This window comes from Amphiura filiformis, chromosome 2 (genome assembly GCF_039555335.1).
Source record: "Amphiura filiformis chromosome 2, Afil_fr2py, whole genome shotgun sequence".
NCBI lineage: Eukaryota > Metazoa > Echinodermata > Ophiuroidea > Amphilepidida > Amphiuridae > Amphiura > Amphiura filiformis.
In genome coordinates, this window is record NC_092629.1 from 46659442 (window position 1) to 46731530 (window position 72089).

Genomic DNA, 72089 nt, shown 5'->3' on the forward strand with positions numbered 1-72089 from the left:
GTTTATTTTGGTTTCAGTGTGTTTTTGCTATATGATAATAATAGTGTCATTTATTTGTCATGTAAAATTGTAGTTTCAAAATGTGTGGTATTTTATTTGATGAGAATAATGTCTTATTTAGTGTGGTCATAATATTACATTGGTTATTTTTTTTTTTTTTTTTTGATTATGTTCAAGGTGGTGCTACATCGGTGGGTCTCTCATGCTTCTTGCATAGACATCCCCGCCCATCCTTTGGATGGAGTAGGTTTTGTTTTTGCTTGAGTTTAGATTGGTTATGCCATGTATTTCTGCTGTTGAGTATAATTTTGTTTGTGTGTGGGAGGCTCATGGATGTGTTTACATCGATGAGTCTCTCACACACTCTACACTGGCATCTCCATCTTTGGATGGAGATGATTGTGTACCTTTTTTTTTAAATTATTAGTGTCATTTTTATTATGTTAAACTGTATTTTTATCTTGTATATTGATGTATTGATGATGCCGGTGTGAGGTGCACCGACAGTCCCCCTGGGGATTTTGTCGGTGGGCCTCTCACTGGTGTTACTCTTGCCATTCTAATGTTGTTTGCTTGCAGCTGGTCTGCTGTTTTATGCATATTATTGTTTGTATAATTCTAAAGTTAAAATCATTTATTGTAAATTAAGTTTAGTAGTTTTTAAATCTGTAAAGCGCATTGAGGAATCTGAGATTCACAATGCGCTATATAATTGCTGTTTTATTATTATTATTATTATTTAGAAACTAAACACTGTGACATGTTTAGTTACCTGTAACACTTATTACACACTGTGACACGTTTAGTTTCTACCGCAGTCAACATCATGTTTAGAAACTAAACACTATAAAGTTTAGTTGACCTGGACACTATAGTGTTTAGTTTCTAAACATGCTGTTCAACACATGACATGTTTAGGACAATGTGTTTAACCAAGAAGTGTTTAGGATTTTCAATCACATACCTAATCTTGAACATGTTTAATGTGATTTCAACCAAAACATGATAAATTTTCATTCCTACACCATTTTTCGTAAAATATAATCATGTCATTAATGCACTGCCTAGTGCTACAGTTGTTATATACAAACATACAAAAACTTACATTTTCTTTATCATTTTAATAATTAACCAAATTTCAGAAAACACATTACTTCCTTCAACCATTTCCATGTTTTACCACATTTGTTTTCAGCATTTTTACCATAAAACAATGGTAAAAATTGTTACAATGTATCAAATATGAATGTCATTAAATAAGGAACACTATAGGCCTATACCACCAATTAAATATTCACAAACATGCTCATAAAAATATCAGAATAGTAACAATTTCAAAAATGCAATACTTAATTCACAAAATCAACTTTAGGCCAGGTGACCCTAAATTATCTCATTTTGCAGGGTAAATGAAATAAGCTAAATGCAATAATTAATTCACAAAATCAATTTCCCATTTTACAGGGGTACCGGTGGGGGGGAGGGGTTCTCAGCTACATTGGTGTACACATGCGTGAACAAAAAACGCGTAAAAATGGGTCTTTTTTCGACGTAACGCGCGTTCCGTGTTTAGGAGTCTAAAAACGCCGTTTTTCAACAAAAAGGGGTAAATTTTCAGAAGTTCTAGGAAATAAGTAGTACCAGATTTGAACACTTGTCGATCCCCTCGCAAATTTTCCCAATTAGGAATTATCATCGTACCAATCGTTATGATAATACAGCGCCCCATCCTGGTCCTCCATGTATGCTATACCCAATACAGTGTATTGAAGACCGTCCCCCATACTAGCTATAGCGTTTATTTCTGCATGAAACGAGATGAATTTTCCACCCATTGCCTCTGTTTAGGCAAGTTTTTACAAGTATTCAACCCTCCGGACATTGCCCGGCTTACCTCTTCCAAGGAGGATTGATGATTACTGTGTATGAAAGCCATTTGGAAGTTCATAGTTTGATATATTGCTTTCTATTTGAAATAAATTCTTACCTGCTTTCTATTTGAAATAAATTCTTACCTGATGAATTTTAAAAGAATGTGTACAACTGTACATTGTAATTTCTTTTTTAGCCATTATGACGATCTCCATTAAAGTGTATTGTTGATATTAATAAAAATACCTGCTGAGGGGTCCAATTGTGACAAGAACCTGTTTAGGGGGTACTTTTTGGGGGAAAAGCGCGCTAAAAACCTGCTAAGGGGGTGATTTTGAAAAAGAGGGTAGAACCTGTTTAGGGTGTGTTTTTAAAACCGTTGTTCACGCATGTGTACACCAATATAGCTGAGTGAGGTAAATGAAATAAGCTGAATCAGTTATATTAAACCTGTTAATTTCTTAAACTATTTTTCAAATTACCTGACCACGAAGTGAGAGAAAAATTTGAAAATGAAAAGTATAATCTGACAAAACTGATTTTGTGAACAAATTGAGGGTTTATGACTCAAAGTTTGCTGTTAAAACATCATCACAACTAGTAGATATTTGAACAAAAGTTAAAGCAAATAAAAATTCCTTTAAAAGGAATAGGGCGGGCAAATGAAAAATTGTCAAGAGAAATGAAAGAATGAGTAAGTCTTCACAATTAAAAACAGGGAAAATATGACACAACATCGATTTCCAATGGAGGTTGTGTCATATTTTCCCTGATTTTAATCTTATCTATTGCTGATCCTTTGTTCTCTGCTGGTCAGTTGGAACAGATTTTCCCTGTTTTTATATTAACCCTTCACATCATAACAGAAGACGTTTTATGTTAACATTTTATATAAAACATTGTTATAAAACTTTTGTAGATAATGGTTATTTAAAACATTTTCGTAATCATACCTAGAGTTTTTTTTAATCATCAGATAGAAACACTTCTGCTCATCTTCTCTGGTGAGACAACAGGGCTGGGGTATCTTTCCATATCAAAGTTTAAACATCTGTCATATCAATTTCCTCAATATGTTGTTTTGATACAACTTATGAGGGGAAAAGTTTGATTTTACAATATTTCGATATTATTTTTTAACTTTGTAACTTTATTATGATTAAAATAACTGTATTTCAAAGCGTCAAACTATATCATTATTTTGTCCCAACAAAAATAATCCAGGGAATAAAACATTCATTCATATGTTTATTTATTTTATTCAACCTGGGCCATTTCTACTGGTGCACATGCATTCTGATAATTTGTCTATATATATAATACCTTATACAAGCATCAGCAAGCACTATTTGTCACAAGATTTGAAAAGTAAATAGCCTATGTACACACTGAACACAATGCACATACAAGTACATGCCGAAGCTGTCAGTATAAAATGATATATATGACCTTCACGATACTATTAATTTAGCCCAAAGATTAGGAAAACTAGCAAAACTGGTGAACTGGTACTGTTCAAATAAAAACATCTGCAAATCTTGCTGCAATTTCGAAATAGTATTTCTATTACTTAAATAATTATTTTTGTTATTTCTTTTAATACAAACACATTACTGCCTATGACGACTTTATCGTGTTACTTACATATCAAAATCAAGTAATAATTACAAAACTCGCCGTAAACTATCACCTCTGTGGGTGTTTGGGATATAACCGGCACGAATATTTTCTCAACACTGCGGCATGTGAAAAAGTAGGTCAATAGTCAGATAAATATAGGGCGGGTGCGGCACGCACCCGCCCAAAAATACACCATTGTTAATGCCATAGTTGATGGTAGCTTCCTTAAGACTTGGCACTGTAGCCCCTATGTCTTTGACAAATGAAAAATTAGACTACGTTCAAGTAGCTCAGGCTATCAAGACACGGGTTGCATAATTCATCAGGCTGTTCTTTAAGCTTATTGATGAAAACTCTTGCCATGCAGAACATGTTTATTTACAGTTACCTTAGCAGCAATTCACCTAGTAGCATTCACTAGCAAAGTAGTTATTCACCTATGACGTACAACTGGAACAACTACCCTCTGAAAGATGTAATTTCATGGTAGCTTTTTCCCGGTGATGTATGTCTTTTAGCTATAAACAGCCTGACCGTCTAGCTAAACACAGCTAGTTTCCCAGCTAAACACTGTGATCAGTTTCTAAACACGTCACATTCTCGGTCACATGTCAGATGTTTAGTTTCTAAACGCGTCACACATCACCTATTTTAAACACCATGTTTAGCATGTCAATCATTATTTATGTGTTTACCAGTAAAACACTTAGTTTCCCAGCTAAATACTGTGTTCAGTTTCTAAACAGGTCACATGGCACATACAGACTTGACATTTAATATGGAATATTTTTTTCGCAAAATTCCAAGACTGGTTTGGACGGAGTCTCCATAAACCACACGGGCTAAAAATTAAGTGGGTGTGTCTGGAGATGGTGTAAAATAGTTGTTTGATAGAAAATGTCCTTTCCATAAAATGGCGGATTTAGGAAGGCTGAATTTGAGCTTTGTGGGGAACACAATTTCGGACTTTAGGCAACATTATGCTGTTATTATCAAATTTATAGGGGTTTGAGGTGATATTTCTTAAACTTCGTCGGCAATTGGTATTCATCACAGCTGAAATACACTTGCAATGTACCAATTTTTTTGAACATGGGAGGAGCTTAAAAATAGGGCTCTTCAAAGTTGTACGTACTCAGAATTTTAAATGGCTCCCTGGGGTCAAATGTTATAAACTTACGGTAAAAAAGCAACTGCGCTGATTCCTGGTTATCCAATGAACTCACGCTGTTTTTTTGTGTACAAAATGTTCATAGCATTTGGCCCCAGGGTACCATTCAAACTTTCTGAGTGCGTACCACGTTTAAGAGCCATATTTTAAAATCTCCTCCCACTTTCAAAACTGGTAGATTACAAGTGCATTTCAGTTCTGACGAACACATATTTGTATTTAAGTTCAGTAAATATCGCCTCAAACCTCAATACATTTGATAACATCAGAATAATGTTGCTCAAATTCAGAAATTCTACCCCCACAAAAACGAAATTCAGTCTCCTTAAATCCGCCATTTTAGGTTAATTCACTACATTATGAGCGCCATAATGTAAACTAATCTAAAGCACATTTCCTGTCAAACAATTATTTCACACCATCTCCCGACACACCCTAGTTAATATTTAGCCCGTGCGGTTTATGCAGACCCCTTCCAGACCTGTCTTGGAATTTTACGTACAAATATTCCATATTAAATGTCAAGTCTGTATTTAGTTTCTAAACGCGTCACACGTCACCGATTTTTACAGTGTAGTAGTTGTGACTTAATTATCATTTGTGAAACGTAAAACAACTTTGCCTGATAAAATATTAAAAAGGCAGATCCAAACCAGTGGAATTTGTAAGAAACAATAAAGAAAGATTCTAAATTAGTAAAAACATTTACAAATCTTTTAAAAGCAATCACAATTTTCGTGTATAATAACTTCTAAGTTTAACAAAATAATCTGTTGCTGCTAAGAATGATATTCGATTCATTATTATACACTCCAGATATCGACAATTGTGCAGGTTCCCCATGTATAAATGGGGGTACATGTACAGATGGGATCAATGCTTACACATGCGCCTGTGTAACGGGTTATGGAGGAGTTAACTGTGAGATAAGTAAGTAGACCTTCGATTAAGCAAGTGACCCTGCGAAATATATTATAATTAATGATCTGCACATAAATATCAAACTATTTCATCGTAGCTCATTTTTTTTTTAAATAGGTCTCTTTTCAAATGTATCGTTTTGTTTGGCTCAGGGTTCACTGCTTTTGCTAGATCTTGTTTGTCTATGATGTTTCTTGTATATTTTTAATAAGAGGCAAGTTAGCTCTTTCAATTATATATATGTAACCTATGCAGGGACTTGTAAAGATTAAATTCATTACTCAAACGTAATTCCGTATATTGACTATTGTATACATGTTTGAACGACTGCTGCTAACAGACATCTAAATAAGATATTTCAATTATAAAAGAGAGCTTTGAGAATAATTCGATAGTCATTAAGCCGCCTTCTTCAAAATATACAACCAGTTTAATATAAAAATTATATAATTTCAAACAAGAAATTAACACAAATATGTTTAAATATTTTGCATAATTAATTAGCATTTGTGCCAATTGGCTCATTAATAATTATACAACTATGAAAATTTGAAAGGACTGGACATAATAATGCATATAGAACTTATTAGAAACACTTTGCAGAATAAAAGTACCTGGACATTTAAGTGAATTTCAAACTTAGCATTACAATCCTTTTCGTTAGCTTCAGATATTTTGAAAGTCAAGAAACGTGTTGCTTTGTTCAATAAAACATACTATGTTTTTCTTATCTGTTCATATCATTAATGAAAGAATAATAATCCGAATTCACCATTTCTGTTTCATCCCGTAGCTGTTTCCTGGGGCGCCTGGGGTCCGTGGAGTGCGTGTTCTGTGTCATGTGGTGGCGGAAGTCGGACACGCGAACGACAGTGCGAAACCACTGCCGGGGCAACTGATTGCCCTGAAAATCCACCGAATGTTTCAGAGGAGTGTAATACAGCAGGTTGCCGTAAGTTACCGATAATCCTCGCTATATGCCTAAAGTAGGCCCAATTCTGAAATAAAGCTTGCGAGATCAACCAGCATGGTCATCTTCCGCAGCAACTCAACTCTGCTTAGACCAATGAAACCTGATGATTTTCGCTGCAAATGTCGTTCCGAAAATCGTCGCTCTGTGCAAATATTCATGCAGGGCCGTGCATGTGCATGTCCTTAGTAACATATGATACGGTGTGTCGATACGCGCATTATAAACACGCTTACCAGGTAAGAGATTTTTCATGTCAGTAAATTGGGGCGCACGGGAAACTACTTGATGGTATGATAATGACTGTTTTTAAGAACGGATCCAGCTAGACTGGCAGCAGCTGCTCATGTTTTAATCCCAAACGATACACGACCTTTTTCACATCTTTGAACAACCAAAGAAGCTCGGGTCTTGAGAATACAGTCTGCTACATAATATTCACGAGGTGATACAGAGAATAGTATGTACTTTATTATATTCAGCAAGTAGGGCTAAACGTCACAATTGTACTATGTAATTATGTTTTTAACAACTTTCAGCATTCTGGGGCGAGTGGGGTGCATACGGTGAATGTAGTGTGTCATGTGGCGGCGGTTCTCGATCACGAACTAGAGTCTGTATTGATCCCGATAATACTGATAGTGTAATGGACTGTACACATCTTGGTGAGACTCCGAAAGATACGAAGTTATGCAACGCTATGATTTGTCCAAGAGGTAAATGAACGGCTTTGGTGTAGCGTGAGTCATGAGTCATGCGTTTGGTAGGGAGCGGGTATGGCAAGCCAAGGGGGCCAAAAGCGTGGAACAGCTACGCGTAGCTTCTTTCTGGTTACGAGCAGCTGTTTGTCCAATCAAAATAGTCAAATTTAATCACGTGGTTGGGTCGTTAGCTGCGCGTAGTATAGTTATAGGTATCCTCTTTCACAATTATTATCTTGTAATTAATGTACGGAATTAGCATAGATAACGAACGGGTAAAGGAGGCCAAATCACAGCACGTGTCAAGAGAACATGTTGCTAATGCCTGGCTAAAATGACACAAAGCATATTTATTTAGTGTTTCCAAGTTTACACCGTGTTTATAATAGCAAGTAACTTTATACTCGGGCTGTATTAGCGGTGCTGGGGATATGAAGGTCAAACAACAACTACTACTGATGTAAAGCGCTGTGTAAAGATATTGCAGGGAAAGCGATATCACATGCCACTGTGTAAATATGGAGAGAGTAAATGGGTCATCATTTTTTTTCGGAACGGGGGGTTCCTAAATTTACAAAAAGTCGGCGTCAATAAATTGCGGCCCTCACTATGTCGGCATCAAAATGTTATGACCCCCGACTTTCACCACCGATACACCTTACCCCCTAGACAGGCTAAAATTGTATTGAAATCAGTTTTTTTGAATACAATAAACACACTATCTGTAGTCATCTTGTGACTCCCTACATTTTGTCATTATCAATTTATGGCCCCCCTCTCCCCTTATTTTTTTTTCCAAAAAAGTATGACCCCCCCTATTTTGGATCCCCTTCCGAAGAAAATGATAGCCCCCTAAATATAGAACAATCATCATTCTGTTCAGATATTACTTGAATAGCACCTATACCATTTTTTGCTGATATACTACAGATATTTTCATTTACAAAAATTAACAACGTAATATTTGTGAGAGAGGATGTTTACATCAGCTCCACGTGTTTAAAACCGCGAATCTGATTGGTTAATAAGCTGCACGTAACGAGAAAGAAGCTACGCGTAGCTAGTCCCACGTTCTGAGCCGCTTAGCTTGCCATAAGCGGGGGTGGGCTCAGGGACTGATTTAGGGAGTACTGTGTTGTTAAGCTATGGCAAGAATTATTTTAGTGCTCAAAATGGACTCTTCTTCAACTGTACATATCTCAATCGATATTACTCCTGGGTCATTCAAATACTTTCTCATCATCACTCAGTGATTAAATAACGAGTATGTTATTCTGATGAAACACAGGAATCCACAGAAGTCGAGGTAATGAAATTAAAAGTCATTATTAAAGCTCCTTTAGTGACCTCTCCACGCACGTCTAAAGCAGGGAAAAGTGTTCATAAGGCCAAGTAAAATAAAAAACATGTTTCACGTCCGGGATTTAAAAAAAAGGAGGAAGAGGGGGCTTTTTATTTCTTTTTTTTAATCGCAAAATCGGTGTAAATACCCGTAATTAGAGCTGTTTTAGCGGTATACAATAATCCTTGGAAAAAGGAGGAGGCCTCTTTTTATTTGTGTTCTGGTGTTCTGAGAGGTAGCCCACTCTAATTATCACAACACCTTACAAAAGTGTTTCTTATATATTAGCAAGGCTATAGAGAGCATCTCTACTTCCTAGACATATTTTTTTGAAAAGTTATAGCTGAATTTCAAAAAATAAAAATATAATTGAAGGAACCTCAAAAAAGGAAGCGGGAGGGGACGTGAAACATGTTTATTTATTTTTTATTTGGCCTGCTATGTCTTATTACTAATTAATCATTTATTTGTGATGCGATCAAGCAAAATACGTCTGCTGTCGATCAAAATCAAAATTCAGCATTCAATTTTATCACATGAGCCATTCTCACAGCTTCATTTTGTTGCAAAATGGTTCCTCTATTTACAGATTTGTGAATTGTTCAAATGAACAAAATATAATGTCAAATTATACAAAGAAAAGTTTTGTAATTTCAGGGTTTTTTTTTTCATTGAATACTGTTTATCTCAAATTCAATATTCCCGACATTCGACTCATTTTTGCTTGATCACATAACATTTTACTATTCAATGTAGCGCCTTTCTGGAGTACCTGGAGTCAGTTCAATGAATGTAGCGCACGCTGTGATGGAGGAACCCAAACAAGAACACGTACCTGTATTGATGATGATACAACCGATACCATCATGTGCGATGGATCCGATACATCCATAAGGAACTGCAACAATAGGCCATGTCGTAAGTCAACATCAGTATAGTATTAGGCGGGAAGCAGGGGCAAAATTGTCGTTAGCTTGAAATTCAACTTGACAAGGAATTGAGTTTACAGTTTGAAATTCCCCCTGGACAAGGAACTTACTGCTAATTGACTCGTTGTAACCCGGGCAGCTGATCCTGGCTGCAAGTGTCAGTATTCAGTATTGTGGAATGCCTACTACTGTCGAATACTGATGCTTATGGATCAACGTCAAGGCGTAGTACTCTTTTATTGCCCGTTTGACAGCAACATTTGACTTGATATTGCCAAAAGTAGTGTAAACTTGTAAATGCAACACTTAATGTTTCTCTGAAATTCTGTCTGGTATAGATTGTATAATTTTTTTAAATTATTATCCTAAACATTCCGTGCCAAACTGCTGCACACTAGGGACCAACCCCCCCCGCCCCACTACGGTAGCTACTGATGCGCTACTACTACAGACTTGACATTAAGTATGGAGTATTTCTTCACGAAGTACCAAGGCCAGTTTGAAAGGGGTCTGCATAAACCGCACGGGCTCAATATTTATTCGGGTGTGTCGTGAGATGGTGTCAAATAATTTTTGATGGAAAATGTGCTTTCCAAGACTTTAAATTATGGTATTCATAAAGTAGTGAATTAGCCTAATGTGGCGGATTACTTGATTTGTTTGGGGGTAAAATTTCTTCATGTGTTAATATTCATGTGTGTTTGTAAATATTCATGTGTGTGTTAAAGATAAGTAAAGCAGGTGTTTAATTGTTTTCTTTTTAATGATAAATGGCTGAGTTTGGCGGGGTATGTAATTAATACAGTGAGATTAGATCATACATTGCCAGCAGTTCGTCACATGTGGAAAGTCACATTTGAATAATGCCCGTTCGCAAAATGTTTGCCGGATAAAAGTGTACACTGGACAGTGAAAAAAATTGCTTGTCGTATGGGAGTTGCACCTAATGCAAGTTAAAAATCTGCCGAGAGCACACGAGCAGGCCTGACATATTGTATTGTTTGATAATTGACTCCTATAGACTCCGGTGCAACTTTTAAAACTGCCTTTTTTACATAATGAACCATTGTGTCTGAACGAAATGATGTGTGACACTACAAATTGGTCTATATTTGTAACACAGAATGAGGTTACTCATAACTTTTTATAATTTTACATTTCGTTATTAAATAATTGTCGATTTCTTTTAAAAAGCATTATGGGGAACTTGTGGACCCTAAAGTACGAGATCGCCTCGGATGTTGTAGTGTTGTAAAATCGGCAAACTGGTCGTAGCGTGGTCCAGGGAATTGACGCAGCTCTATTCATCTTCCTTCTCCTCTTTTTTGCACTTCTGTCCCTCCAATCACGATTCATGTCCGTCTGGCGAAAGGTGAAGGCCCAGCAAATACCTCAAATCACCATATGTGAGGTACCTCCCCTATAGTGGCGCGGGCGCGGGAAATTCACAGATGACCTCCGACTAAACTACTCTGACAGTAATACAAGTTTCATTCGCCATTTTATTTACAGCTGTTTGGTTGGATTCTTGGGGTAACTGGGGAGAATGCAGCATAACCTGTGGTGGTGGAACACAGGAGAGACAACGACTTTGCAGCCATGGTGACACGTGTTCCGGAAGGGCAGAAACAGAGCCGCGGAATTGTAACACGCAGATGTGTCCAAGTAAGATGTATTGAGCTGCACTGATATACGGGGAGGGGGGTAGACTGGTGGTAAGTGCCAACATTGAAAGACAATAATTCTATTGTCTCCCTGCACCTAAATTAGGTGTACAAATGGGTACCGTCCTAATATATAGGGTGTCCCAGAATGATTTATACCGTATTTGAACAAAATATCAAAAATATATAGTATTTTAATAAGTGCAATACAATGAAACACATGTCTCCTACTTACTTATGTGACTTTCATGGAAATAACTTGATTCGTTTTGGCATGACATTGCTATTACGGTTAATGGACGAAAACTGCATGTTTGTAATTTACAGCGAAAAGGCTTCATAACACATGGGTCCTTTATCACCATCGTCCAGCCGCACTGTGCAGCATATTTAAGAAATCCCACATTCTTTTATACGAAACACGCCAAATTTGGCACAGATGTAGCGCTTACAACGCTGAATAATTCTTTGATATGGGTCAATATGACTTTAGATAGGGATGACCAATGAACCATCAACTTGATTAGAACACTCCCATGGACATGCAGGGAGCTCAACTGTGCACTGCTTGCACAGACATTTCTAAATTGATCCCATTCTTTTATTTTTCAATATTTTTCTGTAAAAATTGGGGAAGTCAATGCCAATTATATTTTGTAACTATCTTGCAAATTACAGCAACATAACTTATTTCATTTTCCTGTAAGTGCGAGTCAAAATTGGTCCATCGCCACAGTGCGCTTAATTGCCAGTGGCTGAGTTCAGCACTGCTCAAGAATGGCACAAAATATTCATGTTAATAATTTCAGGTGAAAAACGTGGCCTACTGAGCTGTAATTTGGCAGAGTTGCCAGTAATACCTCTATCATACCCTCTGTAAAAAGGTTAAAAATTGATCTCGAGTTACAAATTAAATCACCAGCTTTCCTTTGGAATTTCCATACTCCTTTCGAATCATGCTAAGAAGACACCTTTCTGAACATAAATGTGAAGTTTCGTGCCCATTCGATGTATTTTTCACCTGATTTCAACCCAAAACGTTTTCTTATATTTAGGCCTATACCATATACAACTTGCTGCTGGCTATACCTTGTTTAGAACTTTCAAAAGAAGTACCTGAATGTGCAACCATAACTGTGTCAAAATAGCCCGCGAAAGTCATGCAGGTAACTCCGAGGTCATGTATTGAATTGTTTTGAATGAGGAATACTACGGGAACCAGCACCTTTTGTTAGAAGTCACACATGAGCATGATGAGTGAAGTGGATAACCTCTATTGTTGTGAATGAGTCAATGACCTTCAATGACACTTAAGATTTAATTTGCATACACCTACTAAATTTTTGGTTGTGAACAAAAAAAGTTTACCTGGACTTTGATTTTGCAATTTTGATTTTGTGCCATATCGGCCATCTTGGATGATTTTTGGCAAAATGTTCTCTAAATGCATGATTTCAATGCCTCGGTTTGAAAAAATAATTATGCCATTGACTAGTAAAGTGCCATTTCATAAGAAACCCTTTGATACTTTCACAATATGCTTGTTTCATGTTTGCATATATGTTAAAATAAAGAAATATATAAAGGTAAATATATCCTTATGCCAATTTTGCTCCCAATTGATATTTTTGGACCTTGTCATTTTATTTCGTTCCAATGACCGGTCAGAATGGGAAACTTTGCAAATTCATAATTCGAAAAGTTTTTGACCGATTTTGACAATTTAACCACCAAAATATTGATGAGTTCTATCCAGAAAACAATATTTTGTAGCAATAGGTTAAAAACGTACTTTTTATGTGATTTGTAACACAATTTTTACCCAAAAATATCATTATTACTTCTCCGTTATCTAGGGTTGTCAATATACTGTGGACATAAATACATGCTGTGACACTAGGGAAGAACCGTCTCTATACTTTTATGCAAAAGCCATCTCTGCCGGCATTTAAAATGATAAAACTTACACACTGCAATTATTGTCTTCAAAACTGCCACCACAGAAAGAAAGTTTTACATGTAGGTCACTCAAGCGTAACAAATCCTTTATTCCACACAAGGAATGCTCCGTAACATCATAAATAATCGACAGATATCGACTATTTTGTAGAAGTAAAAACAGGACACGACAAATATACTGCATAACAATTTCCAAATAACTTTGTGATGAACGGTTTGTAGTTTTACAGGCTTTCAAAATAGATTGTTTTGTCAAAACTTGGAATTCACCATTTTTACGCAATATCTTGTAACTTCTAAAAGAAACATCCATATTTTAAAAATCATTCTGGGACACACTGGAGTGTCTGGAAGGTAAAATTCCATTTCCCACCATCCTGAACAATTTCGTAATAAACATCATTTGAGAAAGTTGGAGTTTGTTCAATTCCCATCCCCAGAAACGGACACTCATTTTGCAACATGGAATGCTCAATCCATGCGCAGAAAAACTCATGTCATATCTGACTTAATGATTTCAGATAAGTTACATATCCTTGCAATTACTGAAAGTTGGCTTGATGGTGATAATCGTGATTTGCGTACATTAAGTGATCTCAGAAATACCTTTCCTGATTTTGATATTTATCATTATCCCAGAATTGGTTGTAGAGGAGGTGGTGTTTTATTATCCTCAGGAAGGGGTTTGGGGCAACGCTGGGCGGTACTTACAATTTTACATCCTTTGAGTGCCTTCATGTTACAATCTTCCCTGCCCATGGACCATCTGTAAGGATTTATACCATTTACAGAATCTATCCTTCCAAAAAAAACAAGCTTACTGCTAAACTGTTCTTTACTGAATTCTCGAGTTTCCTTGAAAATGCTAGCACCTTTCCTGGACAGATCATCCTGAATGGGGACTTCAACTTCCACGTTGACGTTCCTGATGATAGGGAAGCATCTCAATGTTTAGACCTTGTTGAGTCTGCTGATCTTCAGCAGCATGTCAGAGGAGCTACTCATATTTCTGGTCACACTTTAGACCTTATTCTGACCAGAAAATCTGATGGCTTGGTCTCTAATATCAATATTGTTAGAGACCTTCCCTCGGACCACTTTGCTGTTGAATGCAATATAAGCATTTGTAGACCAAAACCATCCAAGAAAGTCATTTGTTACCGGAAAACTCGTGATATTGACATTCCCAAGTTTCGTCACGACATTGAATCGTCCTTTATTTATGAATCTCCAAAGGATAATCTAGAAGATCTTGTTGAGCATTATGACACTGCTCTTAAATCCATTTATGACATTCATGCTCCTGAAATTAAGCGTGCTGTTACTTTGCGACCCAATGCCCCATGGTTCACTACTGAACTTCGTGAGGCCAAGCAGGGCAAACGTCGCACTGAACGTAAATGGATGCAATCTGGCCTTGAAGTTCATAAACAGATTTTTAAGGATGAAATAAGGAAATACAAAGCTTTACTTGAAACAGCCCAGACTAATTATCATAAAGAAAAGGTTGCCACTTGTGATCAAAAACAACTTTTTCGTACGGTTGACAGCCTTTGTTCTAACAAATCTACCAAGGTTCTTCCATCTGTTGATGACCCCATTGATCTTGCGAATCAATTTGCTTCCTTTTTTGAGAACAAAATTTACAAAATACGTGAGAGTCTAGATCAGTCATCTGACCTGAAGGTGTCAGTTGATCTTCATGATAATTGTAGTGCCTGTTTTGACCAATTTCATCAGGTTGATCAGGAAGATGTTCGCAAGGTCATCATGGAGTCTCCATCTAGCTCTTGTCGGGCAGATCCAATACCTACCTGGTTGCTTAAGAACTGTTGTGATGAGTTACTTCCTGTAATAACTAAGATTGTAAATTTAAGTCTTACCTCCGGTATTTTCCCCGATTCATATAAGATTGCTCATGTAACTCCTCTTTTGAAAAAGAGTAACTTAGACAAAGAGAGTCTCAGTAATTACAGACCAATTTCTAATCTATACTATGTCTCCAAGATTGTAGAGCGTGTTGTGTCAAAACAGTTGAATGAACATCTACAAGCAAATAATCTGCATGCCATAACCCAGTCTGCTTATCGGAAGTTTCATTCAACTGAAACTGCTATGGTTCGTGTTATAAATGACTTGCTACGTGCAGTTGATAAACACAACGAGGCAGCGCTAGTTCTTTTAGATCTTAGCGCTGCGTTTGATACTGATTGATCAGGAACTTCTGATACAGCGTCTTTCCGAGAGATTTGGAATTCATGGTATTGTTCTTGCCTTTTTTAGATCATAGTCCCACAGGGCTCCGTTTTGGGACCACAGCTGTTCACCATGTATATTTCTCCCGTCGAAGATATTATCAATGCTCACGGTTTAGAGAAATGCAATATGCTGATGACACTCAAATATACACAATTTTAAGAAATCTGAAACAACAAATGTGCTTTCAAGACTAGAACAGTGCATTGATGATGTGAAGGCATGGATGATTCAGAACAAACTGAAACTCAACGATTCAAAAACCGAACTTATCCATGTTACTTCCCAATTCATTAACTCTGCTCAACTTCCTCCTGTAACAATTGGTACATCACTCATTGAACCCTCACCTGAGGCTCGTGATCTGGGCATCCTTGTGGATGATAAACTCTCTCTGAACAATCACATTACAAACATTTGTCGTACTGCAACTTATGCCATCTGGAAGATCAGCCAAATAAGGAAATATCTTGACAATTCCCAAACTGAACGACTTGTCCATGCCTTTATAACATCTCATCTTGACAACTGCAACTCACTTCTTTATGGCTTACCTTGTGCTCAGATTGACAAACTTCAACGAATCCAAAACACTGCTGCGCGTCTCATCACCAGAACAAAGAAATCTGATCATATTTCCGGCGTCTTAGAACAACTTCATTGGTTGCCTATCCACGAACGCATCATTTACAAGATTCTACTTCTTACATACAAAGCCGTCAATGGTCAGTCACCGGAATATATTGCTGAACTTGTTTCTTTTTACAATCCACCTCGGTCACTTCGTTCTAGTTCACAACACCAACTTGTTTCACCAAGATTTTTGCCATTTTGAAACTAAACTGATGAAATATGGTGCAAGAGTGGAATTAATTCGCGCGAAGAGTACAAAAATGTGCGATTTTGTGACTAAAAATAATTGTCAAATATAAGGTTAATTTGGTCAGAAACCCACATAGGCCTACAGGCCTCAACATTTGGGGGATGGTCTGGCAAAATATGGGGGGTTCCACCACTCCTCCCATCCCCCGGGATCTACGCATATGCCAATAGATCCACTTTTGGTAAGAAAATTTATAGGTGTGTGCTTGCAGGTGGGGTGGTCATGTGGTGAGGATTGAGTGGTTTGTGTGTGTAGCATGTGGCAGTGGCGTAGATTTCTTTTTTGACATGGGGGGTGGGGGGGGGGGTGGGGTAGGAAAAAGAAAAAAATCTTGAAGTATAGTGAATCCAGCACATTTTGGCCGTTGACTATGTTCATAGTACAAATGCGCACGAAGCGCGCACATTTTTGCCCTATTTAAGCTAAAATGGTGAAATACGGTGCAAAATGGGAACAATTTTGTGCGAATAGGATTGTTACTATATATCATATGCAAGACCTTCCAGGATACTTGGTATTACCGTATAAATAATAGTGAATGACTATTAAATTTCACATGACCCCCCCTATCAGGAAAAATAAAATCACATAACCCCCCCTGTTTGTCAAAGTGAAAATCACATAACCCCCCCCCCCCCTACATTTTTCCCGGCCCCCTCCCACATTAATAATGCAGTCCCTTAAATGCTTACTTTTAATTAAGATTTGTTCCAAGTCTACCATGTTACAATACTGATAATTCAATAAAAAAAACTTTTTAGACTGCAACAAGTCTGTCCTAAAACATTGTATTTATTTGAATAATGTATTGGAAGTTCAAAATCATATTTGCTACACAAAGTAAAATTATTTGAGGTTTGAAATATAAAGTGGATAAAATAATGTCCAATATGAAAGAATTCAATGTTATATGAAGATTAAGTTTCTCTCAACAGCTTCCGCGCGAATGCAGAAAATGTGCCAATTTCAATGCCAAGTTAAAGCTAAAATGATCAAGTATGAAAATACCTGCTTTTGCTCCCAGATTGAAGTTATTGGAAAATTTTAAGTTGAATGATCAAATAATAATGAATATTGGAGGGCAAAATGCGCGCGAAGCACGCGGAAATGTGCAATTTGTGTTCACACGATTAAGCTGCATTACCCTGATTTCTCGAAGTCTTCATTATATCGAGGATGATCATTGTGACAAAAGCAGACAGTAACATAATTCATGTGAAATATTTTTTAGAAAGTGTGTGTCAAGGCTAGATTGTATTGTTAATGCACGTTTCTTTTACTTGTTTTTACAGGCCCGCTACTTTTGTTTGCTTTTTATGGGCCGTAAAAGAGCAAAGAAAACAGGCCCTGTACCCGTAATGAACCAGTAAAGGCAAAGAAAACCGTAACCGAAAGAGACCGTAGTGGGCCCGTAAAAAAGTAAAGAAAAGATACCATGGGCCCGTAAAGGAAGAAAAGAAACCTTAGTGAGCATGTATTAAAAAAGCTTAATAAGCAAAGAAAAAAAGGGACCTCGGATCAAGGAGGTCCCGTAAAAAGCAAAGAAGAGATACCTTAAGGCCTAATGGACAAGAAATGTAATAAAGGAAAGAAAAGATGCCAAAGTATCTTTTCTTTACTTTTTTACGGGACCCTGAGGTCCCTTCCTTTGCTTTACAGGCCCGTAGTAAAGTATGGTTTCTTTACTTTTTACGGGCCCCCTAGGACCCCGGGCCCGGGGGTAACGCACCCCCTTAACCCCCTTGTCGGCGGCACTGCGAACTAGAGCTACAATCCCGGACATAAGTCGTTCGAACACTTGTGTCAAAGTAGGACTGTTTGAGACCGTATTTCTGATATACTTGACATATTAAAATTTCGCTTTCTTTGACGTGAAGATTGAACCATTTCCTACTACTACAACCCTCCCCCTGCCCCACCAATCAATGTTGGATGTTTCTAGGGTTCATGACCAAAAAACAACCAACAACATTGATCAGGGGGATTGGGGGGCATATTTGAGGTACCCATGTTAAAGTGTTCGAACAATTATGACCGGGATTGTATTTGCGATGTCAAAATATAACATCTAAATTTGGTTTTTGGCTCATATCTTTAAAACCAAAGTAGGTATTACAACCAAATTTGGCACACATTATCACAATGATATGTGTCATGTTTTCTGAATTGGACAGCATGATATTGATTAAATTAAGGAACGGTCAATGAAAATGTGTCGCACACCATGTAAACCTATGTGAAAACTGTCCTATTTTCAAGAGTGTTTTGCCTGCCAATTTAAAATGATTTAGTAGAATTTAATGATTTTTTCAGATATTATTCCTGAAAGTAAGAACTTTATATGCACAATAATATTTTCTATGGGGAATCTTTATATTTTAGGGATCGGTCAATATAAATATTGAATATTATAGGTTTTTTGAATGTAAATTAGGTACTTTTTTATGAGAAAAGACCACATTTTGATATTAAGTGTTAAAAGAAATCATTTTCATTGCAAATATATTTAAATTGTGTACAATTTAATAAATATTCGATATTAAATGCCAAACTTTGTGCTAAATTGATCACTGATTGAGCCACTGGAAGTGAATTACCGCAGAGGCAAGATTTATCTTCAGTAGATAGCAGGGTTTATCTTCAGTAGATAGCAAACCACTGCACAACCTGTACGTTTTTGGTTCGTGATCAGTAGAGTACAATCATTTCGACCCATATGAACAGAAAGCCAGAGATTCACAGATGGAGGCGACACCCCGAGTAATGTGTTTTGGGAATTTATCCTAAATTCAAATATTAAAGTGAAAAACAAAACAATCAACGTGCATTTTCAAGAAATTTGATGTAAATTTGATGTAAATGTCAAAATCCAAAATGTTAATACATCTTATTCAGACAAAGTTACTTAATGACTCATCATTAAAAATGAAAAAAATTGTAAAAATATATCCATTTACTTTTGATTATTTTATTCAACAGTGTCAAAGCAATTTAATGTGTAAATGAGCGGGGACGATAATGACAATGTTTAACACTAGAGGAAGTTTTGGATGAGAAAACGGACATTTTGATGAGAAACGGCCAAAATGGTGAGAATTTAAATTTTCTCATTCTTTTGGATGAGAAACTTCCTGGTGTGTGTGTCAATCATTATTGTCTTATTAAAACTGGTGAGAATTGCTAATCCCCGCTGAGGTCAAAATAAACATTATTATTTTCTCATCCAAAAGAATGAGAAAATTGGAATTCTCACCATTTTGGCCGTTTCTCATCAAAATGTCCGTTTTCTCATCCAAAACTTCCTCTAGTGTAAGTTGTCATACAGACCAAAAATCACATCATCATCATCATCATCATCATCATCATCATCATCATCATTCATCATCATCATCATCATCATCATCATCATCATCATCATCATCATCATCATCATCATCATCATCATCATCATACATACATACATAATATCATACGTAGGTCTGGGCATACGTAATTATTTATTTATTATCTATCATTCAAACATACAACAAATCCGTATGCGAGTTAATGCATCATAAAGAATTCCTTCATAAGCACTATATGTAGCAAGCCCTTCATTCAGTCTCGTTCCAAAAGTAAGTCTAATCGTGAAATTTAAATATACTGTATGGACTTTGCATTTTAGGATGCGCACATGACGATAAGCCAACGGTATACCACACGCAAATCAATGTATACCATCGATAATCCACTACTGTTAAAGATTTGATCATAGTGATTTCTAATATTCTATGAATATGGTGGTATATCGTTAATTTATGTGTTTATGGTGTACAAATCGACACAATATTTTCACAACAATATGGATTACCGATATGATCATTTCAGAAATTATTTTTTTAGCGCAATTTGTCAATTTAAATAACATGATTAATATGACACTTCTCAATGAATAAAACCAAACCAAAACCACTGGCCTTCAATAGCTCAATCGGTTAGAGCGCTCTTGATATGCAGTTAACGAGGCGGGTTCGAATCAATCCAAGTATTTTTTTTCCCTATTTATTAATTGTTATAAATATTTCAGGAAAATTTTCTTTCAAATAACTTTGCACAGCAACTGTTGTCAAACTCTTTTTATTTTTTCAACTAAAATGCAAAATGTCACTATTATGCGCAGTTTATTGTGTCTTCTTAGTATATCAGGCAGATTCTCCTATACTCCGTTTGTTGTGCTATAAGTTAATATGTTGTTTCATGAAGATGATTCATATTTTCCTGTGATTTATCCCTAAATCGTGGACTATACATTGACCATGTTTACTAGTATTCATCCTTATGATCACCAGGACCTACAAGGATATGAATTTGAAAACATCTCCTTGCGCATTTAAACATAGATTTTCTTAGAATGTGAATTTGCATGGTTTTTATGGTCCGGTATACATTTTCATTGACTGTTCCCTTAATTTATAATATTTAATACTGCCCATTTTATAAAACTGAGAACATATTGTTGTGATAAAACGTGCCAAATTTGGTTGTAATAGCTGCTTCCGTTTTAAAGATATGAGCCAAAACCAATTTTAGATGATTTTTTTGGACATCGCCAATACAATCCCGGACATAAGTCGTTCGAACACTTGTGTCAAAGTAGGACTGTTTGAGACCGTATTTCTGATATACTTGACATATTAAAATTTCGCTTTCTTTGACGTGAAGATTGAACCATTTCCTACTACTACAACCCTCCCCCTGCCCCACCAATCAATGTTGGATGTTTCTAGGGTTCATGACCAAAAAACAACCAACAACATTGATCAGGGGATTGGGGGCATATTTGAGGTACCCATGTTAAAGTGTTCGAACAATTATGACCGGGATTGTATTTGCGATGTCAAAAATATAACATCTAAATTTGGTTTTTGGCTCATATCTTTAAAACCAAAGTAGGTATTACAACCAAATTTGGCACACATTATCACAATGATATGTGTCATGTTTTCTGAATTGGACAGCATGATATTGATTAAATTAAGGTAACGGTCAATGAAAATGTGTCGCACACCATGTAAACCTATGTGAAAACTGTCCTATTTTCAAGAGTGTTTTGCCTGCCAATTTAAAATGATTTAGTAGAATTTAATGATTTTTTCAGATATTATTCCTGAAAGTAAGAACTTTATATGCACAATAATATTTTCTATGGGGAATCTTTATATTTTAGGGATCGGTCAATATAAATATTGAATATTATAGGTTTTTTGAATGTAAATTAGGTACTTTTTTTATGAGAAAAGACCACATTTTGATATTAAGTGTTAAAAAGAAATCATTTTCATTGCAAATATATTTAAATTGTGTACAATTTAATAAATATTCGATATTAAATGCCAAACTTTGTGCTAAATTGATCACTGATTGAGCCACTGGAAGTGAATTACCGCAGAGGCAAGATTTATCTTCAGTAGATAGCAGGGTTTATCTTCAGTAGATAGCAAACCACTGCACAACCTGTACGTTTTTGGTTCGTGATCAGTAGAGTACAATCATTTCGACCCATATGAACAGAAAGCCAGAGATTCACAGATGGAGGCGACACCCCGAGTAATGTGTTTTGGGAATTTATCCTAAATTCAAATATTAAAGTGAAAAACAAAACAATCAACGTGCATTTTCAAGAAATTTGATGTAAATTTGATGTAAATGTCAAAATCCAAAATGTTAATACATCTTATTCAGACAAAGTTACTTAATGACTCATCATTAAAAATGAAAAAATTGTAAAAATATATCCATTTACTTTTGATTATTTTATTCAACAGTGTCAAAGCAATTTAATGTGTAAATGAGCGGGGACGATAATGACAATGTTTAACACTAGAGGAAGTTTTGGATGAGAAAACGGACATTTTGATGAGAAACGGCCAAAATGGTGAGAATTTAAATTTTCTCATTCTTTTGGATGAGAAACTTCCTGGTGTGTGTGTCAATCATTATTGTCTTATTAAAACTGGTGAGAATTGCTAATCCCCTCTGAGCTCAAAATAAACATTATTATTTTCTCATCCAAAAGAATGAGAAAATTGGAATTCTCACCATTTTGGCCGTTTCTCATCAAAATGTCCGTTTTCTCATCCAAAACTTCCTCTAGTGTAAGTTGTCATACAGACCAAAAATCACATCATCATCATCATCATCATCATCATCAGCATCATCATCATCATCATCATTATTATAATCATCATTATAATTATCATCATCATCATCATCATCACATACATACATACATATTATCATACGTAGGTCTGGGCATACGTAATTATTTATTTATCTATCATTCAAACATACAACAAATCCGTATGCGAGTTAATGCATCATAAAGAATTCCTTCATAAGCACTATATGTAGCAAGCCCTTCATTCAGTCTCGTTCCAAAAGTAAGTCTAATCGTGAAATTTAAATATACTGTATGGACTTTGCATTTTAGGATGCGCACATGACGATAAGCCAACGGTATACCACACGCAAATCAATGTATACCATCGATAATCCACTACTGTTAAAGATTTGATCATAGTGATTTCTAATATTCTATGAATATGGTGGTATATCGTTAATTTATGTGTTTATGGTGTACAAATCGACACAATATTTTCACAACAATATGGATTACCGATATGATCATTTCAGAAATTATTTTTTTTAGCGCAATTTGTCAATTTAAATAACATGATTAATATGACACTTCTCAATGAATAAAACCAAACCAAAACCACTGGCCTTCAATAGCTCAATCGGTTAGAGCGCTCTTGATATGCAGTTAACGAGGCGGGTTCGAATCAATCCAAGTATTTTTTTTTCCTATTTATTAATTGTTATAAATATTTCAGGAAAATTTTCTTTCAAATAACTTTGCACAGCAACTGTTGTCAAACTCTTTTTATTTTTTCAACTAAAATGCAAAATGTCACTATTATGCGCAGTTTATTGTGTCTTCTTAGTATATCAGGCAGATTCTCCTATACTCCGTTTGTTGTGCTATAAGTTAATATGTTGTTTCATGAAGATGATTCATATTTTCCTGTGATTTATCCCTAAATCGTGGACTATACATTGACCATGTTTACTAGTATTCATCCTTATGATCACCAGGACCTACAAGGATATGAATTTGAAAACATCTCCTTGCGCATTTAAACATAGATTTTCTTAGAATGTGAATTTGCATGGTTTTTATGGTCCGGTATACATTTTCATTGACTGTTCCCTTAATTTATAATATTTAATACTGCCCATTTTATAAAACTGAGAACATATTGTTGTGATAAAACGTGCCAAATTTGGTTGTAATAGCTGCTTCCGTTTTAAAGATATGAGCCAAAAACCAATTTTAGATGATTTTTTTGGACATCGCCAATACAATCCCGGACATAAGTCGTTCGAACACTTGTGTCAAAGTAGGACTGTTTGAGACCGTATTTCTGATATACTTGACATATTAAAATTTCGCTTTCTTTGACGTGAAGATTGAACCATTTCCTACTACTACAACCCTCCCCCTGCCCCACCAATCAATGTTGGATGTTTCTAGGGGTTCATGACCAAAAAACAACCAACAACATTGATTAGGGGGATTGGGGGCATATTTGAGGTACCCATGTTAAAGTGTTCGAACAATTATGACCGGGATTGTATTTGCGATGTCAAAAATATAACATCTAAATTTGGTTTTTGGCTCATATCTTTAAAACCAAAGTAGGTATTACAACCAAATTTGGCACACATTATCACAATGATATGTGTCATGTTTTCTGAATTGGACAGCATGATATTGATTAAATTAAGGGAACGGTCAATGAAAATGTGTCGCACACCATGTAAACCTATGTGAAAACTGTCCTATTTTCAAGAGTGTTTTGCCTGCCAATTTAAAATGATTTAGTAGAATTTAATGATTTTTTCAGATATTATTCCTGAAAGTAAGAACTTTATATGCACAATAATATTTTCTATGGGGAATCTTTATATTTTAGGGATCGGTCAATATAAATATTGAATATTATAGGTTTTTTGAATGTAAATTAGGTACTTTTTTATGAGAAAAGACCACATTTTGATATTAAGTGTTAAAAAGAAATCATTTTCATTGCAAATATATTTAAATTGTGTACAATTTAATAAATATTCGATATTAAATGCCAAACTTTGTGCTAAATTGATCACTGATTGAGCCACTGGAAGTGAATTACCGCAGAGGCAAGATTTATCTTCAGTAGATAGCAGGGTTTATCTTCAGTAGATAGCAAACCACTGCACAACCTGTACGTTTTTGGTTCGTGATCAGTAGAGTACAATCATTTCGACCCATATGAACAGAAAGCCAGAGATTCACAGATGGAGGCGACACCCCGAGTAATGTGTTTTGGGAATTTATCCTAAATTCAAATATTAAAGTGAAAAACAAAACAATCAACGTGCATTTTCAAGAAATTTGATGTAAATTTGATGTAAATGTCAAAATCCAAAATGTTAATACATCTTATTCAGACAAAGTTACTTAATGACTCATCATTAAAAATGAAAAAAATTGTAAAAATATATCCATTTACTTTTGATTATTTTATTCAACAGTGTCAAAGCAATTTAATGTGTAAATGAGCGGGGACGATAATGACAATGTTTAACACTAGAGGAAGTTTTGGATGAGAAAACGGACATTTTGATGAGAAACGGCCAAAATGGTGAGAATTTAAATTTTCTCATTCTTTTGGATGAGAAACTTCCTGGTGTGTGTGTCAATCATTATTGTCTTATTAAAACTGGTGAGAATTGCTAATCCCCTCTGAGCTCAAAATAAACATTATTATTTTCTCATCCAAAAGAATGAGAAAATTGGAATTCTCACCATTTTGGCCGTTTCTCATCAAAATGTCCGTTTTCTCATCCAAAACTTCCTCTAGTGTAAGTTGTCATACAGACCAAAAATCACATCATCATCATCATCATCATCATCATCATCATCATCATCATCATCATCATCATCATCATCATCATCATCATCATCATCATCATCATCATCATCATCATCATCATCATCAATACATACATACATAATTATCATACGTAGGTCTGGGCATACGTAATTATTTATTTATCTATCATTCAAACATACAACAAATCCGTATGCGAGTTAATGCATCATAAAGAATTCCTTCATAAGCACTATATGTAGCAAGCCCTTCATTCAGTCTCGTTCCAAAAGTAAGTCTAATCGTGAAATTTAAATATACTGTATGGACTTTGCATTTTAGGATGCGCACATGACGATAAGCCAACGGTATACCACACGCAAATCAATGTATACCATCGATAATCCACTACTGTTAAAGATTTGATCATAGTGATTTCTAATATTCTATGAATATGGTGGTATATCGTTAATTTATGTGTTTATGGTGTACAAATCGACACAATATTTTCACAACAATATGGATTACCGATATGATCATTTCAGAAATTATTTTTTTAGCGCAATTTGTCAATTTAAATAACATGATTAATATGACACTTCTCAATGAATAAAACCAAACCAAAACCACTGGCCTTCAATAGCTCAATCGGTTAGAGCGCTCTTGATATGCAGTTAACGAGGCGGGTTCGAATCAATCCAAGTATTTTTTTTTCCCTATTTATTAATTGTTATAAATATTTCAGGAAAATTTTCTTTCAAATAACTTTGCACAGCAACTGTTGTCAAACTCTTTTTATTTTTTCAACTAAAATGCAAAATGTCACTATTATGCGCAGTTTATTGTGTCTTCTTAGTATATCAGGCAGATTCTCCTATACTCCGTTTGTTGTGCTATAAGTTAATATGTTGTTTCATGAAGATGATTCATATTTTCCTGTGATTTATCCCTAAATCGTGGACTATACATTGACCATGTTTACTAGTATTCATCCTTATGATCACCAGGACCTACAAGGATATGAATTTGAAAACATCTCCTTGCGCATTTAAACATAGATTTTCTTAGAATGTGAATTTGCATGGTTTTTATGGTCCGGTATACATTTTCATTGACTGTTCCCTTAATTTATAATATTTAATACTGCCCATTTTATAAAACTGAGAACATATTGTTGTGATAAAACGTGCCAAATTTGGTTGTAATAGCTGCTTCCGTTTTAAAGATATGAGCCAAAAACCAATTTTAGATGATTTTTTTGGACATCGCCAATACAATCCCGGACATAAGTCGTTCGAACACTTGTGTCAAAGTAGGACTGTTTGAGACCGTATTTCTGATATACTTGACATATTAAAATTTCGCTTTCTTTGACGTGAAGATTGAACCATTTCCTACTACTACAACCCTCCCCCTGCCCCACCAATCAATGTTGGATGTTTCTAGGGGTTCATGACCAAAAAAACAACCAACAACATTGATCAGGGGGATTGGGGGGCATATTTGAGGTACCCATGTTAAAGTGTTCGAACAATTATGACCGGGATTGTATTTGCGATGTCAAAAATATAACATCTAAATTTGGTTTTTGGCTCATATCTTTAAACCAAAGTAGGTATTACAACCAAATTTGGCACACATTATCACAATGATATGTGTCATGTTTTCTGAATTGGACAGCATGATATTGATTAAATTAAGGGAACGGTCAATGAAAATGTGTCGCACACCATGTAAACCTATGTGAAAACTGTCCTATTTTCAAGAGTGTTTTGCCTGCCAATTTAAAATGATTTAGTAGAATTTAATGATTTTTTCAGATATTATTCCTGAAAGTAAGAACTTTATATGCACAATAATATTTTCTATGGGGAATCTTTATATTTTAGGGATCGGTCAATATAAATATTGAATATTATAGGTTTTTTGAATGTAAATTAGGTACTTTTTTATGAGAAAAGACCACATTTTGATATTAAGTGTTAAAAAGAAATCATTTTCATTGCAAATATATTTAAATTGTGTACAATTTAATAAATATTCGATATTAAATGCCAAACTTTGTGCTAAATTGATCACTGATTGAGCCACTGGAAGTGATTTACCGCAGAGGCAAGATTTATCTTCAGTAGATAGCAGGGTTTATCTTCAGTAGATAGCAAACCACTGCACAACCTGTACGTTTTTGGTTCGTGATCAGTAGAGTACAATCATTTCGACCCATATGAACAGAAAGCCAGAGATTCACAGATGGAGGCGACACCCCGAGTAATGTGTTTTGGGAATTTATCCTAAATTCAAATATTAAAGTGAAAAACAAAACAATCAACGTGCATTTTCAAGAAATTTGATGTAAATTTGATGTAAATGTCAAAATCCAAAATGTTAATACATCTTATTCAGACAAAGTTACTTAATGACTCATCATTAAAAATGAAAAAAATTGTAAAAATATATCCATTTACTTTTGATTATTTTATTCAACAGTGTCAAAGCAATTTAATGTGTAAATGAGCGGGGACGATAATGACAATGTTTAACACTAGAGGAAGTTTTGGATGAGATAACGGACATTTTGATGAGAAACGGCCAACATGGTGAGAATTTAAATTTTCTCATTCTTTTGGATGAGAAACTTCCTGGTGTGTGTGTCAATCATTATTGTCTTATTAAAACTGGTGAGAATTGCTAATCCCCTCTGAGCTCAAAATAAACATTATTATTTTCTCATCCAAAAGAATGAGAAAATTGGAATTCTCACCATTTTGGCCGTTTCTCATCAAAATGTCCGTTTTCTCATCCAAAACTTCCTCTAGTGTAAGTTGTCATACAGACCAAAAATCACATCATCATCATCATCATCATCATCATCATCATCATCATCATCATCATCATCATCATCATCATCATCATCATCATCATCATCATCATCATCATCATCATCATCTCATCATACATACATACATAATTATCATACGTAGGTCTGGGCATACGTAATTATTTATTTATCTATCATTCAAACATACAACAAATCCGTATGCGAGTTAACGCATCATAAAGAATTCCTTCATAAGCACTATATGTAGCAAGTCCTTCATTCAGTCTCGTTCCAAAACTAAGTCTAATCGTGAAATTTAAATATACTGTATGGACTTTGCATTTTAGGATGCGCACATGACGATAAGCCAACGGTATACCACACGCAAATCAATGTATACCATCGATAATCCACTACTGTTAAAGATTTGATCATAGTGATTTCTAATATTCTATGAATATGGTGGTATATCGTTAATTTATGTGTTTATGGTGTACAAATCGACACAATATTTTCACAACAATATGGATTACCGATATGATCATTTCAGAAATTAATTTTTTTAGCGCAATTTGTCAATTTAAATAACATGATTAATATGACACTTCTCAATGAATAAAACCAAACCAAAACCACTGGCCTTCAATAGCTCAATCGGTTAGAGCGCTCTTGATATGCAGTTAACGAGGCGGGTTCGAATCAATCCAAGTATTTTTTTTCCTATTTATTAATTGTTATAAATATTTCAGGAAAATTTTCTTTCAAATAACTTTTCAGAGCAACTGTTGTCAAACTCTTTTTATTTTTTCAACTAAAATGCAAAATGTCACTATTATGCGCAGTTTATTGTGTCTTCTTAGTATATCAGGCAGATTCTCCTATACTCCGTTTGTTGTGCTATAAGTTAATATGTTGTTTCATGAAGATGATTCATATTTTCCTGTGATTTATCCCTAAATCGTGGACTATACATTGACCATGTTTACTAGTATTCATCCTTATGATCACCAGGACCTACAAGGATATGAATTTGAAAACATCTCCTTGCGCATTTAAACATAGATTTTCTTAGAATGTGAATTTGCATGGTTTTTATGGTCCGGTATACATTTTCATTGACTGTTCCCTTAATTTATAATATTTAATACTGCCCATTTTATAAAACTGAGAACATATTGTTGTGATAAAACGTGCCAAATTTGGTTGTAATAGCTGCTTCCGTTTTAAAGATATGAGCCAAAACCAATTTTAGATGATTTTTTTGGACATCGCCAATACAATCCCGGACATAAGTCGTTCGAACACTTGTGTCAAAGTAGGACTGTTTGAGACCGTATTTCTGATATACTTGACATATTAAAATTTCGCTTTCTTTGACGTGAAGATTGAACCATTTCCTACTACTACAACCCTCCCCCTGCCCCACCAATCAATGTTGGATGTTTCTAGGGGTTCATGACCAAAAAACAACCAACAACATTGATCAGGGGATTGGGGCATATTTGAGGTACCCATGTTAAAGTGTTCGAACAATTATGACCGGGATTGTATTTGCGATGTCAAAAATATAACATCTAAATTTGGTTTTTGGCTCATATCTTTAAAACCAAAGTAGGTATTACAACCAAATTTGGCACACATTATCACAATGATATGTGTCATGTTTTCTGAATTGGACAGCATGATATTGATTAAATTAAGGGAACGGTCAATGAAAATGTGTCGCACACCATGTAAACCTATGTGAAAACTGTCCTATTTTCAAGAGTGTTTTGCATGCCAATTTAAAATGATTTAGTAGAATTTAATGATTTTTTCAGATATTATTCCTGAAAGTAAGAACTTTATATACACAATAATTTTTTCTATGGGGAATCTTTATATTTTAGGGATCGGTCAATATAAATATTGAATATTATAGGTTTTTGAATGTAAATTAGGTACTTTTTTATGAGAAAAGACCACATTTTGATATTAAGTGTTAAAAAGAAATCATTTTCATTGCAAATATATTTAAATTGTGTACAATTTAATAAATATTCGATATTAAATGCCAAACTTTGTGCTAAATTGATCACTGATTGAGCCACTGGAAGTGAATTACCGCAGAGGCAAGATTTATCTTCAGTAGATAGCAGGGTTTATCTTCAGTAGATAGCAAACCACTGCACAACCTGTACGTTTTTGGTTCGTGATCAGTAGAGTACAATCATTTCGACCCATATAAACAGAAAGCCAGAGATTCACAGATGGAGGCGACACCCCGAGCAATGTGTTTTGGGAATTTATCCTCAATTCAAATATTAAAGTGAAAAACAAAACAATCAACGTGCATTTTCAAGAAATTTGATGTAAATTTGATGTAAATGTCAAAATCCAAAATGTTAATACATCTTATTCAGACAAAGTTACTTAATGATTCATCATTAAAAATAAAAAAAAATATGTAAAAATATATCCATTTACTTTTGATTATTTTATTCAACAGTGTCAAAGCAATTTAATGTGTAAATGAGATGGGACGATAATGACAATGTTTAACACTAGAGGAAGTTTTGGATGAGAAAACGGACATTTTGATGAGAAACGGCCAAAATGGTGAGAATTTAAATTTTCTCATTCTTTTGGATGAGAAACTTCCTGGTGTGTGTGTCAATCATTATTGTCTTATTAAAACTGGTGAGAATTGCTAATCCCCTCTGAGCTCAAAATAAACATTATTATTTTCTCATCCAAAAGAATGAGAAAATTTGAATTCTCACCATTTTGGCCGTTTCTCATCAAAATGTCCGTTTTCTCATCCAAAACTTCCTCTAGTGTAAGTTGTCATACAGACCAAAAATCACATCATCATCATCATCATCATCATCATCATCATCATCATCATCATCATCATCATCATCATCATCATCATCATCATCATCATCATCATCATCATCATCATCATCATCAATACATACATACATAATTATCATACGTAGGTCTGGGCATACGTAATTATTTATTTTTTTATCTATCATTCAAACATACAACAAATCCGTATGCGAGTTAACGCATCATAAAGAATTCCTTCATAATCACTATATGTAGCAAGTCCTTCATTCAGTCTCGTTCCAAAACTAAGTCTAATCGTGAAATTTAAATATACTGTATGGACTTTGCATTTTAGGATGCGCACATGACGATAAGCCAACGGTATACCACACGCAAATCAATGTATACCATCGATAATCCACTACTGTTAAAGATTTGATCATAGTGATTTCTAATATTCTATGAATATGGTGGTATATCGTTAATTTATGTGTTTATGGTGTACAAATCGACACAATATTTTCACAACAATATGGATTACCGATATGATCATTTCAGAAATTAATTTTTTTAGCGCAATTTGTCAATTTAAATAACATGATTAATATGACACTTCTCAATGAACAAAACCAAACCAAAACCACTGGCCTTCAATAGCTCAATCGGTTAGAGCGCTCTTGATATGCAGTTAACGGGGCGGGTTCGAATCAATCCAAGTATTTTTTTTTTTTATTTATTAATTGTTATAAATATTTCAGGAAAATTTTCTTTCAAATAACTTTGCAGAGCAACTGTTGTCAAACTCTTTTTATTTTTTCAACTAAAATGCAAAATGTCACTATTATGCGCAGTTTATTGTGTCTTCTTAGTATATCAGGCAGATTCTCCTATACTCCGTTTGTTGTGCTATAAGTTAATATGTTGTTTCATGAAGATGATTCATATTTTCCTGTGATTTATCCCTAAATCGTGGACTATACATTTACCATGTTTACTAGTATTCATCCTTATGATCACCAGGACCTACAAGGATATGAATTTGAAAACATCTCCTTGCGCATTTACACATAGATTTTCTTAGAATGTGAATTTGCATGGTTTTTATGGTCCGGTATACATTTTCATTGACTGTTCTCTTAATTTATAATATTTAATACTGCCCATTTTATAAAACTGAGAACATATTGTTGTGATAAAACGTGCCAAATTTGGTTGTAATAGCTGCTTCCGTTTTAAAGATATGAGCCAAAAACCAATTTTAGATGATTTTTTTTGTACATCGCCAATACAATCCCGGACATAAGTCGTTCGAACACTTGTGTCAAAGTAGGACTGTTTGAGACCGTATTTCTGATATACTTGACATATTAAAATTTCGCTTTCTTTGACGTGAAGTCTGAACCATTTCCTACTACTACAACCCTCCCCCTGCCCCACCAATCAATGTTGGATGTTTCTAGGGGTTCATGACCAAAAAAACAAACAACAACATTGATCAGGGGGAATGGGGGGCATATTTGAGGTACCCATGTTAAAGTGTTCGAACAATTATGACCGGGATTGTATTTGCGATGTCAAAAATATAACATCTAAATTTGGTTTTGGCTCATATCTTTAAAACCAAAGTAGGTATTACAACCAAATTTGGCACACATTATCACAATGATATGTGTCATGTTTTCTGAATTGGACAGCATGATATTGATTAAATTAAGGGAACGGTCAATGAAAATGTGTCGCACACCATGTAAACCTATGTGAAAACTGTCCTATTTTCAAGAGTGTTTTGCCTGCCAATTTAAAATGATTTAGTAGAATTTAATGATTTTTTCAGATATTATTCCTGAAAGTAAGAACTTTATATACACAATAATATTTTCTATGGGGAATCTTTATATTTTAGGGATCGGTCAATATAAATATTGAATATTATAGGTTTTTTGAATGTAAATTAGGTACTTTTTTATGAGAAAAGACCACATTTTGATATTAAGTGTTAAAAAGAAATCATTTTCATTGCAAATATATTTAAATTGTGTACAATTTAATAAATATTCGATATTAAATGCCAAACTTTGTGCTAAATTGATCACTGATTGAGCCACTGGAAGTGAATTACCGCAGAGGCAAGATTTATCTTCAGTAGATAGCAGGGTTTATCTTCAGTAGATAGCAAACCACTGCACAACCTGTACGTTTTTGGTTCGTGATCAGTAGAGTACAATCATTTCGACCCATATAAACAGAAAGCCAGAGATTCACAGATGGAGGCGACACCCCGAGCAATGTGTTTTGGGAATTTATCCTCAATTCAAATATTAAAGTGAAAAACAAAACAATCAACGTGCATTTTCAAGAAATTTGATGTAAATTTGATGTAAATGTCAAAATCCAAAATGTTAATACATCTTATTCAGACAAAGTTACTTAATGACTCATCATTAAAAATGAAAAAAATTGTAAATTGAAATATATCCATTTACTTTTGATTATTTTATTCAACAGTGTCAAAGCAATTTAATGTGTAAATGAGAGGGGACGATAATGACAATGTTTAACACTAGAGGAAGTTTTGGATGAGAAAACGGACATTTTGATGAGAAACGGCCAAAATGGTGAGAATTTAAATTTTCTCATTCTTTTGGATGAGAAACTTCCTGGTGTGTGTGTCAATCATTATTGTCTTATTAAAACTGGTGAGAATTGCTAATCCCCTCTGAGCTCAAAATAAACATTATTATTTTCTCATCCAAAAGAATGAGAAAATTTGAATTCTCACCATTTTGGCCGTTTCTCATCAAAATGTCCGTTTTCTCATCCAAAACTTCCTCTAGTGTAAGTTGTCATACAGACCAAAAATCACATCATCATCATCATCATCATCATCATCATCATCATCATCATCATCATCATCATCATCATCATTATCATCATCATCATCATCATCATCATCATCATCATCATCATCATCATCATCAATACATACATACATAATTATCATACGTAGGTCTGGGCATACGTAATTATTTAATTTAATTATTTATTTATCTATCATTCAAACATACAACAAATCCGTATGCGAGTTAACGCATCATAAAGAATTCCTTCATAATCACTATATGTAGCAAGTCCTTCATTCAGTCTCGTTCCAAAACTAAGTCTAATCGTGAAATTTAAATATACTGTATGGACTTTGCATTTTAGGATGCGCACATGACGATAAGCCAACGGTATACCACACGCAAATCAATGTATACCATCGATAATCCACTACTGTTAAAGATTTGATCATAGTGATTTCTAATATTCTATGAATATGGTGGTATATCGTTAATTTATGTGTTTATGGTGTACAAATCGACACAATATTTTCACAACAATATGGATTACCGATATGATCATTTCAGAAATTAATTTTTTTAGCGCAATTTGTCAATTTAAATAACATGATTAATATGACACTTCTCAATGAACAAAACCAAACCAAAACCACTGGCCTTCAATAGCTCAATCGGTTAGAGCGCTCTTGATATGCAGTTAACGGGCGGGTTCGAATCAATCCAAGTATTTTTTTTCCTATTTATTAATTGTTATAAATATTTCAGGAAAATTTTCTTTCAAATAACTTTGCAGAGCAACTGTTGTCAAACTCTTTTTATTTTTTCAACTAAAATGCAAAATGTCACTATTATGCGCAGTTTATTGTGTCTTCTTAGTATATCAGGCAGATTCTCCTATACTCCGTTTGTTGTGCTATAAGTTAATATGTTGTTTCATGAAGATGATTCATATTTTCCTGTGATTTATCCCTAAATCGTGGACTATACATTTACCATGTTTACTAGTATTCATCCTTATGATCACCAGGACCTACAAGGATATGAATTTGAAAACATCTCCTTGCGCATTTACACATAGATTTTCTTAGAATGTGAATTTGCATGGTTTTTATGGTCCGGTATACATTTTCATTGACCGTTCCTTAATTTACAATATTTAATACTGCCCATTTTATAAAACTGAGAACATATTGTTGTGATAAAACGTGCCAAATTTGGTTGTAATAGCTGCTTCCGTTTTAAAGATATGAGCCAAAAACCAATTTTAGATGATTTTTTTTTGATATCGCCAATACAATCCCGGACATAAGTCGTTCGAACACTTGTGTCAAAGTAGGACTGTTTGAGACCGTATTTCTGATATACTTGACATATTAAAATTTCGCTTTCTTTGACATGAAGTCTGAACCATTTCCTACTACTACAACCCTCGATCCCTGCCCCACCAATCAATGTTGGATGTTTCTAGGGGTTCATGACCAAAAAACAACCAACAACATTGATCATGGGGAATGGGGGGCATATTAGAGGTACCCATGTTAAAGTGTTCGAACAATTATGACCGGGATTGTATTTGCGATGTCAAAAATATAACATCTAAATTTGGTTTTTGGCTCATATCTTTAAAACCAAAGTAGGTATTACAACCAAATTTGGCACACATTATCACAATGATATGTGTCATGTTTTCTGAATTGGACAGCATGATATTGATTAAATTAAGGGAACGGTCAATGAAAATGTGTCGCACACCATGTAAACCTATGTGAAAACTGTCCTATTTTCAAGAGTGTTTTGCCTGCCAATTTAAAATGATTTAGTAGAATTTAATGATTTTTTCAGATATTATTCCTGAAAGTAAGAACTTTATATACACAATAATATTTTCTATGGGGAATCTTTATATTTTAGGGATCGGTCAATATAAATATTGAATATTATAGGTTTTTTGAATGTAAATTAGGTACTTTTTTATGAGAAAAGACCACATTTTGATATTAAGTGTTAAAAAGAAATCATTTTCATTGCAAATATATTTAAATTGTGTACAATTTAATAAATATTCGATATTAAATGCCAAACTTTGTGCTAAATTGATCACTGATTGAGCCACTGGAAGTGAATTACCGCAGAGGCAAGATTTATCTTCAGTAGATAGCAGGGTTTATCTTCAGTAGATAGCAAACCACTGCACAACCTGTACGTTTTTGGTTCGTGATCAGTAGAGTACAATCATTTCGACCCATATAAACAGAAAGCCAGAGATTCACAGATGGAGGCGACACCCCGAGCAATGTGTTTTGGGAATTTATCCTCAATTCAAATATTAAAGTGAAAAACAAAACAATCAACGTGCATTTTCAAGAAATTTGATGTAAATTTGATGTAAATGTCAAAATCCAAAATGTTAATACATCTTATTCAGACAAAGTTACTTAATGACTCATCATTAAAAAAAAAAAATTGTAAAAATATATCCATTTACTTTTGATTATTTTATTCAACAGTGTCAAAGCAATTTAATGTGTAAATGAGATGGGACGATAATGACAATGTTTAACACTAGAGGAAGTTTTGGATGAGAAAACGGACATTTTGATGAGAAACGGCCAAAATGGTGAGAATTTAAATTTTCTCATTCTTTTGGATGAGAAACTTCCTGGTGTGTGTGTCAATCATTATTGTCTTATTAAAACTGGTGAGAATTGCTAATCCCCTCTGAGCTCAAAATAAACATTATTATTTTCTCATCCAAAAGAATGAGAAAATTTGAATTCTCACCATTTTGGCCGTTTCTCATCAAAATGTCCGTTTTCTCATCCAAAACTTCCTCTAGTGTAAGTTGTCATACAGACCAAAAATCACATCATCATCATCATCATCATCATCATCATCATCATCATCATCATCATCATCATCATCGTCATCATCATCATCATCATACATCATCATCATCATACGTAGGTCTGGGCATACGTAATTATTTATTTATTTATTTAATTATTTATTTATCTATCATTCAAACATACAACAAATCCGTATGCGAGTTAACGCATCATAAAGAATTCCTTCATAATCACTATATGTAGCAAGTCCTTCATTCAGTCTCGTTCCAAAACTAAGTCTAATCGTGAAATTTAAATATACTGTATGGACTTTGCATTTTAGGATGCGCACATGACGATAAGCCAACGGTATACCACACGCAAATCAATGTATACCATCGATAATCCACTACTGTTAAAGATTTGATCATAGTGATTTCTAATATTCTATGAATATGGTGGTATATCGTTAATTTATGTGTTTATGGTGTACAAATCGACACAATATTTTCACAACAATATGGATTACCGATATGATCATTTCAGAAATTAATTTTTTTAGCGCAATTTGTCAATTTAAATAACATGATTAATATGACACTTCTCAATGAACAAAACCAAACCAAAACCACTGGCCTTCAATAGCTCAATCGGTTAGAGCGCTCTTGATATGCAGTTAACGGGCGGGTTCGAATCAATCCAAGTATTTTTTTTCCTATTTATTAATTGTTATAAATATTTCAGGAAAATTTTCTTTCAAATAACTTTGCAGAGCAACTGTTGTCAAACTCTTTTTTTTTTTTTCAACTAAAATGCAAAATGTCACTATTATGCGCAGTTTATTGTGTCTTCTTAGTATATCAGGCAGATTCTCCTATACTCCGTTTGTTGTGCTATAAGTTAATATGTTGTTTCATGAAGATGATTCATATTTTCCTGTGATTTATCCCTAAATCGTGGACTATACATTTACCATGTTTACTAGTATTCATCCTTATGATCACCAGGACCTACAAGGATATGAATTTGAAAACATCTCCTTGCGCATTTACACATAGATTTTCTTAGAATGTGAATTTGCATGGTTTTTATGGTCCGGTATACATTTTCATTGACCGTTCCCTTAATTTACAATATTTAATACTGCCCATTTTATAAAACTGAGAACATATTGTTGTGATAAAACGTGCCAAATTTGGTTGTAATAGCTGCTTCCGTTTTAAAGATATGAGCCAAAAACCAATTTTAGATGATTTTTTTGGACATCGCCAATACAATCCCGGACATAAGTCGTTCGAACACTTGTGTCAAAGTAGGACTGTTTGAGACCGTATTTCTGATATACTTGACATATTAAAATTTCGCTTTCTTTGACGTGAAGTCTGAACCATTTCCTACTACTACAACCCTCCCCTGCCCCACCAATCAATGTTGGATGTTTCTAGGGGTTCATGACCAAAAAACAACCAACAACATTGATCAGGGGGAATTGGGGGCATATTTGAGGTACCCATGTTAAAGTGTTCGAACAATTATGACCGGGATTGTATTTGCGATGTCAAAAATATAACATCTAAATTTGGTTTTTGGCTCATATCTTTAAAACCAAAGTAGGTATTACAACCAAATTTGGCACACATTATCACAATGATATGTGTCATGTTTTCTGAATTGAAGCATGATATTGATTAAATTAAGGGAACGGTCAATGAAAATGTGTCGCACACCATGTAAACCTATGTGAAAACTGTCCTATTTTCAAGAGTGTTTTGCCTGCCAATTTAAAATGATTTAGTAGAATTTAATGATTTTTTCAGATATTATTCCTGAAAGTAAGAACTTTATATACACAATAATATTTTCTATGGGGAATCTTTATATTTTAGGGATCGGTCAATATAAATATTGAATATTATAGGTTTTTTGAATGTAAATTAGGTACTTTTTTATGAGAAAAGACCACATTTTGATATTAAGTGTTAAAAAGAAATCATTTTCATTGCAAATATATTTAAATTGTGTACAATTTAATAAATATTCGATATTAAATGCCAAACTTTGTGCTAAATTGATCACTGATTGAGCCACTGGAAGTGAATTACCGCAGAGGCAAGATTTATCTTCAGTAGATAGCAGGGTTTATCTTCAGTAGATAGCAAACCACTGCACAACCTGTACGTTTTTGGTTCGTGATCAGTAGAGTACAATCATTTCGACCCATATAAACAGAAAGCCAGAGATTCACAGATGGAGGCGACACCCCGAGCAATGTGTTTTGGGAATTTATCCTCAATTCAAATATTAAAGTGAAAAACAAAACAATCAACGTGCATTTTCAAGAAATTTGATGTAAATTTGATGTAAATGTCAAAATCCAAAATATTAATACATCTTATTCAGACAAAGTTAGTTAATGACTCATCATTAAAAATGAAAAAAAAATGTAAAAAATCCATTTACTTTTGATTATTTTATTCAACAGTGTCAAAGCAATTTAATGTGTAAATGAGAGGGGACGAAAATGACAATGTTTAAGTTGTCATTCAGACCAAAAATCACATCATCATCATCATCATCATCATCATCATCATCATCATCATCATCATCATCATCATCATAAACACATACATACATAATTATCATTACATATAGGTCTGGGCATACGTAATTATTTATTTATTTATTTAATTATTTATTTATCTATCATTCAAACATACAACAAATCCGTATGCGAGTTAACGCATCATAAAGAATTCCTTCATAATCACTATATGTAGCAAGTCCTTCATTCAGTCTCGTTCCAAAACTAAGTCTAATCGTGAAATTTAAATATACTGTATGGACTTTGCATTTTAGGATGCGCACATGACGATAAGCCAACGGTATACCACACGCAAATCAATGTATACCATCGATAATCCACTACTGTTAAAGATTTGATCATAGTGATTTCTAATATTCTATGAATATGGTGGTATATCGTTAATTATGTGTTTATGGTGTACAAATCGACACAATATTTTCACAACAATATGGATTACCGATATGATCATTTCAGAAATTAATTTTTTTAGCGCAATTTGTCAATTTAAATAACATGATTAATATGACACTTCTCAATGAACAAAACCAAACCAAAACCACTGGCCTTCAATAGCTCAATCGGTTAGAGCGCTCTTGATATGCAGTTAACGGGCGGGTTCGAATCAATCCAAGTATTTTTTTTTTCCTATTTATTAATTGTTATAAATATTTCAGGAAAATTTTCTTTCAAATAACTTTGCAGAGCAACTGTTGTCAAACTCTTTTTATTTTTTCAACTAAAATGCAAAATGTCACTATTATGCGCAGTTTATTGTGTCTTCTTAGTATATCAGGCAGATTCTCCTATACTCCGTTTGTTGTGCTGTAAGTTAATATGTTGTTTCATGAAGATGATTCATATTTTCCTGTGATTTATCCCTAAATCGTGGACTATACATTTACCATGTTTACTAGTATTCATCCTTATGATCACCAGGACCTACAAGGATATGATTTTGAAAACATCTCCTTGCGCATTTACACATAGATTTTCTTAGAATGTGAATTTGCATGGTTTTTATGGTCCGGTATACATTTTCATTGACCGTTCCCTTAATTTACAATATTTAATACTGCCCATTTTATAAAACTGAGAACATATTGTTGTGATAAAACGTGCCAAATTTGGTTGTAATAGCTGCTTCCGTTTTAAAGATATGAGCCAAAAACCAATTTAGATGATTTTTTTTGGACATCGCCAATACAATCCCGGACATAAGTCGTTCGAACACTTGTGTCAAAGTAGGACTGTTTGAGACCGTATTTCTGATATACTTGACATATTAAAATTTCGCTTTCTTTGACGTGAAGTCTGAACCATTTCCTACTACTACAACCCTCCCCTGCCCCACCAATCAATGTTGGATGTTTTTAGGTGCATGGCCAAAAAAACAGCTACCAACATTGATCAGGGGGATGGGGGCATATTTGAGGTACCCATGTTAAAGTGTTCGAACAATTATGACCGGGATTGTATTTGCGATGTCAAAAATATAACATCTAAATTTGGTTTTTGGCTCATATCTTTAAACCAAAGTAGGTATTACAACCAAATTTGGCACACATTATCACAATGATATGTGTCATGTTTTCTGAATTGAAGAGCATGATATTGATTAAATAAGGGAACGGTCAATGAAAATGTGTCGCACACCATGTAAACCTATGTGAAAACTGTCCTATTTTCAAGAGTGTTTTGCCTGCCAATTTAAAATGATTTAGTAGAATTTAATGATTTTTTCAGATATTATTCCTGAAAGTAAGAACTTTATATACACAATAATATTTTCTATGGGGAATCTTTATATTTTAGGGATCGGTCAATATAAATATTGAATATTATAGGTTTTTTCAATGTAAATTAGGTACTTTTTTATGAGAAAAGACCACATTTTGATATTAAGTGTTAAAAAGAAATCATTTTCATTGCAAATATATTTAAATTGTGTACAATTTAATAAAATATTCGATATTAAATGCCAAACTTTGTGCTAAATTGATCACTGATTGAGCCACTGGAAGTGAATTACCGCAGAGGCAAGATTTATCTTCAGTAGATAGCAGGGTTTATCTTCAGTAGATAGCAAACCACTGCACAACCTGTACGTTTTTGGTTCGTGATCAGTAGAGTACAATCATTTCGACCCATATAAACAGAAAGCCAGAGATTCACAGATGGAGGCGACACCCCGAGCAATGTGTTTTGGGAATTTATCCTCAATTCAAATATTAAAGTGAAAAACAAAACAATCAACGTGCATTTTCAAGAAATTTGATGTAAATTTGATGTAAATGTCAAAATCCAAAATATTAATACATCTTATTCAGACAAAGTTACTTAATGACTCATCATTAAAAATGAAAAAAATTGTAAAAATATATCCATTTACTTTTGATTATTTTGATTCAACAGTGTCAAAAACGCAATTTAATGTGTAAATGTCTTAGAGGGACTCAAAATAAACATTATTATTTTCTCATCCAAAAGAATGAGAAAATTGACACCATTTTGGCCGTTTCTCATCAAAATGTCCGTTTTCTCAATGTTTGTCATTCAGACCAAAAATCATCATCATCATCATCATCATCATCATCATCATCATCATCATCATCATCATCATCATCATCATCATATCATCATCATCATCATCATCATCATCATCATCACATACATACATAATTATCATACGTAGGTCTGGGCATACGTAATTATTTATTTATTTATTTAATTATTTATTTATCTATCATTCAAACATACAACAAATCCGTATGCGAGTTAACGCATCATAAAGAATTCCTTCATAATCACTATATGTAGCAAGTCCTTCATTCAGTCTCGTTCCAAAACTAAGTCTAATCGTGAAATTTAAATATACTGTATGGACTTTGCATTTTAGGATGCGCACATGACGATAAGCCAACGGTATACCACACGCAAATCAATGTATACCATCGATAATCCACTACTGTTAAAGATTTGATCATAGTGATTTCTAATATTCTATGAATATGGTGGTATATCGTTATATATTATGTGTTTATGGTGTACAAATCGACACAATATTTTCACAACAATATGGATTACCGATATGATCATTTCAGAAATTAATTTTTTTAGCGCAATTTGTCAATTTAAATAACATGATTAATATGACACTTCTCAATGAACAAAACCAAACCAAAACCACTGGCCTTCAATAGCTCAATCGGTTAGAGCGCTCTTGATATGCAGTTAACGGGCGCGGGTTCGAATCAATCCAAGTATTTTTTTTTTCCTATTTATTAATTGTTATAAATATTTCAGGAAAATTTTCTTTCAAATAACTTTGCAGAGCAACTGTTGTCAAACTCTTTTTATTTTTTCAACTAAAATGCAAAATGTCACTATTATGCGCAGTTTATTGTGTCTTCTTAGTATATCAGGCAGATTCTCCTATACTCCGTTTGTTGTGCTATAAGTTAATATGTTGTTTCATGAAGATGATTCATATTTTCCTGTGATTTATCCCTAAATCGTGGACTATACATTTACCATGTTTACTAGTATTCATCCTTATGATCACCAGGACCTACAAGGATATGAATTTGAAAACATCTCCTTGCGCATTTACACATAGATTTTCTTAGAATGTGAATTTGCATGGTTTTTATGGTCCGGTATACATTTTCATTGACCGTTCCCTTTACTTACAATATTTAATACTGCCCATTTTATAAAACTGAGAACATATTGTTGTGATAAAACGTGCCAAATTTGGTTGTAATAGCTGCTTCCGTTTTAAAGATATGAGCCAAAAACCAATTTTAGATGATTTTTTTTGACATCGCCAATACAATCCCGGACATAAGTCGTTCGAACACTTGTGTCAAAGTAGGACTGTTTGAGACCGTATTTCTGATATACTTGACATATTAAAATTTCGCTTTCTTTGACGTGAAGTCTGAACCATTTCCTACTACTACAACCCTCCCCGTGCCCCACCAATCAATGTTGGATGTTTCTAGGGGTTCATGACCAAAAAAACAACCAACAACATTGATCAGGGGATGGGGGCATATTTGAGGTACCCTTGTTAAAGTGTTCGAACAATTATGACCGGGATTGTATTTGCGATGTCAAAATATAACATCTAAATTTGGTTTTTGGCTCATATCTTTAAAACCAAAGTAGGTATTACAACCAAATTTGGCACACATTATCACAATGATATGTGTCATGTTTGCTGAATTGAAGAGCATGATATTGATTAAATCAGGGAACGGTCAATGAAAATGTGTCGCACACCATGTAAACCTATGTGAAAACTGTCCTATTTTCAAGAGTGTTTTGCCTGCCAATTTAAAATGATTTAGTAGAATTTAATGATTTTTTCAGATATTATTCCTGAAAGTAAGAACTTTATATACACAATAATATTTTCTATGGGGAATCTTTATATTTTAGGGATCGGTCAATATAAATATTGAATATTATAGGTTTTTTGAATGTAAATTAGGTACTTTTTTATGAGAAAAGACCACATTTTGATATTAAGTGTTAAAAAGAAATCATTTTCATTGCAAATATATTTAAATTGTGTACAATTTAATAAATATTCGATATTAAATGCCAAACTTTGTGCTAAATTGATCACTGATTGAGCCACTGGAAGTGAATTACCGCAGAGGCAAGATTTATCTTCAGTAGATAGCAGGGTTTATCTTCAGTAGATAGCAAACCACTGCACAACCTGTACGTTTTTGGTTCGTGATCAGTAGAGTACAATCATTTCGACCCATATAAACAGAAAGCCAGAGATTCACAGATGGAGGCGACACCCCGAGCAATGTGTTTTGGGAATTTATCCTCAATTCAAATATTAAAGTGAAAAACAAAACAATCAACGTGCATTTTCAAGAAATTTGATGTAAATTTGATGTAAATGTCAAAATCCAAAATATTAATACATCTTATTCAGACAAAGTTACTTAATGACTCATCATTAAAAATGAAAAAAAATTGTAAAAATATTTTATCCATTTACTTTTGATTATTTTATTCAACAGTGTCAAAGCAATTTAATGTGTAAATGAGAGGGGACGAAAATGACAATGTTTAAGTTGTCATACAGACCAAAAATCACATCATCATCATCATCATCCATCATAACCTCCATCATCATCATCGTCATCATCATCATCATCATCATCATCATCATCATCATCATCATCATCATCATCATCATACATACATACATAATTATCATACGTAGGTCTGGGCATACGTAATTATTTATTTATTTATTTAATTATTTATTTATCTATCATTCAAACATACAACAAATCCGTATGCGAGTTAACGCATCATAAAGAATTCCTTCATAATCACTATATGTAGCAAGTCCTTCATTCAGTCTCGTTCCAAAACTAAGTCTAATCGTGAAATTTAAATATACTGTATGGACTTTGCATTTTAGGATGCGCACATGACGATAAGCCAACGGTATACCACACGCAAATCAATGTATACCATCGATAATCCACTACTGTTAAAGATTTGATCATAGTGATTTCTAATATTCTATGAATATGGTGGTATATCGTTAATTTATGTGTTTATGGTGTACAAATCGACACAATATTTTCACAACAATATGGATTACCGATATGATCATTTCAGAAATTAATTTTTTTAGCGCAATTTGTCAATTTAAATAACATGATTAATATGACACTTCTCAATGAACAAAACCAAACCAAAACCACTGGCCTTCAATAGCTCAATCGGTTAGAGCGCTCTTGATATGCAGTTAACGGGACGGGTTCGAATCAATCCAAGTATTTTTTTCCCTATTTATTAATTGTTATAAATATTTCAGGAAAATTTTCTTTCAAATAACTTTGCAGAGCAACTGTTGTCAAACTCTTTTTATTTTTTCAACTAAAATGCAAAATGTCACTATTATGCGCAGTTTATTGTGTCTTCTTAGTATATCAGGCAGATTCTCCTATACTCCGTTTGTTGTGCTATAAGTTAATATGTTGTTTCATGAAGATGATTCATATTTTCCTGTGATTTATCCCTAAATCGTGGACTATACATTTACCATGTTTACTAGTATTCATCCTTATGATCACCAGGACCTACAAGGATATGAATTTGAAAACATCTCCTTGCGCATTTACACATAGATTTTCTTAGAATGTGAATTTGCATGGTTTTTATGGTCCGGTATACATTTTCATTGACCGTTCCCTTAATTTATAATATTTAATACTGCCCATTTTATAAAACTGAGAACATATTGTTGTGATAAAACGTGCCAAATTTGGTTGTAATAGCTGCTTCCGTTTTAAAGATATGAGCCAAAAACCAATTTTAGATGATTTTTTTTGGACATCGCCAATACAATCCCGGACATAAGTCGTTCGAACACTTGTGTCAAAGTAGGACTGTTTGAGACCGTATTTCTGATATACTTGACATATTAAAATTTCGCTTTCTTTGACGTGAAGTCTGAACCATTTCCTACTACTACAACCCTCCCCTGCCCCACCAATCAATGTTGGATGTTTCTAGGGTTCATGACCAAAAAACAAACCAACAACATTGATCAGGGGGATGGGGTATATTTGAGGTACCCATGTTAAAGTGTTCGAACAATTATGACCGGGATTGTATTTGCGATGTCAAAAATATAACATCTAAATTTGGTTTTGGCTCATATCTTTAAAACCAAAGTAGGTATTACAACCAAATTTGGCACACATTATCACAATGTTATGTGTCATGTTTTCTGAATTGAACAGCATGATATTGATTAAATTAAGGGAACGGTCAATGAAAATGTGTCGCACACCATGTAAACCTATGTGAAAACTGTCCTATTTTCAAGAGTGTTTTGCCTGCCAATTTAAAATGATTTAGTAGAATTTAATGATTTTTTCAGATATTATTCCTGAAAGTAAGAACTTTATATACACAATAATATTTTCTATGGGGAATCTTTATATTTTAGGGATCGGTCAATATAAATATTGAATATTATAGGTTTTTTTTCATGTAAATTAGGTACTTTTTTATGAGAAAAGACCACATTTTGATATTAAGTGTTAAAAAGAAATCATTTTCATTGCAAATATATTTAAATTGTGTACAATTTAATAAATATTCGATATTAAATGCCAAACTTTGTGCTAAATTGATCACTGATTGAGCCACTGGAAGTGAATTACCGCAGAGGCAAGATTTATCTTCAGTAGATAGCAGGGTTTATCTTCAGTAGATAGCAAACCACTGCACAACCTGTACGTTTTTGGTTCGTGATCAGTAGAGTACAATCATTTCGACCCATATAAACAGAAAGCCAGAGATTCACAGATGGAGGCGACACCCCGAGCAATGTGTTTTGGGAATTTATCCTCAATTCAAATATTAAAGTGAAAAACAAAACAATCAACGTGCATTTTCAAGAAATTTGATGTAAATTTGATGTAAATGTCAAAATCCAAAATATTAATACATCTTATTCAGACAAAGTTAGTTGATGACTCATCATTAAAAATGAAAAAAAAATGTTTAACACTGTAAAAATATCCATTTACTTTTGATTATTTTATTCAACAGTGTCAAAGCTATTTAATGTGTAAATGAGAGAGGACGAAAATGACAATGTTTAAGTTGTCATTCAGACCAAAAATCACATCATCATCATCATCATCATCATCATCATCATCATCATCATCATCATCATCATCATCATCATCATCATCATCATCATCATCATCATCATCATCATACATACATACATAATTATCATACGTAGGTCTGGGCATACGTAATTATTTATTTATTTATTTAATTATTTATTTATCTATCATTCAAACATACAACAAATCCGTATGCGAGTTAACGCATCATAAAGAATTCCTTCATAATCACTATATGTAGCAAGTCCTTCATTCAGTCTCGTTCCAAAACTAAGTCTAATCGTGAAATTTAAATATACTGTATGTACTTTGCATTTTAGGATGCGCACATGACGATAAGCCAACGGTATACCACACGCAAATCAATGTATACCATCGATAATCCACTACTGTTAAAGATTTGATCATAGTGATTTCTAATATTCTATGAATATGGTGGTATATCGTTATATTATGTGTTTATGGTGTACAAATCGACACAATATTTTCACAACAATATGGATTACCGATATGATCATTTCAGAAATTAATTTTTTTAGCGCAATTTGTCAATTTAAATAACATGATTAATATGACACTTCTCAATGAACAAAACCAAACCAAAACCACTGGCCTTCAATAGCTCAATCGGTTAGAGCGCTCTTGATATGCAGTTAACGGGGCGGGTTCGAATCAATCCAAGTATTTTTTTTTCTTCCTTTTTATTAATTGTTATAAATATTTCAGGAAAATTTTCTTTCAAATAACTTTGCAGAGCAACTGTTGTCAAACTCTTTTTATTTTTTCAACTAAAATGCAAAATGTCACTATTATGCGCAGTTTATTGTGTCTTCTTAGTATATCAGGCAGATTCTCCTATACTCCGTTTGTTGTGCTATAAGTTAATATGTTGTTTCATGAAGATGATTCATATTTTCCTGTGATTTATCCCTAAATCGTGGACTATACATTTACCATGTTTACTAGTATTCATCCTTATGATCACCAGGACCTACAAGGATATGATTTTGAAAACATCTCCTTGCGCATTTACACATAGATTTTCTTAGAATGTGAATTTGCATGGTTTTTATGGTCCGGTATACATTTTCATTGACCGTTCCTTAATTTACAATATTTAATACTGCCCATTTTATAAAACTGAGAACATATTGTTGTGATAAAACGTGCCAAATTTGGTTGTAATAGCTGCTTCCGTTTTAAAGATATGAGCCAAAAACCAATTTTAGATGATTTTTTTTGGACATCGCCAATACAATCCCGGACATAAGTCGTTCGAACACTTGTGTCAAAGTAGGACTGTTTGAGACCGTATTTCTGATATACTTGACATATTAAAATTTCGCTTTCTTTGACGTGAAGTCTAAACCATTTCCTACTACTACAACCCTCCCCCTGCCCCACCAATCAATGTTGGATGTTTCTAGGGGTTCATGACAAAAAAAACAACCAACAACATTGATCAGGGGGATGGGGAGCATATTTGAGGTACCCATGTTAAAGTGTTCGAACAATTATGACCGGGATTGTATTTGCGATGTCAAAAATATAACATCTAAATTTGGTTTTTGGCTCATATCTTTAAAACCAAAGTAGGTATTACAACCAAATTTGGCACACATTATCACAATGATATGTGTCATGTTTTCTGAATTGAAGAGCATGATATTGATTAAATTAAGGGAACGGTCAATGAAAATGTGTCGCACACCATGTAAACCTATGTGAAAACTGTCCTATTTTCAAGAGTGTTTTGCCTGCCAATTTAAAATGATTTAGTAGAATTTAATGATTTTTTCAGATATTATTCCTGAAAGTAAGAACTTTATATACACAATAATATTTTCTATGGGGAATCTTTATATTTTAGGGATCGGTCAATATAAATATTGAATATTATAGGTTTTTTGAATGTAAATTAGGTACTTTTTTATGAGAAAAGACCACATTTTGATATTAAGTGTTAAAAAGAAATCATTTTCATTGCAAATATATTTAAATTGTGTACAATTTAATAAAATATTCGATATTAAATGCCAAACTTTGTGCTAAATTGATCACTGATTGAGCCACTGGAAGTGAATTACCGCAGAGGCAAGATTTATCTTCAGTAGATAGCAGGGTTTATCTTCAGTAGATAGCAAACCACTGCACAACCTGTACGTTTTTGGTTCGTGATCAGTAGAGTACAATCATTTCGACCCATATAAACAGAAAGCCAGAGATTCACAGATGGAGGCGACACCCCGAGCAATGTGTTTTGGGAATTTATCCTCAATTCAAATATTAAAGTGAAAAACAAAACAATCAACGTGCATTTTCAAGAAATTTGATGTAAATTTGATGTAAATGTCAAAATCCAAAATATTAATACATCTTATTCAGACAAAGTTAGTTGATGACTCATCATTAAAAATGAAAAAAAAATGTAAAAAATCCATTTACTTTTGATTATTTTATTCAACAGTGTCAAAGCAATTTAATGTGTAAATGAGAGGGGACGAAAATGACAATGTTTAAGTTGTCATTCAGACCAAAAATCACATCATCATCATCATCATCATCATCATCATCATCATCATCATCATCATCATAATCATCATCATCGTTCCAAAACTAAGTCTAATCGTGAAATTTAAATATACTGTATGGACTTTGCATTTTAGGATGCGCACATGACGATAAGCCAACGGTATACCACACGCAAATCAATGTATACCATCGATAATCCACTACTGTTAAAGATTTGATCATAGTGATTTCTAATATTCTATGAATATGGTGGTATATCGTTAATTTATGTGTTTATGGTGTACAAATCGACACAATATTTTCACAACAATATGGATTACCGATATGATCATTTCAGAAATTAATTTTTTTAGCGCAATTTGTCAATTTAAATAACATGATTAATATGACACTTCTCAATGAACAAAACCAAACCAAAACCACTGGCCTTCAATAGCTCAATCGGTTAGAGCGCTCTTGATATGCAGTTAACGGGCGGGTTCGAATCAATCCAAGTATTTTTTTTCCTATTTATTAATTGTTATAAATATTTCAGGAAAATTTTCTTTCAAATAACTTTGCAGAGCAACTGTTGTCAAACTCTTTTTATTTTTTCAACTAAAATGCAAAATGTCACTATTATGCGCAGTTTATTGTGTCTTCTTAGTATATCAGGCAGATTCTCCTATACTCCGTTTGTTGTGCTATAAGTTAATATGTTGTTTCATGAAGATGATTCATATTTTCCTGTGATTTATCCCTAAATCGTGGACTATACATTTACCATGTTTACTAGTATTCATCCTTATGATCACCAGGACCTACAAGGATATGAATTTGAAAACATCTCCTTGCGCATTTACACATAGATTTTCTTAGAATGTGAATTTGCATGGTTTTTATGGTCCGGTATACATTTTCATTGACTGTTCCCTTAATTTATAATATTTAATACTGCCCATTTTATAAAACTGAGAACATATTGTTGTGATAAAACGTGCCAAATTTGGTTGTAATAGCTGCTTCCGTTTTAAAGATATGAGCCAAAAACCAATTTTAGATGATTTTTTTGGACATCGCCAATACAATCCCGGACATAAGTCGTTCGAACACTTGTGTCAAAGTAGGACTGTTTGAGACCGTATTTCTGATATACTTGACATATTAAAATTTCGCTTTCTTTGACGTGAAGTCTGAACCATTTCCTACTACTACAACCCTCCCCCTGCCCCACCAATCAATGTTGGATGTTTCTAGGGGTTCATGACCAAAAAACAACCAACAACATTGATCAGGGGGATGGGGGCATATTTGAGGTACCCATGTTAAAGTATGTTAAAGTGTTCGAACAATTATGACCGGGATTGTATTTGCGATGTCAAAATATAACATCTAAATTTGGTTTTTGGCTCATATCTTTAAAACCAAAGTAGGTATTACAACCAAATTTGGCACACATTATCACAATGATATGTTTCATGTTTTCTGAATTGACAGCATGATATTGATTAAATTAAGGGAACGGTCAATGAAAATGTGTCGCACACCATGTAAACCTATGTGAAAACTGTCCTATTTTCAAGAGTGTTTTGCCTGCCAATTTAAAATGATTTAGTAGAATTTAATGATTTTTTCAGATATTATTCCTGAAAGTAAGAACTTTATATACACAATAATATTTTCTATGGGGAATCTTTATATTTTAGGGATCGGTCAATATAAATATTGAATATTATAGGTTTTTTGAATGTAAATTAGGTACTTTTTTATGAGAAAAGACCACATTTTGATATTAAGTGTTAAAAAGAAATCATTTTCATTGCAAATATATTTAAATTGTGTACAATTTAATAAATATTCGATATTAAATGCCAAACTTTGTGCTAAATTGATCACTGATTGAGCCACTGGAAGTGAATTACCGCAGAGGCAAGATTTATCTTCAGTAGATAGCAGGGTTTATCTTCAGTAGATAGCAAACCACTGCACAACCTGTACGTTTTTGGTTCGTGATCAGTAGAGTACAATCATTTCGACCCATATAAACAGAAAGCCAGAGATTCACAGATGGAGGCGACACCCCGAGCAATGTGTTTTGGGAATTTATCCTCAATTCAAATATTAAAGTGAAAAACAAAACAATCAACGTGCATTTTCAAGAAATTTGATGTAAATTTGATGTAAATGTCAAAATCCAAAATGTTAATACATCTTATTCAGACAAAGTTACTTAATGACTCATCATTAAAATGAAAAAAATTGTAAAAATATATCCATTTACTTTTGATTATTTTATTCAACAGTGTCAAAGCAATTTAATGTGTAAATGAGCGGGGACGATAATGACAATGTTTAACACTAGAGGAAGTTTTGGATGAGAAAACGGACATTTTGATGAGAAACGGCCAAAATGGTGAGAATTTAAATTTTCTCATTCTTTTGGATGAGAAACTTCCTGGTGTGTGTGTCAATCATTATTGTCTTATTAAAACTGGTGAGAATTGCTAATCCCCTCTGAGCTCAAAATAAACATTATTATTTTCTCATCCAAAAGAATGAGAAAATTGGAATTCTCACCATTTTGGCCGTTTCTCATCAAAATGTCCGTTTTCTCATCCAAAACTTCCTCTAGTGTAAGTTGTCATACAGACCAAAAATCACATCATCATCATCATCATCATCATCATCATCATCATCATCATCATCATCATCATCATCATCATCATCATCATCATCATCATCATCATCATCATCATCATCATCATCATACATACATACATAATTATCATACGTAGGTCTGGGCATACGTAATTATTTATTTATCTATCATTCAAACATACAACAAATCCGTATGCGAGTTAACGCATCATAAAGAATTCCTTCATAAGCACTATATGTAGCAAGTCCTTCATTCAGTCTCGTTCCAAAACTAAGTCTAATCGTGAAATTTAAATATACTGTATGGACTTTGCATTTTAGGATGCGCACATGACGATAAGCCAACGGTATACCACACGCAAATCAATGTATACCATCGATAATCCACTACTGTTAAAGATTTGATCATAGTGATTTCTAATATTCTATGAATATGGTGGTATATCGTTAATTTATGTGTTTATGGTGTACAAATCGACACAATATTTTCACAACAATATGGATTACCGATATGATCATTTCAGAAATTAATTTTTTTTAGCGCAATTTGTCAATTTAAATAACATGATTAATATGACACTTCTCAATGAATAAAACCAAACCAAAACCACTGGCCTTCAATAGCTCAATCGGTTAGAGCGCTCTTGATATGCAGTTAACGAGGCGGGTTCGAATCAATCCAAGTATTTTTTTTCCTATTTATTAATTGTTATAAATATTTCAGGAAAATTTTCTTTCAAATAACTTTGCACAGCAACTGTTGTCAAACTCTTTTTATTTTTTCAACTAAAATGCAAAATGTCACTATTATGCGCAGTTTATTGTGTCTTCTTAGTATATCAGGCAGATTCTCCTATACTCCGTTTGTTGTGCTATAAGTTAATATGTTGTTTCATGAAGATGATTCATATTTTCCTGTGATTTATCCCTAAATCGTGGACTATACATTGACCATGTTTACTAGTATTCATCCTTATGATCACCAGGACCTACAAGGATATGAATTTGAAAACATCTCCTTGCGCATTTAAACATAGATTTTCTTAGAATGTGAATTTGCATGGTTTTTATGGTCCGGTATACATTTTCATTGACTGTTCCCTTAATTTATAATATTTAATACTGCCCATTTTATAAAACTGAGAACATATTGTTGTGATAAAACGTGCCAAATTTGGTTGTAATAGCTGCTTCCGTTTTAAAGATATGAGCCAAAAACCAATTTTAGATGATTTTTTTTGGACATCGCCAATACAATCCCGGACATAAGTCGTTCGAACACTTGTGTCAAAGTAGGACTGTTTGAGACCGTATTTCTGATATACTTGACATATTAAAATTTCGCTTTCTTTGACGTGAAGATTGAACCATTTCCTACTACTACAACCCTCCCCCTGCCCCACCAATCAATGTTGGATGTTTCTAGGGGTTCATGACCAAAAAAACAACCAACAACATTGATCAGGGGGATTGGGGGGCATATTTGAGGTACCCATGTTAAAGTGTTCGAACAATTATGACCGGGATTGTATTTGCGATGTCAAAATATAACATCTAAATTTGGTTTTTGGCTCATATCTTTAAAACCAAAGTAGGTATTACAACCAAATTTGGCACACAATATCACAATGATATGTGTCATGTTTTCTGAATTGGACAGCATGATATTGATTAAATTAAGGAACGGTCAATGAAAATGTGTCGCACACCATGTAAACCTATGTGAAAACTGTCCTATTTTCAAGAGTGTTTTGCCTGCCAATTTAAAATGATTTAGTAGAATTTAATGATTTTTTCAGATATTATTCCTGAAAGTAAGAACTTTATATGCACAATAATATTTTCTATGGGGAATCTTTATATTTTAGGGATCGGTCAATATAAATATTGAATATTATAGGTTTTTGAATGTAAATTAGGTACTTTTTTATGAGAAAAGACCACATTTTGATATTAAGTGTTAAAAAGAAATCATTTTCATTGCAAATATATTTAAATTGTGTACAATTTAATAAATATTCGATATTAAATGCCAAACTTTGTGCTAAATTGATCACTGATTGAGCCACTGGAAGTGAATTACCGCAGAGGCAAGATTTATCTTCAGTAGATAGCAGGGTTTATCTTCAGTAGATAGCAAACCACTGCACAACCTGTACGTTTTTGGTTCGTGATCAGTAGAGTACAATCATTTCGACCCATATAAACAGAAAGCCAGAGATTCACAGATGGAGGCGACACCCCGAGTAATGTGTTTTGGGAATTTATCCTCAATTCAAATATTAAAGTGAAAAACAAAACAATCAACGTGCATTTTCAAGAAATTTGATGTAAATTTGATGTAAATGTCAAAATCCAAAATGTTAATACATCTTATTCAGACAAAGTTACTTAATGACTCATCATTAAAAATGAAAAAAATTGTAAAAATATATCCATTTACTTTTGATTATTTTATTCAACAGTGTCAAAGCAATTTAATGTGTAAATGAGCGGGGACGATAATGACAATGTTTAACACTAGAGGAAGTTTTGGATGAGAAAACGGACATTTTGATGAGAAACGGCCAAAATGGTGAGAATTTAAATTTTCTCATTCTTTTGGATGAGAAACTTCCTGGTGTGTGTGTCAATCATTATTGTCTTATTAAAACTGGTGAGAATTGCTAATCCCCTCTGAGCTCAAAATAAACATTATTATTTTCTCATCCAAAAGAATGAGAAAATTGGAATTCTCACCATTTTGGCCGTTTCTCATCAAAATGTCCGTTTTCTCATCAAAATGTCCGTTTTCTCATCCAAAACTTCCTCTAGTGTAAGTTGTCATACAGACCAAAAATCATCATCATCATCATCATCATCATCATCATCATCATCATCATCATCATCATCATCATCATCATCATCATCATCATCATCATCATCATCATCATCATCATCATCATCATCATACATACATACATAATTATCATACGTAGGTCTGGGCATACGTAATTATTTATTTATCTATCATTCAAACATACAACAAATCCGTATGCGAGTTAACGCATCATAAAGAATTCCTTCATAAGCACTATATGTAGCAAGTCCTTCATTCAGTCTCGTTCCAAAACTAAGTCTAATCGTGAAATTTAAATATACTGTATGGACTTTGCATTTTAGGATGCGCACATGACGATAAGCCAACGGTATACCACACGCAAATCAATGTATACCATCGATAATCCACTACTGTTAAAGATTTGATCATAGTGATTTCTAATATTCTATGAATATGGTGGTATATCGTTAATTTATGTGTTTATGGTGTACAAATCGACACAATATTTTCACAACAATATGGATTACCGATATGATCATTTCAGAAATTATTTTTTTTAGCGCAATTTGTCAATTTAAATAACATGATTAATATGACACTTCTCAATGAATAAAACCAAACCAAAACCACTGGCCTTCAATAGCTCAATCGGTTAGAGCGCTCTTGATATGCAGTTAACGAGGCGGGTTCGAATCAATCCAAGTATTTTTTTTCCTATTTATTAATTGTTATAAATATTTCAGGAAAATTTTCTTTCAAATAACTTTGCAGAGCAACTGTTGTCAAACTCTTTTTATTTTTTCAACTAAAATGCAAAATGTCACTATTATGCGCAGTTTATTGTGTCTTCTTAGTATATCAGGCAGATTCTCCTATACTCCGTTTGTTGTGCTATAAGTTAATATGTTGTTTCATGAAGATGATTCATATTTTCCTGTGATTTATCCCTAAATCGTGGACTATACATTGACCATGTTTACTAGTATTCATCCTTATGATCACCAGGACCTACAAGGATATGAATTTGAAAACATCTCCTTGCGCATTTAAACATAGATTTTCTTAGAATGTGAATTTGCATGGTTTTTATGGTCCGGTATACATTTTCATTGACTGTTCCCTTAATTTATAATATTTAATACTGCCCATTTTATAAAACTGAGAACATATTGTTGTGATAAAACGTGCCAAATTTGGTTGTAATAGCTGCTTCCGTTTTAAAGATATGAGCCAAAAACCAATTTTAGATGATTTTTTTGGACATCGCCAATACAATCCCGGACATAAGTCGTTCGAACACTTGTGTCAAAGTAGGACTGTTTGAGACCGTATTTCTGATATACTTGACATATTAAAATTTCGCTTTCTTTGACGTGAAGATTGAACCATTTCCTACTACTACAACCCTCCCCCTGCCCCACCAATCAATGTTGGATGTTTCTAGGGGTTCATGACCAAAAAAACAACCAACAACATTGATCAGGGGGATGGGGGGCATATTTGAGGTACCCATGTTAAAGTGTTCGAACAATTATGACCGGGATTGTATTTGCGATGTCAAAATATAACATCTAAATTTGGTTTTTGGCTCATATCTTTAAAACCAAAGTAGGTATTACAACCAAATTTGGCACACATTATCACAATGATATTGTGTCATGTTTTCTGAATTGGACAGCATGATATTGATTAAATTAAGGGAACGGTCAATGAAAATATGTCGCACACCATGTAAACCTATGTGAAAACTGTCCTATTTTCAAGAGTGTTTTGCCTGCCAATTTAAAATGATTTAGTAGAATTTAATGATTTTTTCAGATATTATTCCTGAAAGTAAGAACTTTATATACACAATAATATTTTCTATGGGGAATCTTTATATTTTAGGGATCGGTCAATATAAATATTGAATATTATAGGTTTTTTGAATGTAAATTAGGTACTTTTTTATGAGAAAAGACCACATTTTGATATTAAGTGTTAAAAAGAAATCATTTTCATTGCAAATATATTTAAATTGTGTACAATTTAATAAATATTCGATATTAAATGCCAAACTTTGTGCTAAATTGATCACTGATTGAGCCACTGGAAGTGAATTACCGCAGAGGCAAGATTTATCTTCAGTAGATAGCAGGGTTTATCTTCAGTAGATAGCAAACCACTGCACAACCTGTACGTTTTTGGTTCGTGATCAGTAGAGTACAATCATTTCGACCCATATAAACAGAAAGCCAGAGATTCACAGATGGAGGCGACACCCCGAGTAATGTGTTTTGGGAATTTATCCTAAATTCAAATATTAAAGTGAAAAACAAAACAATCAACGTGCATTTTCAAGAAATTTGATGTAAATTTGATGTAAATGTCAAAATCCAAAATGTTAATACATCTTATTCAGACAAAGTTACTTAATGACTCATCATTAAAAATGAAAAAAATTGTAAAAATATATCCATTTACTTTTGATTATTTTATTCAACAGTGTCAAAGCAATTTAATGTGTAAATGAGCGGGGACGATAATGACAATGTTTAACACTAGAGGAAGTTTTGGATGAGAAAACGGACATTTTGATGAGAAACGGCCAAAATGGTGAGAATTTAAATTTTCTCATTCTTTTGGATGAGAAACTTCCTGGTGTGTGTGTCAATCATTATTGTCTTATTAAAACTGGTGAGAATTGCTAATCCCCGCTGAGCTCAAAATAAACATTATTATTTTCTCATCCAAAAGAATGAGAAAATTGGAATTCTCACCATTTTGGCCGTTTCTCATCAAAATGTCCGTTTTCTCATCCAAAACTTCCTCTAGTGTAAGTTGTCATACAGACCAAAAATCACATCATCATCATCATCATCATCATCATCATCATCATCATCATCATCATCATCATCATCATCATCATCATCATCATCATCATCATCATCATCATCATCATCATCATCATACATACATACATAATTATCATACGTAGGTCTGGGCATACGTAATTATTTATTTATTTATTTAATTATTTATTTATCTATCATTCAAACATACAACAAATCCGTATGCGAGTTAATGCATCATAAAGAATTCCTTCATAAGCACTATATGTAGCAAGTCCTTCATTCAGTCTCGTTCCAAAACTAAGTCTAATCGTGAAATTTAAATATACTGTATGGACTTTGCATTTTAGGATGCGCACATGACGATAAGCCAACGGTATACCACACGCAAATCAATGTATACCATCGATAATCCACTACTGTTAAAGATTTGATCATAGTGATTTCTAATATTCTATGAATATGGTGGTATATCGTTAATTTATGTGTTTATGGTGTACAAATCGACACAATATTTTCACAACAATATGGATTACCGATATGATCATTTCAGAAATTATTTTTTTTAGCGCAATTTGTCAATTTAAATAACATGATTAATATGACACTTCTCAATGAATAAAACCAAACCAAAACCACTGGCCTTCAATAGCTCAATCGGTTAGAGCGCTCTTGATATGCAGTTAACGAGGCGGGTTCGAATCAATCCAAGTATTTTTTTTTCCTATTTATTAATTGTTATAAATATTTCAGGAAAATTTTCTTTCAAATAACTTTGCAGAGCAACTGTTGTCAAACTCTTTTTATTTTTTCAACTAAAATGCAAAATGTCACTATTATGCGCAGTTTATTGTGTCTTCTTAGTATATCAGGCAGATTCTCCTATACTCCGTTTGTTGTGCTATAAGTTAATATGTTGTTTCATGAAGATGATTCATATTTTCCTGTGATTTATCCCTAAATCGTGGACTATACATTGACCATGTTTACTAGTATTCATCCTTATGATCACCAGGACCTACAAGGATATGAATTTGAAAACATCTCCTTGCGCATTTAAACATAGATTTTCTTAGAATGTGAATTTGCATGGTTTTTATGGTCCGGTATACATTTTCATTGACTGTTCCTTAATTTATAATATTTAATACTGCCCATTTTATAAAACTGAGAACATATTGTTGTGATAAAACGTGCCAAATTTGGTTGTAATAGCTGCTTCCGTTTTAAAGATATGAGCCAAAAACCAATTTTAGATGATTTTTTTGGACATCGCCAATACAATCCCGGACATAAGTCGTTCGAACACTTGTGTCAAAGTAGGACTGTTTGAGACCGTATTTCTGATATACTTGACATATTAAAATTTCGCTTTCTTTGACGTGAAGATTGAACCATTTCCTACTACTACAACCCTCCCCCTGCCCCACCAATCAATGTTGGATGTTTCTAGGGGTTCATGACCAAAAAAACAACCAACAACATTGATCAGGGGGATTGGGGGGCATATTTGAGGTACCCATGTTAAAGTGTTCGAACAATTATGACCGGGATTGTATTTGCGATGTCAAAAATATAACATCTAAATTTGGTTTTTGGCTCATATCTTTAAAACCAAAGTAGGTATTACAACCAAATTTGGCACACATTATCACAATGATATGTGTCATGTTTTCTGAATTGGACAGCATGATATTGATTAAATTAAGGGAACGGTCAATGAAAATGTGTCGCACACCATGTAAACCTATGTGAAAACTGTCCTATTTTCAAGAGTGTTTTGCCTGCCAATTTAAAATGATTTAGTAGAATTTAATGATTTTTTCAGATATTATTCCTGAAAGTAAGAACTTTATATACACAATAATATTTTCTATGGGGAATCTTTATATTTTAGGGATCGGTCAATATAAATATTGAATATTATAGGTTTTTTGAATGTAAATTAGGTACTTTTTTATGAGAAAAGACCACATTTTGATATTAAGTGTTAAAAAGAAATCATTTTCATTGCAAATATATTTAAATTGTGTACAATTTAATAAATATTCGATATTAAATGCCAAACTTTGTGCTAAATTGATCACTGATTGAGCCACTGGAAGTGAATTACCGCAGAGGCAAGATTTATCTTCAGTAGATAGCAGGGTTTATCTTCAGTAGATAGCAAACCACTGCACAACCTGTACGTTTTTGGTTCGTGATCAGTAGAGTACAATCATTTCGACCCATATAAACAGAAAGCCAGAGATTCACAGATGGAGGCGACACCCCGAGCAATGTGTTTTGGGAATTTATCCTCAATTCAAATATTAAAGTGAAAAAAAAAAACAATCAACGTGCATTTTCAAGAAATTTGATGTAAATTTGATGTAAATGTCAAAATCCAAAATGTTAATACATCTTATTCAGACAAAGTTACTTAATGACTCATCATTAAAAATGAAAAAATTGTAAAAATATATCCATTTACTTTTGATTATTTTATTCAACAGTGTCAAAGCAATTTAATGTGTAAATGAGCGGGGACGATAATGACAATGTTTAACACTAGAGGAAGTTTTGATGAGAAAACGGACATTTTGATGAGAAACGGCCAAAATGGTGAGAATTTAAATTTTCTCATTCTTTTGGATGAGAAACTTCCTGGTGTGTGTGTCAATCATTATTGTCTTATTAAAACTGGTGAGAATTGCTAATCCCCTCTGAGCTCAAAATAAACATTATTATTTTCTCATCCAAAAGAATGAGAAAAATTGAATTCTCACCATTTTGGCCGTTTCTCATCAAAATGTCCGTTTTCTCATCCAAAACTTCCTCTAGTGTAAGTTGTCATACAGACCAAAAATCACATCATCATCATCATCATCATCATCATCATCATCATCATCATCATCATCATCATCATCATCATCATCATCATCATCATCATCATCATCATCATCATCATCATCATCAATACATACATACATAATTATCATACGTAGGTCTGGGCATACGTAATTATTTATTTATCTATCATTCATTTACATCATTCAAACATACAACAAATCCGTATGCGAGTTAACGCATCATAAAGAATTCCTTCATAAGCACTATATGTAGCAAGTCCTTCATTCAGTCTCGTTCCAAAACTAAGTCTAATCGTGAAATTTAAATATACTGTATGGACTTTGCATTTTAGGATGCGCACATGACGATAAGCCAACGGTATACCACACGCAAATCAATGTATACCATCGATAATCCACTACTGTTAAAGATTTGATCATAGTGATTTCTAATATTCTATGAATATGGTGGTATATCGTTAATTTATGTGTTTATAGTGTACAAATCGACACAATATTTTCACAACAATATGGATTACCGATATGATCATTTCAGAAATTATTTTTTTAGCGCAATTTGTCAATTTAAATAACATGATTAATATGACACTTCTCAATGAATAAAACCAAACCAAAACCACTGGCCTTCAATAGCTCAATCGGTTAGAGCGCTCTTGATATGCAGTTAACGAGGCGGGTTCGAATCAATCCAAGTATTTTTTTTCCTATTTATTAATTGTTATAAATATTTCAGGAAAATTTTCTTTCAAATAACTTTGCACAGCAACTGTTGTCAAACTCTTTTTATTTTTTCAACTAAAATGCAAAATGTCACTATTATGCGCAGTTTATTGTGTCTTCTTAGTATATCAGGCAGATTCTCCTATACTCCGTTTGTTGTGCTATAAGTTAATATGTTGTTTCATGAAGATGATTCATATTTTCCTGTGATTTATCCCTCAATCGTGGACTATACATTGACCATGTTTACTAGTATTCATCCTTATGATCACCAGGACCTACAAGGATATGAATTTGAAAACATCTCCTTGCGCATTTAAACATAGATTTTCTTAGAATGTGAATTTGCATGGTTTTTATGGTCCGGTATACATTTTCATTGACTGTTCCCTTAATTTATAATATTTAATACTGCCCATTTTATAAAACTGAGAACATATTGTTGTGATAAAACGTGCCAAATTTGGTTGTAATAGCTGCTTCCGTTTTAAAGATATGAGCCAAAAACCAATTTTAGATGATTTTTTTGGACATCGCCAATACAATCCCGGACATAAGTCGTTCGAACACTTGTGTCAAAGTAGGACTGTTTGAGACCGTATTTCTGATATACTTGACATATTAAAATTTCGCTTTCTTTGACGTGAAGATTGAACCATTTCCTACTACTACAACCCTCCCCCTGCCCCACCAATCAATGTTGGATGTTTCTAGGGGTTCATGACCAAAAAAACAACCAACAACATTGATCAGGGCGAATGGCGGCATATTTGAGGTACCCATGTTAAAGTGTTCGAACAATTATGACCGGGATTGTATTTGCGATGTCAAAAATATAACATCTAAATTTGGTTTTTGGCTCATATCTTTAAAACCAAAGTAGGTATTACAACCAAATTTGGCACACATTATCACAATGATATGTGTCATGTTTTCTGAATTGGACAGCATGATATTGATTAAATTAAGGGAACGGTCAATGAAAATGTGTCGCACACCATGTAAACCTATGTGAAAACTGTCCTATTTTCAAGAGTGTTTTGCCTGCCAATTTAAAATGATTTAGTAGAATTTAATGATTTTTTCAGATATTATTCCTGAAAGTAAGAACTTTATATACACAATAATATTTTCTATGGGGAATCTTTATATTTTAGGGATCGGTCAATATAAATATTGAATATTATAGGTTTTTTGAATGTAAATTAGGTACTTTTTTATGAGAAAAGACCACATTTTGATATTAAGTGTTAAAAAGAAATCATTTCATTGCAAATATATTTAAATTGTGTACAATTTAATAAATATTCGATATTAAATGCCAAACTTTGTGCTAAATTGATCACTGATTGAGCCACTGGAAGTGAATTACCGCAGAGGCAAGATTTATCTTCAGTAGATAGCAGGGTTTATCTTCAGTAGATAGCAAACCACTGCACAACCTGTACGTTTTTGGTTCGTGATCAGTAGAGTACAATCATTTCGACCCATATAAACAGAAAGCCAGAGATTCACAGATGGAGGCGACACCCCGAGTAATGTGTTTTGGGAATTTATCCTAAATTCAAATATTAAAGTGAAAAACAAAACAATCAACGTGCATTTTCAAGAAATTTGATGTAAATTTGATGTAAATGTCAAAATCCAAAATGTTAATACATCTTATTCAGACAAAGTTACTTAATGACTCATCATTAAAAATGAAAAAATTGTAAAAATATATCCATTTACTTTTGATTATTTTATTCAACAGTGTCAAAGCATTTAATGTGTAAATGAGCGGGGACGATAATGACAATGTTTAACACTAGAGGAAGTTTTGGATGAGAAAACGGACATTTTGATGAGAAACGGCCAAAATGGTGAGAATTTAAATTTTCTCATTCTTTTGGATGAGAAACTTCCTGGTGTGTGTGTCAATCATTATTGTCTTATTAAAACTGGTGAGAATTGCTAATCCCCTCTGAGCTCAAAATAAACATTATTATTTTCTCATCCAAAAGAATGAGAAAATTGGAATTCTCACCATTTTGGCCGTTTCTCATCAAAATGTCCGTTTTCTCATCCAAAACTTCCTCTAGTGTAAGTTGTCATACAGACCAAAAATCATCATCATCATCATCATCATCATCATCATCATCATCATCATCATCATCATCATCATCATCATCATCATCATCATCATCATCATCATCATCATCATCATCATCATCATCATACATACATACATACATATCATCATACGTAGGTCTGGGCATACGGTTATTTATTTATTTATCTATCATTCAAACATACAACAAATCCGTATGCGAGTTAACGCATCATAAAGAATTCCTTCATAAGCACTATATGTAGCAAGTCCTTCATTCAGTCTCGTTCCAAAAGTAAGTCTAATCGTGAAATTTAAATATACTGTATGGACTTTGCATTTTAGGATGCGCACATGACGATAAGCCAACGGTATACCACACGCAAATCAATGTATACCATCGATAATCCACTACTGTTAAAGATTTGATCATAGTGATTTCTAATATTCTATGAATATGGTGGTATATCGTTAATTTATGTGTTTATGGTGTACAAATCGACACAATATTTTCACAACAATATGGATTACCGATATGATCATTTCAGAAATTATTTTTTTTTAGCGCAATTTGTCAATTTAAATAACATGATTAATATGACACTTCTCAATGAATAAAACCAAACCAAAACCACTGGCCTTCAATAGCTCAATCGGTTAGAGCGCTCTTGATATGCAGTTAACGAGGCGGGTTCGAATCAATCCAAGTATTTTTTTCCTATTTATTAATTGTTATAAATATTTCAGGAAAATTTTCTTTCAAATAACTTTGCACAGCAACTGTTGTCAAACTCTTTTTATTTTTTCAACTAAAATGCAAAATGTCACTATTATGCGCAGTTTATTGTGTCTTCTTAGTATATCAGGCAGATTCTCCTATACTCCGTTTGTTGTGCTATAAGTTAATATGTTGTTTCATGAAGATGATTCATATTTTCCTGTGATTTATCCCTAAATCGTGGACTATACATTGACCATGTTTACTAGTATTCATCCTTATGATCACCAGGACCTACAAGGATATGAATTTGAAAACATCTCCTTGCGCATTTAAACATAGATTTTCTTAGAATGTGAATTTGCATGGTTTTTATGGTCCGGTATACATTTTCATTGACTGTTCCCTTAATTTATAATATTTAATACTGCCCATTTTATAAAACTGAGAACATATTGTTGTGATAAAACGTGCCAAATTTGGTTGTAATAGCTGCTTCCGTTTTAAAGATATGAGCCAAAAACCAATTTTAGATGATTTTTTTGGACATCGCCAATACAATCCCGGACATAAGTCGTTCGAACACTTGTGTCAAAGTAGGACTGTTTGAGACCGTATTTCTGATATACTTGACATATTAAAATTTCGCTTTCTTTGACGTGAAGATTGAACCATTTCCTACTACTACAACCCTCCCCCTGCCCCACCAATCAATGTTGGATGTTTCTAGGGGTTCATGACCAAAAAACAACCAACAACATTGATCAGGGGGATTAGAACATATTTGAGGTACCCATGTTAAAGTGTTCGAACAATTATGACCGGGATTGTATTTGCGATGTCAAAAATATAACATCTAAATTTGGTTTTTGGCTCATATCTTTAAAACCAAAGTAGGTATTACAACCAAATTTGGCACACATTATCACAATGATATGTGTCATGTTTTCTGAATTGGACAGCATGATATTGATTAAATTAAGGGAACGGTCAATGAAAATGTGTCGCACACCATGTAAACCTATGTGAAAACTGTCCTATTTTCAAGAGTGTTTTGCCTGCCAATTTAAAATGATTTAGTAGAATTTAATGATTTTTTCAGATATTATTCCTGAAAGTAAGAACTTTATATGCACAATAATATTTTCTATGGGGAATCTTTATATTTTAGGGATCGGTCAATATAAATATTGAATATTATAGGTTTTTTGAATGTAAATTAGGTACTTTTTTTTATGAGAAAAGACCACATTTTGATATTAAGTGTTAAAAAGAAATCATTTTCATTGCAAATATATTTAAATTGTGTACAATTTAATAAATATTCGATATTAAATGCCAAACTTTGTGCTAAATTGATCACTGATTGAGCCACTGGAAGTGAATTACCGCAGAGGCAAGATTTATCTTCAGTAGATAGCAGGGTTTATCTTCAGTAGATAGCAAACCACTGCACAACCTATACGTTTTTGGTTCGTGATCAGTAGAGTACAATCATTTCGACCCATATGAACAGAAAGCCAGAGATTCACAGATGGAGGCGACACCCCGAGTAATGTGTTTTGGGAATTTATCCTAAATTCAAATATTAAAGTGAAAAACAAAACAATCAACGTGCATTTTCAAGAAATTTGATGTAAATTTGATGTAAATGTCAAAATCCAAAATGTTAATACATCTTATTCAGACAAAGTTACTTAATGACTCATCATTAAAAATGAAAAAATTGTAAAAATATATCCATTTACTTTTGATTATTTTATTCAACAGTGTCAAAGCAATTTAATGTGTAAATGAGCGGGGACGATAATGACAATGTTTAACACTAGAGGAAGTTTTGGATGAGAAAACGGACATTTTGATGAGAAACGGCCAAAATGGTGAGAATTTAAATTTTCTCATTCTTTTGGATGAGAAACTTCCTGGTGTGTGTGTCAATCATTATTGTCTTATTAAAACTGGTGAGAATTGCTAATCCCCTCTGAGCTCAAAATAAACATTATTATTTTCTCATCCAAAAGAATGAGAAAATTGGAATTCTCACCATTTTGGCCGTTTCTCATCAAAATGTCCGTTTTCTCATCCAAAACTTCCTCTAGTGTAAGTTGTCATACAGACCAAAAATCACATCATCATCATCATCATCATCATCATCATCATCATCATCATCATCATCATCATCATCATCATCATCATCATCATCATCATCATCATCATCATCATCATCATCATCATCATACATACATACATAATTATCATACGTAGGTCTGGGCATACGTAATTATTTATTTTTATCTATCATTCAAACATACAACAAATCCGTATGCGAGTTAATGCATCATAAAGAATTCCTTCATAAGCACTATATGTAGCAAGCCCTTCATTCAGTCTCGTTCCAAAAGTAAGTCTAATCGTGAAATTTAAATATACTGTATGGACTTTGCATTTTAGGATGCGCACATGACGATAAGCCAACGGTATACCACACGCAAATCAATGTATACCATCGATAATCCACTACTGTTAAAGATTTGATCATAGTGATTTCTAATATTCTATGAATATGGTGGTATATCGTTAATTTATGTGTTTATGGTGTACAAATCGACACAATATTTTCACAACAATATGGATTACCGATATGATCATTTCAGAAATTATTTTTTTTAGCGCAATTTGTCAATTTAAATAACATGATTAATATGACACTTCTCAATGAATAAAACCAAACCAAAACCACTGGCCTTCAATAGCTCAATCGGTTAGAGCGCTCTTGATATGCAGTTAACGAGGCGGGTTCGAATCAATCCAAGTATTTTTTTTTTCCTATTTATTAATTGTTATAAATATTTCAGGAAAATTTTCTTTCAAATAACTTTGCAGAGCAACTGTTGTCAAACTCTTTTTATTTTTTCAACTAAAATGCAAAATGTCACTATTATGCGCAGTTTATTGTGTCTTCTTAGTATATCAGGCAGATTCTCCTATACTCCGTTTGTTGTGCTATAAGTTAATATGTTGTTTCATGAAGATGATTCATATTTTCCTGTGATTTATCCCTAAATCGTGGACTATACATTGACCATGTTTACTAGTATTCATCCTTATGATCACCAGGACCTACAAGGATATGAATTTGAAAACATCTCCTTGCGCATTTAAACATAGATTTTCTTAGAATGTGAATTTGCATGGTTTTTATGGTCCGGTATACATTTTCATTGACTGTTCCTTAATTTATAATATTTAATACTGCCCATTTTATAAAACTGAGAACATATTGTTGTGATAAAACGTGCCAAATTTGGTTGTAATAGCTGCTTCCGTTTTAAAGATATGAGCCAAAAACCAATTTTAGATGATTTTTTTGGACATCGCCAATACAATCCCGGACATAAGTCGTTCGAACACTTGTGTCAAAGTAGGACTGTTTGAGACCGTATTTCTGATATACTTGACATATTAAAATTTCGCTTTCTTTGACGTGAAGATTGAACCATTTCCTACTACTACAACCCTCCCCCTGCCCCACCAATCAATGTTGGATGTTTCTAGGGGTTCATGACCAAAAAAACAACCAACAACATTGATCAGGGGGATTGGGGGGCATATTTGAGGTACCCATGTTAAAGTGTTCGAACAATTATGACCGGGATTGTATTTGCGATGTCAAAAATATAACATCTAAATTTGGTTTTTGGCTCATATCTTTAAAACCAAAGTAGGTATTACAACCAAATTTGGCACACATTATCACAATGATATGTGTCATGTTTTCTGAATTGGACAGCATGATATTGATTAAATTAAGGGAACGGTCAATGAAAATGTGTCGCACACCATGTAAACCTATGTGAAAACTGTCCTATTTTCAAGAGTGTTTTGCCTGCCAATTTAAAATGATTTAGTAGAATTTAATGATTTTTTCAGATATTATTCCTGAAAGTAAGAACTTTATATACACAATAATATTTTTATGGGGAATCTTTATATTTTAGGGATCGGTCAATATAAATATTGAATATTATAGGTTTTTTGAATGTAAATTAGGTACTTTTTTATGAGAAAAGACCACATTTTGATATTAAGTGTTAAAAAGAAATCATTTTCATTGCAAATATATTTAAATTGTGTACAATTTAATAAATATTCGATATTAAATGCCAAACTTTGTGCTAAATTGATCACTGATTGAGCCACTGGAAGTGAATTACCGCAGAGGCAAGATTTATCTTCAGTAGATAGCAGGGTTTATCTTCAGTAGATAGCAAACCACTGCACAACCTGTACGTTTTTGGTTCGTGATCAGTAGAGTACAATCATTTCGACCCATATGAACAGAAAGCCAGAGATTCACAGATGGAGGCGACACCCCGAGTAATGTGTTTTGGGAATTTATCCTAAATTCAAATATTAAAGTGAAAAACAAAACAATCAACGTGCATTTTCAAGAAATTTGATGTAAATTTGATGTAAATGTCAAAATCCAAAATGTTAATACATCTTATTCAGACAAAGTTACTTAATGACTCATCATTAAAAATGAAAAAATTGTAAAAATATATCCATTTACTTTTGATTATTTTATTCAACAGTGTCAAAGCAATTTAATGTGTAAATGAGCGGGGACGATAATGACAATGTTTAACACTAGAGGAAGTTTTGGATGAGAAAACGGACATTTTGATGAGAAACGGCCAAAATGGTGAGAATTTAAATTTTCTCATTCTTTTGGATGAGAAACTTCCTGGTGTGTGTGTCAATCATTATTGTCTTATTAAAACTGGTGAGAATTGCTAATCCCCTCTGAGCTCAAAATAAACATTATTATTTTCTCATCCAAAAGAATGAGAAAATTGGAATTCTCACCATTTTGGCCGTTTCTCATCAAAATGTCCGTTTTCTCATCCAAAACTTCCTCTAGTGTAAGTTGTCATACAGACCAAAAATCACATCATCATCATCATCATCATCATCAGCATCATCTTCATCATTATCATCATCATCATCATCATCATCATCATCATCATCATCATCATCATCATCATCATCATCATCATCATACATACATACATAATTATCATACGTAGGTCTGGGCATACGTAATTATTTATTATCTATCATTCAAACATACAACAAATCCGTATGCGAGTTAATGCATCATAAAGAATTCCTTCATAAGCACTATATGTAGCAAGCCCTTCATTCAGTCTCGTTCCAAAAGTAAGTCTAATCGTGAAATTTAAATATACTGTATGGACTTTGCATTTTAGGATGCGCACATGACGATAAGCCAACGGTATACCACACGCAAATCAATGTATACCATCGATAATCCACTACTGTTAAAGATTTGATCATAGTGATTTCTAATATTCTATGAATATGGTGGTATATCGTTAATTTATGTGTTTATGGTGTACAAATCGACACAATATTTTCACAACAATATGGATTACCGATATGATCATTTCAGAAATTATTTTTTTTAGCGCAATTTGTCAATTTAAATAACATGATTAATATGACACTTCTCAATGAATAAAACCAAACCAAAACCACTGGCCTTCAATAGCTCAATCGGTTAGAGCGCTCTTGATATGCAGTTAACGAGGCGGGTTCGAATCAATCCAAGTATTTTTTTTTCCCTATTTATTAATTGTTATAAATATTTCAGGAAAATTTTCTTTCAAATAACTTTGCACAGCAACTGTTGTCAAACTCTTTTTATTTTTTCAACTAAAATGCAAAATGTCACTATTATGCGCAGTTTATTGTGTCTTCTTAGTATATCAGGCAGATTCTCCTATACTCCGTTTGTTGTGCTATAAGTTAATATGTTGTTTCATGAAGATGATTCATATTTTCCTGTGATTTATCCCTAAATCGTGGACTATACATTGACCATGTTTACTAGTATTCATCCTTATGATCACCAGGACCTACAAGGATATGAATTTGAAAACATCTCCTTGCGCATTTAAACATAGATTTTCTTAGAATGTGAATTTGCATGGTTTTATGGTCCGGTATACATTTTCATTGACTGTTCCCTTAATTTATAATATTTAATACTGCCCATTTTATAAAACTGAGAACATATTGTTGTGATAAAACGTGCCAAATTTGGTTGTAATAGCTGCTTCCGTTTTAAAGATATGAGCCAAAAACCAATTTTAGATGATTTTTTTGGACATCGCCAATACAATCCCGGACATAAGTCGTTCGAACACTTGTGTCAAAGTAGGACTGTTTGAGACCGTATTTCTGATATACTTGACATATTAAAATTTCGCTTTCTTTGACGTGAAGATTGAACCATTTCCTACTACTACAACCTCCCCTGCCCCACCAATCAATGTTGGATGTTTCTAGGGTTCATGACCAAAAAACAACCAACAACATTGATCAGGGGATTGGGGGCATATTTGAGGTACCCATGTTAAAGTGTTCGAACAATTATGACCGGGATTGTATTTGCGATGTCAAAATATAACATCTAAATTTGGTTTTTGGCTCATATCTTTAAAACCAAAGTAGGTATTACAACCAAATTTGGCACACATTATCACAATGATATGTGTCATGTTTTCTGAATTGGACAGCATGATATTGATTAAATTAAGGGAACGGTCAATGAAAATGTGTCGCACACCATGTAAACCTATGTGAAAACTGTCCTATTTTCAAGAGTGTTTTGCCTGCCAATTTAAAATGATTTAGTAGAATTTAATGATTTTTTCAGATATTATTCCTGAAAGTAAGAACTTTATATGCACAATAATATTTTCTATGGGGAATCTTTATATTTTAGGGATCGGTCAATATAAATATTGAATATTATAGGTTTTTTGAATGTAAATTAGGTACTTTTTTTATGAGAAAAGACCACATTTTGATATTAAGTGTTAAAAAGAAATCATTTTCATTGCAAATATATTTAAATTGTGTACAATTTAATAAATATTCGATATTAAATGCCAAACTTTGTGCTAAATTGATCACTGATTGAGCCACTGGAAGTGAATTACCGCAGAGGCAAGATTTATCTTCAGTAGATAGCAGGGTTTATCTTCAGTAGATAGCAAACCACTGCACAACCTGTACGTTTTTGGTTCGTGATCAGTAGAGTACAATCATTTCGACCCATATGAACAGAAAGCCAGAGATTCACAGATGGAGGCGACACCCCGAGTAATGTGTTTTGGGAATTTATCCTAAATTCAAATATTAAAGTGAAAAACAAAACAATCAACGTGCATTTTCAAGAAATTTGATGTAAATTTGATGTAAATGTCAAAATCCAAAATGTTAATACATCTTATTCAGACAAAGTTACTTAATGACTCATCATTAAAAATGAAAAAAATTGTAAAAATATATCCATTTACTTTTGATTATTTTATTCAACAGTGTCAAAGCAATTTAATGTGTAAATGAGCGGGGACGATAATGACAATGTTTAACACTAGAGGAAGTTTTGGATGAGAAAACGGACATTTTGATGAGAAACGGCCAAAATGGTGAGAATTTAAATTTTCTCATTCTTTTGGATGAGAAACTTCCTGGTGTGTGTGTCAATCATTATTGTCTTATTAAAACTGGTGAGAATTGCTAATCCCCTCTGAGCTCAAAATAAACATTATTATTTTCTCATCCAAAAGAATGAGAAAATTGAATTCTCACCATTTTGGCCGTTTCTCATCAAAATGTCCGTTTTCTCATCCAAAACTTCCTCTAGTGTAAGTTGTCATACAGACCAAAAATCACATCATCATCATCATCATCATCATCATCATCATCATCATCATCATCATCATCATCATCATCATCATCATCATCATCATCATCATCATCATCATCATCATCATCATACATACATACATACATAATTATCATACGTAGGTCTGGGCATACGTAATTATTTATTTATCTATCATTCAAACATACAACAAATCCGTATGCGAGTTAATGCATCATAAAGAATTCCTTCATAAGCACTATATGTAGCAAGTCCTTCATTCAGTCTCGTTCCAAAAGTAAGTCTAATCGTGAAATTTAAATATACTGTATGGACTTTG